This window comes from Ambystoma mexicanum, chromosome 4p (genome assembly GCF_040938575.1).
Source record: "Ambystoma mexicanum isolate Mex_15411 chromosome 4p, UKY_AmexF1_1, whole genome shotgun sequence".
NCBI lineage: Eukaryota > Metazoa > Chordata > Amphibia > Caudata > Ambystomatidae > Ambystoma > Ambystoma mexicanum.
In genome coordinates, this window is record NC_090927.1 from 108,225,932 (window position 1) to 108,298,020 (window position 72,089).

A 72,089-nucleotide genomic window follows, 5' to 3' on the forward strand; every position below is an offset into this window, starting at 1 on the left:
TGGTTGGATTTAGACAGTGGTAGAGTTGCAGTAGGTCGGAGAGGGAGAGGAAGAGCATTTCAAAGTAGGGGAACGAGGAGAGGAAGGAAACGGACATGAGAGAGAGTGCAGGGTGCTCGAGTAGTGGTAAGGAGGTGAGCTGAGGACAATTGTAATGAGCGAGGGTGAGAACAAGGCATGAGATGAGCACCCAACAGTATGCAGATGACGCTCAACTGTATCTCTGAGTGTATTCCGCAGGCGTCATTATTATACTACACCAATGCCTGTTTCATATTGAGACCTGGATGAAATCGATACATCTGAAATTTAACAATTCTAAAACCGAATTAACATGGTTTGGTACAAGGAGAATTGTGGATAGTGTTTCTCCTTGTTTTCAATCACTTTTTCCAGCAATTTTAAATTACATTAAAGTCAGCCTGAGGTCCTAACATCGCCTTAAAAACATATATAAACAGGAAAGCACAAACGGCTCATTATCAAATATCAGTACTTCAGAAAATTAAACAATTTTTACGAGTGAGCTGTTTTCACACTCTTATTCAATTTCTGGTTCTTTCACATGTGGGTGGAGGGAATGCTTTACTTATGGGAGTCCATGCTTCTGCCTTTAAAACTTTGGAAACATCTTTTCACAGCGCTGCCCAATTGATTGTTTGGCCCAGAAAGTTTGATTTAGTTACAACAATTTTAAAGTTGGAACATTGGCTTCCCTTACAGGGACGGATTCTTTTTAAACTAGGCTGTCTGACCTTTAAGGCTCTTTGGGCCTCATTATACGGTAGGCGGTAAACCATGGCGCTAAAGAGCAGGGCCCCCGATTGGTAGTTAGAATGGAGTCAGGTTTGTGGGAAAATGAGAGCAGTAATGGCTGGGAACCTAAGTTGTGGCAGGGCTCTCTGATGCGTAAAGTCACCTTGCTATGTCCACCACTTTTAGCTCGGAGACCTCGTACTCATGATTTTGTACCAGTGCCCCCAATTGGTGGTTAGAATGGAGGCAGGCCCGTGGGAAAGCTGACAGTAGTGCTGGCTGAGAGCAGGAGTTGCAGCTGAAAGTGGAAGGACCTTTCAAAGATGGCAGTTCTAGGGCCAGAGGTCACATGAGCAGCCCCTGGATTGATTCTGGATGCTTCGTGTAGATCTCCTGACCTCTGCAGGCAGCCTCGGGCAGATGGAATGAGTGCCTCCAGTGGTGCTGTAATGAGCTCTGTGTTGCTCTCAGCCCATTTGCAGTCCCAGAAGAAGGAGTTGTGACAACTTCCAAGAGGGTGATCTCGGATCTATGAGGGTGGTTGTATACTTTTATGCACGTGTAATAATCTCAAAACCTCAAATTATTGATGGTGCTAGAATCATCACAGCTGCATTTGCGAGTCAGGATATGAGTGAAGAATTGAAGCACTATGAGGAGTAAAGTGGTCCTGGGGGAACGGAGCATGTAGTCATGTTTTTTAAGCTGAATGCCACTCTCTCTGTACTTGTCATAATTAGATCAGACTCCTGTAGAACACCTTGTATGCTTCTTGGATCAAATTGTTTATTGCATGATAAGCAGATTCCTTATTTCCAGTGTAAGACCAATTGCCCAGTCTTTTTAGTTTTGGCTCCCGGGGAGCACTTTACATGCCATACATATTATGGAGAGAGAATGTTATGGCATGCACCAGACAATGCACAATTTGTTTTTTTGTGTGCCTTTCCGCTGAATGCCACGTCCATCTGCTCTGTAAATCGCATTACAGAGCTTGCGCGCATTCTCAGCTCGCTTTCAGGCTCCCCTCAGCCGCCTCTTCTCCCTCTCTCATCCCGGATTGTCTGTTCGCAATCCAGGAATGGTGTGCTGCCAATGATCTCTGCCTTAATGCCAGTAAGACAGAGATCCTCCTCATCGGCTCACCAGCATCTTCCTTTCCTATCAGTCTCTGGCCGCCCCCTGTGGGTCCTCTTCCTGCTCCCACCTGTGAGGCTAAGAAAATCAAGGTCATCTTCGACTCCACAATCTCCTTCTCTCCTCACATCTCTGACATCTCTAAGAAATCACACTACCAGCTGCACCTTCTCAGAGGTATTCTTCCTTTCCTCACTTTCCCCCATAAGCTCATTGTCTCCAGAGCTCTGGTTCTCTCTAGGCTGGACTACTGCAACAGCCTCTTTCTAAATCTACCTGCCTCTACTCTCCGTCATCTATAACTCATCCAGAACAGGACTGCAAGACTTGTCCTTAGCCTCAAGCCCAGGGATCGTATCTCTCCAGCTCTGAGATCTCTCCATTGGCTCCCAGTGGCATCAAGGATCAAGCTCAAGACCCTCTGCATTGTCCACAAGGCTTTCCAGGGCCTAGGACTGCAATACCTCCAACTCTCTCTACGGAAATATCTTCCTACTCGAGTCCTTCGCTCCTCCACCTCCAACTCCTCGAAGGTCAGTCGCTTCTCCAAGCAACGAGTTGGGGGCAGATCTATTTCTTTGGCGGGTGCCTCCGTCTGAAACAGCCTCCCGGTCTCCCTGAAACTTGAGCAGAACCATATCCGGTTCTGGAAGCACCTCAAGACCTTCCTTTTTGCTTCTGCCTTCTCTCTTCCTCTCCCCTGCTGATCTCCTGTCTGACACTTGCACTGGTCACCTGGCTACCCTCTGAATTTGGGTACAGGTCCCTGCCCATCCAGCTGCATACCCGGACTGCATCCTGGCACCCCTTGCACTTATGGTCTGCATCTGTAACCGCACAGTCCCCTTTCCTGCACTTATTAGACACCTGTTGTCTGCACTTCTAACACTTGCACTTGCCACCCTTTGGCTGCAATACTTGTTATGTTGATTTCTTGTCCTGCACTTGTTCATCCCTCTTCCCTCCCACCCCCCTCGACTGGCACTTCTCCCCTCCCCGCTCCCCTGCACTTATGTGATCTCAATGTGAGTAGGCCTAGTAAGATTGTCGTTTTTTGTCCTCCCTCCGTTTCCCCTCCATTGCTTTGTTGTGCCTTGAAACACTTGGGTATAGGCATGTTATAAGTGCCATATCATATCATACTACTTTCTCCTGCTGCCCATGCCACAACACCATGTAGGAAGTGGAAGAAAGAAGGTGACTTTTATTGTGTTAGGTTATTACTTTGGTTGGTGTGTTAGGTTGTTACTTTAGTTGGTGTGTTAGGTTGTTACTTTAGTTGGTGTGTTAGGCTGTTACTTTAGTTTGTGCGTTTTTAATGTCAGTTGTTTACTTTTGATAGTGTGACTTGAACACGCTCGTGCTTCAGCATCTGGGCATGTTTATCCCGTTACCAAGGAGAACCTTGATGATACCAGGTTCCGAAAGAGTCAGTTGAGAGAGTGTCAGCTGAGGGTATTGGCAGAGCCTTGGAGCAAGGGGGCCCTAAAACAGAATACTTAGTAAAATACGCATGCAAACTTACCTGTGTCTCTGGTGGTCACCTACTTCCACAAGCGCATACGGTTTTCTCCTGCTGCCCACATCTCAATACCTCCTAGGAAGCGGAAGAAAGGGGACTATCATGAGGATCCTCTTGGAGCAGAAGCCTGATGCTCCAGCAGTCACTGCATAGTCACATGCCAGATTTAATAACTATGTACATATGCATTACGTTCTGGGGTCAGGAGACCATGGCGCATCTGTCAGTAGTGGATGTGGTTTTATGATTGCTATATATTGCAGTGTGTTGGATGGCACTTCGATCTACCCCTTACAAATAGCAGTGGGCCGTGCTGTGTCCATCAAATGGTTAAGATGGTAAATCTGGCAACAATGTACAGCAAAGCATAATCAAGCAATGGGACTGATGTTCTGTACCTGCCGTTGAATTGCAGGCTTTTTTGTTGATAAACATGAAATTATACAAAGTGTATATCACGCAACGCCTTCTTGAACACTGTGTTTCCTTCCTTGCGATGGACGGGATGACCAGGTGACGTCTCAATAGCGCATTCCATCAACAACTGGTCTTCGCTGCGTCAACGTTGTACGTACTATTGGCTCCACTGGCTCCAGCCATGATTGGAGTCGCAAAGCCTGGATCTTATGCACATATCCATATATATTCAGTGTGCTATAGGGGTATATATTTGTAAAGCGGGGCACCATTCACTCTTGCCTGGCAATGGACTCCGCATGCACGGGATCAGTCAAAGTGGGGGAATCATTGGAATATGTGCAGCTATTATATGTATCATCTGCAACATCTGTGACAGAGCCTCCGAAATCTGCATGCTCCCGTGAGGGTCCTGTAAGGGGTCAGAAATGTGCGGCAGACAACTTTGTAAAGGTTTTTCATAAAATGCCATTTTTTAAAACTTAAATGGGTTTGACAAACAGCGCACTATCCCTACCCTAACAAGGATTTCCCTGCCTATCAAAATAACTAAAGGGAACACTCTAACACAGGGGTGCACAACTGATTTTGACAGAGGGCCGAAAGCACCTTACATGAGGCTATAGTGGGCCGAAAAGTAAATGTGGGCGGGGCGGTAGGCGGGGCGTGGCAGGAGGCTTTTTCAACCCCCAATTTGTATTAAACACATGGAAAAATAATATGTTTTTGAGGGGTAACGTTTTTTATTTTTATTTGCATTTCAAAGATTGTTATAATGTATTTCTATTTATTTAGTTATTGTATATCGTCTGTTTAATTAAATTATATATATTTTATTGACCCTTGATTGGACATTACGTTATTTTGGACTGCTATAGTTTGCTGTTTGGGTTGCCCAAGAGGAGTATGGCCTTCGTTGAGTCAGGTTTCCTCAAAAAAGCAAAGGATCTACATCTCCTAACTGTGCCTGTTTTAGCTTTATTATTGGGTTCACTCTTGGAGTGCAACACTATGCCCCATGGCTCCCATCCTCCACCAAACACTATGCCCCCTGTCCCTCACCCCCAACCAAACACTATGCCCCATGGCCCCCTCACCCCCAACCAAACACTATGCACCATGGCCCACTCACCCCCAACAAACACTATACCCCATGGCTCCCACCCCCAACCAAACACTATGCCCCATGGCCCCTCACCCCCAAACAAACACTATGCCCCATGGCTCCCTCAACCCCCAACCAAACACTATGCCCTATGGCCCCCTCACCCCCAACCAAACACTATGCCCCATAGCTCCCACCCCCAACCAAACACTATGCCCTATGGCCCCCTCACCCCCAACCAAACACTATGCCCCATTGCTCCCTCAACACCCAACCAAACACTATGCCCCATGGCCCCCTCACCTCCAACCAAACACTATGCCCCATGCGCCCCACCCCTCAAGCAAACACTATGCCCCATGTCCCTCCCCCCAACCAAACACTATGCCCCATGGCTCCCTCAACCCCCAACCAAACACTATGCCCCCCACCCCTCAAGCAAACACTATGCCCCATGTCCCTCACTCCAACCACACACTATGCCCCATGGCCCCCACCCCTCAAGCAAACACTATGCCCCATGTCCCTCACCCCAACCAAACAGTATGTCCCATGGCTCCCACCCCCAACCAAACACTATGCCCCATGGCCCCCTCACCCCCAACCAAACACTATGCCCCATGGCTCCCTCAACCCCCAACCAAACACTATGCCCTATGGCCCCCTCACCCCCAACCAAACACTATGCCCCATGGCTTCCACCCCCAACCAAACAATATGCCCCATCGCCCCCTCTCCCCCAACCAAATACTATGCCCCATTGCTCCCTCAACCCCCAACCAAACACTATGCCCCATGGCCCCCAAACCTCAAGCAAACACTATGCCCCATGTCCCTCACCCCAACCAAACACTATGCCCCATTGCACCCTCACCCCCAAGCAAACACTATGCCCCATGGCCCCTTCACCCCCAACCAAACACTATGCCCCATGTCCCCCTCACCCCCAACCAAACACTATGCCCCATGGCCCCCTCACCCCCAACCAAACACTATGCCCCATGGCTCCCACCCCCAACCAAACACTATGCCCCATGGCCCCTTCACCCCCAACCAAACACTATGCCCCATGTCCCCCTCACCCCAACCAAACACTATGCCCCATGGCCCCCTCACCCCCAACCAAACACTATGCCCCATGGCTCCCTCAACCCCCAACCAAACACTATGCCCCATGGCCCCCTTACCCCCAACCAAACACTATGCCCCATGGCTCCCACCCCTAACCAAACACTATGCCCTATGGCCCCCTCACCCCCAACCAAACACTATGCCCCATTGCTCCCTCAACACCCAACCAAACACTATGCCCCATGGCCCCCTCACCCCCAACCAAACACTATGCCCCATGGCCCCTTCACCCCCAAACAAACACTATGCCCCATGCCCCCCACCCCTCAAGCAAACACTATGCCCCATGTCCCTCCCCCAACCAAACACTATGCCCCATGGCTCCCTCAACCCCCAACCAAACACTATTCCCCATGCCCCCCACCCCTCAAGCAAACACTATGCCCCATGTCCCTCACTCCAACCGCACACTATGCCCCATGGCCCCCACCCCTCAAGCAAACACTATGCCCCATGTCCCTCACCCAAACCAAACACTATGCCCCATGGCTCCCACCCCCAACCAAACACTATGCCCCATGTCCCTCACCCAAACCAAACACTATGCCCCATGGCTCCCACCCACAACCAAACACTATGCCCCATGGCCCCTTCACCCCCAACCAAACACTATGCCCCATGGCTCCCTCAACCCCCAACCAAACACTATGCCCCATGGCCACCTCACCCCCAACCAAACACTATGCCCCATGGCTTCCACCCCCAACCAAACAATATGCCCCATGGCCCCCTCACCCCCAACCAAACACTATGCCCCATTGCTCCCTCAACCCCCAACCAAACACTATGCCCCATGGCCCCCACCCCTCAAGCAAACACTATGCCCCATGTCCCTCACCCCAACCAAACACTATGCCCCATTGCCGCCTCACCCCCAAGCAAACACTATGCCCCATGGCCCCTTCACCCCCAACCAAGCACTATGCCCCATGCCCCCCTCACCCCCAACCAAACACTATGCGCCATGGCCCCCTCACCCCCAACCAAACATTATGCCCCATGGCTCCCACCCCCAACCAAACACTATGCCCCATGGCTCCCACCCCCAACCAAACACTATGCCCCATGGCCCCCTCACCCTCAACCAAACACTATGACAGTTGGAAAAACAACACCTTTTTGGAGGTGTACCATTTTATTTGTATTTAAAACTTACATGTTGTACTATACATTTCCCCAAATCATACAGGATGAAACAGTGAACCAGACATACTTGATCAGTGAGAAACATTGCAGCGTTTCTCAGCTGTCAGTTTCTGGATCTTGGGCTCCAGTGAGGTTGTTCCTACTCTCAGGATAGCATGGAGATGTTGGTCAGTTAGTCTTGACCTTAGGCTGGATTTATGTAGTTTCATTTGTGAAAAAACTTGCTCACAAATGTAAGTACTGCCAAACATAGAAACCATCTTTAATGCTTCCCGTGACAGATTGGGGAATTGAGCAGTGTCCAGAGACTGATAGAAGACTAATAAAGGCATCTCTCTGCTTATTTTTGAGGGCACTACAGCACTGAAGTTCAATCAGTTCCAGTTGCAGTTCAGGTTGCACACTGTCAACATCAGCAGAGAAAGGGTCTGCAAAAATCTGAGAGGCTCGCTGTGATTTGAATTATGTGAAATGATTCTCAAAAACATTTTGCAGTTCCTTCAGGACCTTCACATGCCGATACCATCCTACATACTTGTCATGGGGGAAAACCTCTGCACATGCGGGGTAGTGTACCAGCATCCCTTTCTCCAGTTGGGCTGTCAGAAGCCTTAACTTTATTTCAAAGCCACAAACTGCCTCAAACAGATCCGATATGAGATTTTGGCTTCCTTGTAACTTTAAATTTAAATCATTGAAATGGCCTGACAGGTCAGTCAGAAAAGCAAAGTCAGCTACCCAGTCAATATCTTGCAGAACAAAGAATGCTTTTATTTCGTGCCGTAAAGCAAAGAATCGCTTCAGCACATTGCCACGACTAAGCCATCGAACATCGGTGTGATATAGGACATCACCATAATCCGCCTTTACCTCTTCTAAAAACGCCTGAAACAATCTGTGATTTAAAGAGCGTGCACGGACAAAATTAACCGTTTTCACAACAAAGTCCATCACTCCAGTGAATTTCAAATGTTTTGCACATAATACCTCCTTGTGGATGATGCAGTGATAATTTTTTTAATGAACAGCCTACTCGCCCAAGTGCCTTTTCAAGCAGCCAATAAACCCATTTTGCTCCCCAATCATGGCTGGCGACCCATCAGTCGTCATGCCTACCAAAGCATCCCATGGCAAATTTAAATCATCGATGACTTTTTGAAAGGCATTAAAAATGTCAGCACTGGTAGTCCTGCCATGCAAAGATACCAGGGAAGCCAGTTCCTGAAATACTTTGCATTGATTATCGACCCCCCTTATGAAAATTAAAAGTTGGGCTGTGTCACTTGCATCTGTGCTCTCATCAAGGGCAGCTGAAAAGAACTTCACATCCTTACACTGCATTTTCAGTTGGCTGTAACAATTGTCAGCCATGTCTACAATACGCCACTGGATACTCATACGGGAAAGGGGAACATTTGTAAAAGCATCTTTTTTTTCTTTACATACTGCCTCGCAAATCTCCATCAGACAGTCTTTTAACGAAATCCCCATCTGTGAAAGGACGTGCTGACCTTGCAATAAGCTGTGCAACCTTATAACTCGCAAAGGTGGCACCCTGTTGCTTAGCCAGCTGTGTTTTTAGCTCCCCATCTTTCTTAATTCTCGCTTCCCCCTGCAAATCCTTATATTGTGAATGTTTTGTTTCACAATGGCGGCGAATATTATATTCCTTGGGGACTGCTATGCGTTCGAGACAAATGAGGTTTGCACTCGATGAAAAAAAACTTCTCCGTCCACTCATCCTCAAATTGACGGTGCTCCTGGTCAATCGTTCTTTTTTTTACTGCACTGAACATTGGCAGGGACATCTTTGGATAAAGATACGAACTCCACTGTTATGCACCCACTACGACGGTCCAAGTCTAGAGTATATACAAATTATATACTTTTTTGAGAAGCCTAGAAGCGACAAAAGAACAAGATTCGATAAAGAACATAGCCTTGCCAGCATACCTTTTCATGCACTTATTGATGGATACTTTCAGGAATAGGGGGCTGCATAGCATATCAAACTGCTATGTTTGAGATTAAGGTGGAAATTGAGGACATTCTTTAAAAAAAAACATTTCAAAGCACAAGCTGTTGCCAAATTATGAGCTTTTGAAAGGAATTATCACAGGATGACCAATTACTTTAGTGAACATACAAAGAAACTGATCTCAGTTGCTTCCTGGCCAGGGCAAAGCTGACAGGAGCTCTACCATATTGCGCCAGAGAAATAGGTTCTTATGGGAGTGCTACCAGTTTGAATATTGCAAGCCATTTTCTTCCGCAAAATCTGGATCAAATAACTCAACGTGTCCACTTGAATGTATGATTCGTAGTGTGTAGCAAGTGTCCTTTTCCAATTAAGTTTGCCCTCAAAGAGCAGCTACCTTCTCTAATCAATTTCATTGTGCATCTATCCCCCTGAACAATGCTTGATGGGGTTGTATAAAGGAAACAATTACCCACACTCAATCGGTCTCAAATGCTTGATCGAGGTTTAGTTGCAAAATTACAGGAGCAGACATCATCCAGGACCATACTAGAAAAGGCTGCATCCGGTTTTGAAAGCTTTAGGAATGTACAAATAAACCACACCCACTGCTGACCCTTAAAACTCTGGCACAACATCTCTAATGATATGATATGATAGTTTATTTATATAGCGCCTATACACAATGTGTTTCAAAGCGCTTCTCGACAAGGGAGGGAACAAGGGAAAATACAAAAACATTCTTACAGGCCATGAACAACAAGAAGGCGAAATTAACTATCATACTCGGCCTAGTGACATTTCAGATAGTGCAAGAGCTAAGACACAGATAGGAAGGAAATGGGAACAGACGGGCGACTACCGTCCTAGGCCTGACAACATTTCTGGTAGAGCCGGAGAATTACACAAGGTGAGGGAGAGGGGAGGAGAAAGGAGGGAGAGGAACAAAACAAGCTATTATCGTACTAGGCCTGACGACATTTCATATAGGGCTAGAGAGGGAGAGGGGATAGTAAGTGGGGGTGGAGGGCAAACATTTGTTACTATCATACTAGGTCCAGAGACAATTCTGGACCTAGGTGTATGATCTTTAGGGGACTGCAGCTAATGCCAAAGAGCATCACTAAATGAGCCGTCGCTATTGGACATTTACAGGGTGTTTGAGTTAGACCTGGAGACAGACACCCACCAATCATTTCTCCCCAGCTAACATTCCAATGGAACCTGGGCAATTTGGAGTGGCAGGGTAGAAATGTTTGGCTTCCATTTGACTTTGCCAGCACCCATCACACAACCAAGTGGGACAGCATTGGGATTCATGTACTGATGCAGAAATATTCAGCCTTCAGGACCCTGAATCCGGAACATCCCAATGGCATCAAATTCTGTCAACATGCACATGCAACAATGGGTGGTTATTGAATGAATGTTTCACTATGTTATATACCGTTATTGATAAGTGCCATCCCTAATAATGCAGACTTTTCCAGCTGCATTGGTCAGCTTCTGGCTTGTGTTGGCCTCTAAGCCCAAATCTCGGAATTCTAAGGATCACATAACCATGGCACCGGAACTTGCTTTGTGCCCCCGAGAGAGTTTGGTAGAACAGGAATTTGGCCTGCTCCACTTTTGATAGTAATCTATTGCAAATAAAGTAGTCTCGCTTGTGAATACAGTTCCTCTTCAATTGGTTTTGTTTGCTTTGTATGAAGAGATGCGCCCATCCCCCATCAGGGGCGCCCATCCCCAATCAGGCACAAACTCGAACCCCCCACCCCCACAATTTAGCACACACACTCAAACATGCACCCATAAAGACCCGAACCCACCACACCACAACTCAGTACACACACTCTCAAGCATGCACCCATACAGACCCGAACCCCCAACTCAGCACACACACTCTCAAGCATGCATCCATACAGTCCCGAACCCCGCAACCCCCAAATCAGCACACACTCTCAAACATGCACCCATACGGACCCAAGCCCCACTCCCCCCAACTCAGCACACATACTCTCAAGAATGCACCCATGCAGACCAGAACCACCCACCCCGCAACTCAGCACACACACATACACCGCACTTACACTCCAAAACAAACATTAATGCACACCCGACACCCCTCCACCCCTGCATCTCAACAAACACTGCACAAACATAAAAAAACAAACATTCTCCAGCATGGGGTCTGGCATGGATTCACATGCTCATGAATATTCCCCGTCGTCAGGCTGGGAATCCTCGGTAAAGAAAAATCAGTATCAGTTTTGTTTCTGATCTGTCTTTCTTAGTAGTAACCAATCACTGATCTCTGCGTCATACTGACCACAGCCAATGACTGCCATCTCCCAAAGCACCTGCCTCTGGCAGCCAGCTTCAGATTTTTACTGCACGTTCAAGTGTTGGGATCCTCGTGCTATTGCTCTCGAGCGTTAGTGCTTTTTTCGCGCTTTTTCTTAGGAACATTTTCTCTTTTTCGGTCAAAAGAGCCTCATGCTCCACCGTTTCTTTATCCGATCAACGGGGACCCGTGTCATATTATTCTACGCCCCTCAAGGGTGAAGATTTCATCGAGCCACGCTTTTGGAGGACTCCAGAAGTTTCTCAGGCCCTTCTCGAGAATGGCCCAGGAGAAGGGAAGCTCGACACCCGGAAAGCTGTTCAGGGTCTGCCCTGGATGCCAGCTTCAGAATGTCTTTAAGGAGGACGAACACTTCCTTTGCCTTTACTGCCTGCATGAGGACAAGACGCACGTGGAGAAGGACTGTGCGTTTTGCGGCAATATGTCGGAGCGGACCATGAAGGACCGCCATCTGCGTCTCGCCAACTGGCTGGAAGGGAAGAGCCCGTCAGGCGAGAAGAAGAAGAAGAAGTCCGAGCGGTCTTCTAAGACCTTTGTCATGGGGGAAGACCACACATTGAGGGCGCCCCGGCGACGGGGGTCCAACAGAAGGCCAAGCACAGCGAGTCCGCTGGCACCGGGAGCGCCGAACGGTCGGGCTCTACGGGCGCCAGGCAGGGCGCATCCTCCCCGGCGCCATCAACCACGAGCCAACGCTCTGGCTCGGGTAAGAGGAAGGCCGAGCACCCGGCGAAGCTCCTGGAGAGACCCCGGTCGTGCTCGAAGGCCCCATCGGAGAGGGAGCGAGGTGGTGACCCTCCCCCCAAGGAGAAGGCGGTGAGCGCACCTAAGGTGGTGAAAGCCTTGATCCATCCGGCCAAGGCCTCTATCGAGACAGTCGCGGCGGCCCTGGCTCAGCCTGTGAAGGCTACACCAGTGGTGGCGACCTCGGGGCCCAGAATCTCCCTGCCACCGCGGAGGGAGTCCCCTTTCATGCCCATCGACAGGACCCCCGTGAAACCTCCGACGGAGAAGAAAAAGGGGGGGCAGGAGATCATTGTGGATTCGGCCTCAACCTCTGAGGAGGAGCTGATCGAAGTCTTAGGCCATGGCGCTGGCGTGGAAGAAGAGCATCCTGTCGGGAGGGCCCCCGACGTGGGAGACGACGAGAACGTCGAGGGTGCCGACGGGGCTCCTGATCGCCCATCGGAACCCCCTCAACCAGTGCCGCAAGACAACTCGGCGGCCATTTTGTTGGCTATACAGTCCTTATGCTCGGAGATAAGGCCGAGACTGCCGTTACCACCAACGGAGGAACAGCTCCCGACGGGGGACCCGGAGCAAGGCTCTTCTGGGAGCCCTCCTCTTAAGAGAAGAAGGATTCATCCTCCACCTCCTTTTCAACCATCGCGCCCTGCTCAGCCCTCCTCCCCATCCACGACACGTGGGGATGATACGGGGACTGACACGGCTGCGACGGGTACAGACGACGAGGTTTACGACGAGGTTCTCCCGTCGTCACCTCCCACCCGGGCTTCCCCGCCCGACGAGATTGGATCGTTTCACGCCATGATCGCCAGGGCATCCGAGCTTTTCCAGCTCTGCCCGGAAGAGAAGAAGAAGTAAGGTTTCCTTTATCAACGGCGCGAGACCAAGAGGAAGACGGTCCTCGCTGTACCTCTACTGGACGATATCTGGGATGAGGGTCTCTCCCTCCTCAAGAACCCATCCACAACGCCGGCGAGAAGGGATCGGTACGAGAAGAAGTACAGGGTCCCGGATGCGGCCCCCTTGTGCCTTCGGACACAGCCGACCCCGGACTCGGTCGTCTCCGCGGCGGCCAGGAAGAAAGCGGGGGGGGCGCGGCCTCTACGTCAACCTCCCCGCCGGACGGCGAGGGAAAGAAATTGGACACAATGGGACGCAGAGTCATCTCATCGGCAGCGACGACGATTAAGGCTGCCAACGCCTTGGCTATCGTAGCCCGCTACGACAGGGAGTTGTGGTACAAACTCGCCCCCCTGCTGGACTTCCCACCAGACGACAAGAGGGTGGAGGCCCTAGAGATCTTGCAGGAAGGAGAAGTGGCGTCGGACCACGTCATTACGATAGCGACGGACATCGCTGAAACTGGATTTCGCCAGTTGGGCAACGGCGTGTGCCTTAGGCGGCATGGATGGCTCAATGCTACTGACTTCCGTCAGGACGTGCAGACCAGAGTCTTGGACCTGCCGTTCGACGGGAGCAACCTGTTTGGGAAAACAGTGGACGATTCCCTACAAGCCATCAAGGCGGACACGGAGACAGCCCGGGCTCTTGGTGTTCTCCAGCAACGACGACCGCCCTTTCGGAGCGGCAGAGGCAAACAGGGTGCCTCCAAAGGTTCCAGCGGCGGATTTTCCACCTATCGGCAAGCGGCCCGTTCGTCGTCACAGGAAGCCTACAGGGGACGAGGCAAGTCGGGCGGACCCCGCCGTCGTCACCAAGGAGGACAAGGCGGCAAAGCCTCGTCGAAGCAGGACTGAACCGGCCGTGGGGTCGGGCCCCCACCGAAGCACCCCGGTGGGAGGCCGGCTGGCGAGCTTCGTTCAGCATGTGGGAGTCCATCTCCACTGACCGTTGGGTGCTGGACGCCCTGGCTCAGGGTCACGCGCTCGAGTTTCTAAAGAGGTGCCCACGCGTCCCCCCTGTGGCCAGGAAGGAACATCACGCCCCTCAACTTCTCTTGGAGGTAAAGGCAATGCTCAAGAAGGGCGCCATCGAGCTCGTCCCGAAGAGGCTTCGGGGCTCCGGAGTTTACTCAAGATACTTCCTCGTGAAGAAGAAGACGGGAGGATGGCGTCCCATCCTGGACCTATGATGACTGAACAAATTCATCAAGGCACAGAAGTTCCGGATGGTCACCTTCCAACACGTCCTGGGTCAACTGGAGGAGGGCGATTTCCTGTCGTCGTTGGATTTGGAGGATGCCTACTTCCATATCCCCATCCTAAAGGGACACGAAAGTTTCTCAGATTCGTGGTCCAAGGGCGTCACTACCAGTTCAGATTGAGGTCGGCACCTAGGGTGTTCACCAAGTGCCTCGCACCGGTGGCGGCGCGGCTGCGCCTAGAGGGGATCCACATCTACCCCTACCTGGACGACTGGCTCATCCGAGCAAAGACGAAGGAGCTCGCCGTGGAGCACACGGCAAGGACCGTCCAACTACTCACGGACCTGGGATTCTCCATAAACTACGCCAAGTCCCACCTGGTGCCCGCGCAAGACGCACTGTTTCTGGGAGCGAAGCTCGACACAGTGTCGCTTCTGGCCTCTCCGTCGGAGGAAAGGACGAGGGCCATCTTGGGCAAGGTGCAGCAGATGCTGGTTGCGGACGCGGCCAGGGTGAGGTCCATCAAGTCCCTCCTCGGAATGATGTCTTCTTGCATTTATCTCATCCGCCTGTGCAGGCTCCGGATGCGCCCGATGCAGGAGTTCCTGGACGCGTGCTGGATCCAGACGACGGGCAGCTTCGAGGACAGGATCACACTCGACGAGAGTTTCCGACGAGCGATCCGGTGGTGGGGCACCCGCGCGCATCTGACGGCGGGCATGGACTTCCAGACCCCGGGCCACCAGAAGACAGTGACCACGGATGCCTCCCTGGAGGGGTGGGGAGCGCACACTGAAAACCTGCACGCGAGGGGTCTTTGGCTGCCGGCGGAGAGGTCCCTCCATATCAACGTCCTGGAACTCTGTGCAGTGTTTTGGGCCCTCAGGTCCTTTCTTCCGTCCCTCAAGGGCAAGGTGGTGAGGATCTTCACCGACAACACCACCACCATGTTCTACATCAGGAAGCAGGGCGGTACCAGATCCCCAGCCCTGTCCAAGGAGGCATAGGATCTGTGGCATTGGGCCGTCGCCCAAGGGATGTTTCTGGTGCCGTTTCATCTGGCAGGAATAAAAAACACCATCGCCGACTCGCTCAGCAGAGAGCTGCGCTCGTGCCACGAGTGGGAACTATGACAGGATCTAGTGGACCGCCTCTTCCGACGGTGGGGCACACCCCAGATCGACCTGTTCGGGACAGCGACGAACTCCAAGTGCCGGAGGTTCGCCAGCAGGTTTCCCCAGCCGAGGAGCATGGGCGATGCTTTCTCGTTCCCCTGGGAGGGCCTGTTCTTATATGCGTTCCCTCCATTGCCGCTGCTGATCCGGCTCATCAACCAGCTCAAGAGGTCACGGTGCAGGATGATCCTCGTCGCACCTGCGTGGCCGAGGCAGATATGGTTCCCGGACCTTCTGGACTTGTCAGCGTCCCCGTGTCGTGGCTGGTAATATCCTTATCCACGCAGGAGCTGCTGAGTCCCACGATCCCACTAAGATGTCTAGCAAACAACTAAACTAAACAGCTGAATACCAGACACCCTTGGGGGGAAGGGGGAAAAGTGGATAAAATAACAAATTAGACACAGGATCTTCTTTCTTCATCCGGTCTCTGAGTATCCTCTGCGAGAGGTCTAGAGGAAGATAATTATTTTTTATGTTGGTATGTTTTAATTTTTACTGTACTATTCCAAGGAACTGAAAGTCTTTTCAATAAACTAATGAAGAAAGTTCTTTGTGAAGAAATATTGAATATTTTGCGCTGGTTACCAAAAGTTCTACAGAAAAGTCTTATGCATAAATGCACACTTGTAGTCTTGAAATTAATCTTCACTCAAAACATAGCATTCCTTTTATCTCAAAGAACATGTTCAATTAAGTTGTACTTTCATTTATGCAAGTGCCTTGAATAGATCATTCCTTTCTTTCACAAGTCTCAGTTGAAGAGTTCAATGGAAAAAATATCTAATCTTCACAACTTGAAGTCTTTAGTATCACATAACATGCAGTCTTACCTTGATTTCTTTAAAAAAAGAAAGAGTTCATCTTACTGCATCATCAGGAACGCGACGGTAAGCTTCAGTTTCCTTTACTGCTGACACGTAGATACGATCGTAACAGGAATGTTCACGCTTAAATCAGGAAGCGAAATGCAACACAGCTGCAGCTGCATGTAAAAGGAATAGCGTACGGTGACTCTATCAAGGTAAGTGAAATCTTTTAATTATTTCCGTAAAGTTTTATAAATGTGCGCGAGGGCGCGAGCAACAAACAACGTGAAGTTTCAGGAAACTGTTTATAATATACGCGCGAGGGCGCGAGCAACAAACAACGGGATTTTTCAGGAAACTGTTTATAATATACGCGCGAGGGCGCGAGCAACAAACAACGGGATGTTTCAGGGAACTGTTTATAATATACGCGTGAGGGCGCGAACAACAAACAACGTGGCTTTTCAGATAACAGTTTTTATAATATGCGAGCGAGTGCGCCAACAACAAAAATAACAGAGTTTTTTGAGTGAACTGTGCTACAAAGGCACGAGAGCGTAACCCACGCCACTGAAGATTATTAAATAAACAGTTCCAAAAATATATACGCGAGCGCGTATGGTATATTGTTGAGTCTCAGAGTATTAATAAAGTTTTTAAAAAAAGAAAACACATATGAGACTTTGAAGTTTCTCTTCTGAGGAAAAGATTAAATTAATTTCAAAGGTTAACCATTGACTAACCAGAATGTTTATTGACATAAAAGATAAAGAATACTTATCTTTAGTGTTAGAAGATGAAAACTTGACAACTTTATTTTCTTTCAAAACAAAATGATAAAGTAGTAGTACTTTCTTGTGTCTTATTTCTTATTGCTTGAAGAATTTTTCTTGAAAGGATTCCAAGTTCAGAATCTCAGGAGGAAAAACAAAACATGACCTACTCTGGAAACATAACTGATGAAAGGCAGTTTAGAATGTTGGAGATCACACAGTGTCAACCTGCCACCCAATCAGAACTCTTGTCTCTGCCCTCCAACTTGGTTTGGGGTATCTGCAGTACTCTGATTATAAATGTTAAGGCCAAACTAGATTAATTTCTAACAATAAAATAAACAAAGAACATATATATTATGGAAATCTGACATATGGAAAGGAAACCTGACACCCCGTCAATCAAACTGCCAGTGGACGCAGATCTTCTCAGCAGGGAAGGAGGCGCCATCCTCCATCACGACCCGAAGTCGCTGAACTTGCAGGCCTGGCTCCTGCAGCGTTAGAGTTTGGAGGTTACGACATACCGGCCGACTGCAGAGAGGTTCTTGCAAAGGCCAGGGCGTCCTCAACTCTTAAATGCTACGGACACAAATGGAAGAGGTTCTCTGTCTGGTGCCACGCACAGAAGATTAACCCTCTACAGATTACGGCTCCCCAAGTACTGCCGTACCTGCTGACGCTGGCCAAGGCTGGAATGGCGCACGCTTCCATCAAGATTCATCTTGCTGCGATCTCCCGATAAACCAGAACCACGGGACGGTCGTTTTTGTGGTCTCATCGTCTGGTGAAAGAATTCATGAAGGGACTGTTCAGATCGTTCCCGCCGGTGAAGGCCCCGGAGTGGGAGCTCAACGTGCTGCTGACCAAGCTCATGGGACCTCCGTTCGAGCCTCTGCACTCGGCTCCGTTGAAGTTCTTGTCGTGGAAAACAGCGTTTCTTGTGGCCATCGCCTCCGCACGACGGGTGGGAGAGATCCAGGCCCTTTCCTGCAAGCCCCCGTACTTGACTTTTCACGACACAAGGGTAGTGCTCAGGACGCACCCCTCCTTTATGCCCAAGGTGCCGTTGGACTTCCACCTCAACGAACCCTTGGTGTTGCCTGTTTTCTTCCCGTTGCCTTCGTCGCCGGCTGAAAGGACTTTGCACTCGCTGGATGTGGCTAGAGCGCTGAAGTTCTACGTGGACCGCACGAAGAGTTTTCGGAAGACGTCACAACTTTTTGTGAACTTTGGACCTGTCAATCAGGGGAAGGCTCTCTCGAAGGCTTCCATTTCCAGATGGCTCTCCGGCTGTATCATGTACTGCCATCGGTTGGCAAACCGACCGCTGCCTGGCCGTCCGAGAGCCCATTCCACCAGAGCGATCGCAGCTACCACGGCGTTCCTATCTGGTGTGCCCTTGCTGGACATCTGCAGGGCTGCTACGTGGAGGTCAACGCACACCTTCACGAAATTCTACTGCGTCGATCGGGATTCCAGGGAGGAGTCCAGGGTCGGTCAAGCAGTGCAGCGCAACCTGTTCGCCTAAGGTGAGCCTGGTGAGGAGGTAAGATTTGCTTAATGTTGAGTTTTGATGTAATGCTTAATGTTGAGCCTTTGCGACCTCCCGTGGTTGTGCATGTGTGTACTGCTATGTATTCTTTTATTCATGAGCATGTGAATCCATGCCAGACCCCATGCTGGAGAAGGAACAAGTTACTTAGCTGTAACTGTTGTTCTCCAGCATGGGTCTGGCATGGATTCACATGCGAACCCTCCCGCCTACCCCTCTGCGGCTCTTCACTTGGTCATACTGCCTCTTCACATGCTACCAAATCTGAAGATGGCTGCCAGAGGCGGGGCTTAGGGAGATGGCAGTCATTGGCTGTGGTCAGTATGACGCAGAGATCAGTGATTGGTTACTACTACGAAAGACAGATCAGAAACAAAACTGATACTGATTTTTCTTTACCGAGGATTCCCAGCCTGACGACGGGGAATATTCATGAGCATGTGAATCCATGCCAGACACATGCTGGAGAACAACAGTTAAAGGTAAGTAACTTGTTCCTTCATGCACACCCGACACACCCCCCGCCCCCGCATCTCAACATACACAACACAAACATTCATGCACATCCGACACCCCCCGCCCCCGCATCTCAACATACACAAAACAAACATACAAACACAAACATTCATGCACACCCGACACCCCCCCACCCCTCCCCATCTCAACATACACAACACAAACATTCAAAAACAAACATTCATGCACACCCGACACTCCCCCACCCCCTCATTGCAACATACACACCACAAACATTCAAAAACAAACATTCATGGACACCCAACACCCCCCCACCCCCCATCTCAACATACACAACACAAACATACAGTAAAACAGACCCAACACACAAACACAAACACACAGACCACTTACCGGAGATGTGCTGGGAGGCAGGTAAGCTGAAACGCTGGCGGGGTAACTGGAGTCGTACTACAGCTGGCGTGGCAAGGCTGAAATGCCTTCCGGCATCAAGCCTTATGGACCACGCCAGCCGTATTGCTGGAACTCCATTGGTGCAGCACACACGCACTACGTGGCTCGTAGGAGCGACGTGGTGAGTGTGTGCTGAGCCAATGAGGGCCAGAGTTTTGTCCGGCCCGAAAGACAGCAAAGACTTTCCTAATGGAGGGCGGCCGTTGCTGCTTGCGGGCCGCCCACCATTAGGAAAGTCTTTGTGCCTTGCGGGCCGGACAAATTGGCATGGCGGGACGCAAATGGCCCGCGGGCCGTATCTTGTGCACCTATGCTCTAACAAAAGGAATCAGTCCTTCACACTTATACATACAATAACTTAACAAAGTAATGTATGCCAATTAAAATATAACAGAAGTAACAGTTATGTTCAATGTATACCTGCTAACTGTTCCTCTTTGTAACCTGGGTGAAGTCCCCTTCCACAGATTCAATAGGATCTTTACTCCACAGTTCAAAATAGTATAGTTCAGTCTTGTAACAAAGTTCAAATAATAAAGTTCCTCTTGTTACAAGGAAGTCTCTCACTCGGACTTGAATCAACAGTTAAACATATTCAACCAGTCTTTATCTCTGCACTGGAGTTCAACAGAACCTCTTATCAGATAACAAGGATATTTCCACAGTTCATCTGTATCAAAAAAAGACATTTTGGGGGTCATCAAAAGTTGGGCGGTATCCAAGTGGTCAATCCGCCAGGATAAAGGCCAATGCAAATAGCGTTACTGCAACTCGGTCTGGGGCTATTAACGCCGGATCCCGAGTTGGTGTGGGGCGGTAAGTCCCCATTTATATTGGGTCCATTAAACCCAATGGGGCATTTTTGGCAAAATTACTGCGGCGCTAATAGCGCCGAAAATGGGCGGAAAGACAGCATAGTTGCCCCCAGCTGTGAGCTTGGGGGAAATTTGCTGACTGAGGTAATGCAGCGGTAATAGAATTTTTACTGCCCTGACCAACTTGTGTTGAGGTCCTTTGTCAGGATGATTCCACAACAGTTCACGATATCTTTTAGAGGTCTTGCCACTTCTCCTTCTTTAAAGAATTTAACCACAGTATAGTACTTCGGTGACTTCTACCTGATCCACTCACTACAAAGTTCCTGCCCTGGTATACTCGCCTGCCAGGACTAATGAAAACCTCTAACTCAACTACAAGTACTTCTGTGATAAAGTTTACTTCAAACAATTAAAGTGTTTTGACTTTCCACAAAATCAGTTTTGACTACTTCTCCTGGGAAGACATGAAACACATTAGTGCTGTTTGTTCCACTTTTGTGATTCCTCTCTTCCTGAATACTTTCTATCAGGAGGGCAGCTCTACTGCCACTTCTGTTTTCTCACTTTTATACTAACAAACTGCTGATTATGGCATATATTCCAACTCGCTCTTCTTTGGCTTGGACAATGCTTGTTTAGGTCACTTACATCATTTGCTTCTCTCACTTTGGTAATATGATTACAAACAACTTCTTTCTCATTTGCCGTCTCTTGGCTTTGGCAATGTCGGTTCTTATACACTTGCCTCGATATTGCCCTCTTTTAACTCTGGCAATGTCACTGACCATTACCCGTAAAACGATTCCTTTCTTGTCCAAAGTTCTTATTCTGCCACTTTAGCTTCTTCGCATCAGCTCAGTATTCAAAAGCATTAGATTTGGTCAGTGGGCGATCACGGAGCATTCCGGGGTCACACACTACTAGTAAACTCACTGTGCATTGCATACGTGTCCATTCGCTTCGCTGCCTTCTGCCTTCTCTGCTGCACTCCGCCCGGAAAACTGCTTCTTTCTACAACCCGCAGCCCATGCTGGTTGGGAATGGAGCGCTCCTCGCTCCAGGGACACTCCGGTGCTCGCCTGCCACCGAGGTCCACTAACGCTTCCCGCAGCGCGACCTCTGCTTTCACAGTCTTCATGGGCAAAACTTTCACAAGCAATGCTTCCCGCTGTGCAACATCTGTGTATACGGTAATTGAAGAGAGAGACTCTCTCAGAATTGCCATTCAATCTGCTAAACCCGGCAGCACTGGCATCTCTAGTTTCCTTTAACTTCAACTGCAACCGCAACGTGGAGTTACTGCAATCACTCCACCTCCCACTACAGCTCTCTAAGACCTGCACTTGAGGGTGTCATGTATACTTCCCAGTCTCCCTCAGGTGTGGGCCATTAGTACAATGAGACTGCAACTTGCAGTCTTGCTTCTGCATCCCTCTTCTTCATCCCAATACTTTGGACATTGTGGGACTTGAAGTCCTCAATGTTCAAATCCCTATTTCTATTTTGAATGTTATTTCCAAATGTACTACTTTCATTTAATGAGTGGGGTATGATCCACAAAAGAGTTAATGTTTTCAGGATCAAAGATATTAATATTTTGAGATTCGCTTTTAACATTCTCCTGTGGATCATAGGGGTTTTCACCACCATAGCCTGTGGATGACTTTACGAGGGGGAGGTCTTATTTTCAGTAGATGATTGGCTATGACAGTTTTGATCAGCATCAAAGTAATTCGCTTTGGGAAAGAAAACCTCCCTCCGACAGCAGGCCATTACATATTCTGGCATCACTGACATTTCTTCCATTGAGGAAGACAAATACTGCGTCCCTCCCTACTGAGTCCTCCTATTTCCCTGGGGCCCTTCTACCAGGTAGCGGCTGCTTTTCCCTGGTCACCTGGGAGGAGACTTTAGGCTGGTCTTTGTGAGGACTCTGCAGGGTTCATCACAGTCCCTCTATGTGCCATGTGGTGGTGGAAAAAAGGCCAGTTCTGTGGCACGGTCATGTTCTCAAGTCAGTCACACATCCACTAACTCATTCACTCACTTGTATAATCCTCTCACTTACACTCACATCTGAGAATGGGATCACCCAACTTGCTTATCCATTCATTTGCCCATCTCATCCCAGGCAGGTAAATTGTGGGACACAAATCGGTCTCAATTCACAGTTCGGACAGTAGGCGACCCAAAGGGGTCTGGTAAAGTGGAAGTAGTTAGCCCAGCTGTTTATCCAGGGTCTCACCTCTTTATTAGAGTCCAGAGAATAAAGTGTTATGTTAGGCCCCTATACCACTACCAAAACACCACTGTGAGCTAACCCGACTACTCTCCCTCTATCGACAGCCTTTTCCAATGTTAATATCAGGAGATAACATGTAGATTGCATGCTTCCAGTAACAGTTCGAAAACAAGGGAATTCGAGGTGGCCGCCTAGTGTACCACCAGCACAGGGCACAAAGGTGTGCCAGAATGGTAATATCATATCTGGTCCATTGCAGGTAAGGGGTTCGTGGGGGCACTATGGAACTCAACATGAGGCAGCATACATCCTCTTCCCCAAAATGATAATAGATTAGTGGATTGGTTAAGAGGATCTTTGCATTTGACACTAAAACTTCCCTTAAGTAGCATCTAACACTGCATGCCATCTTTCAGTGGCAATCAGGATTCAGCATAAGGAGTTTTGTCTGATACACACCTGCATGACAGGTGTTTCATCAATATACCAATGCCATAAAAAGACAAAGAACTTTCCCTCTGGATCGCTGGGATCATCCTCAATTAATTTCCTGACACAAAGTTACATATCTGGTTGCCAACCCCAAAGACACTATAGTGCCTCAATACGAGTCCGGCAGTAACCCGTTGGTGCGACCGGCGGGTTGCCACTGGACTCGTAACACCTTTCGGGCACCTGATATCCCAGTGCCATCAGGAAGTCCTAGCGGGCCAGAATGCCAGGCGCCGAAAAAAGTTATTTCCCATTTCCGTGTAGTCCATGGGAGTGGGGAGACGGAAGCACCGGCACCGTTGCTAACGGTGTCAGTACTTCCGTGAAATCTCTGCGGGCGGGTGCCGTAGCGCCTGGCAGGTCAGTCTTGTCGGGCGCCACAGCACCCATCCCAGAGTTGTAGTGTGACGTTCCGGGAATGGATTCAGCCCAATACATGCAATTCCATGTGCTTGCTATCGTACATTTTTGTTCTGGAACCAGTGACTTGACAAATGCATTTTTGCCAAATATAGCTATCTAGAAAGTAGCGGTCTTCTCATATTGTCTTTGCACCCTAAGGGAGCCCACTGCCCACCGTTAGAGGTGAAATTAACATTTACTCTTATCATCGCCCATCGGACTCCTGCCATATATTGGCATGGGAGGATAGCTCAGGGGCAACGTGCTCGCCTTGGAAGCAAGACGACACAGAGCCACACGGGCTCGATCACCGGGTACGCGCTTAGAACCCTCTGGGTATTAAGCGCGTTATAAATAACCTATCATATCATATGTTATGTTATGTAATGTTACATTTCATTTGAGTAGGGTATATGTACCACAGATGTCATTCTGTAGCACTGCCAGCTTGTCTTGGAGCATTGTAGATCGGAGCCAGGGCAAGCGGCTAGAAGATGGTGTGGTGGAGCTATATTCTTTGAGATGTATGTTTGCTATCATGATTGAAGGCCAGATATATGCTCTGATGGTGGGGCTATTGGCTGGTTACTGCATCCAAGGTTAGTGTTAGTGCAACAGTGAACGAATGAGCCGCTGGCTGGGCCAAGCTGGTTATCCTGCAGGATGGGTGCCTAAGGGAGAAGGGTGTGGGATTGCTTTACATCTGTGACAAAAGCTGGTAGAATGAAGGCTTGAGATGTCCTCTGAACATAGTGCTGCGAGCTGGTCACTGTAAGACGGTTTCAGGGTGTGATCCTTAGCCATGTAGGGATTGGTCATACGTATCTCTTATTGTGCTTGTTCACGAATAACATGTGGCATGAAATTGCATTATTACTGGGGTGCTGTCAGCTGATTTGGCTGTTGATGGCCTTAATGATGATTTGAACAATTGATGGGCTGATGATATCCTTAAATGCTGTTGATGTGGGGGAGAGAGGTATGGCAAGGTTTCAAGTCATTTCCAGAATATGAGGTGCTCCTGGATGCTGTGGAATCAAATGGAAAACAATTGTGGTGGGTGTGTGGACTGAGAAGGACGAATTGCTCAGGTGAAATTCCAAGAATTGAGGGATTTGGTTCCTAATTTGGTACTTTGACCGGAGCCAGTATATAGGTTTGTAACTCAGCATTATGATACATGAGAACTTAGGCGTGATACCCTGGAGTACCCACTGTGTGATGCACGGGGCCTTGAAAGAGATGTGGAGACAGACTGTTCGCTCAACCCATCTCTTGCAAGGCAGTGAAATGTGATTGCTGAATTAGTGATTTAGAAGGAGACTAGCCACAGAGTTCTGAGCATGCTGGAGTTAGCGGAGAAATATTTAAATTCTATTCATGTTTATTTCTGCTGCACCCCAGAAAAGCAGGCAAATCGGTAAAAAAGAATCATTAAAATCTCAAGGACAACAATTGCACAGTTTGACAGGAATAACATCCAGTCTTCCGCTATCACACATGGCTTGAATGACAATGGCAATCATCACAGTTGAAAAGACATCACAATATGTAAGATTCCAGGCAAAATCATAAATATAGAATGCAGAAGGATGTTTAAAAGCCGACAAGCAAGGACCATGGTCAATATATTCCAAGTCCTTCACATATGAAGCGTCTATTGTTTACCACTGATTGTGAAAACGTTCCGTCTTTTTAAGGGTGGAAAATAGAAACTTTGAGACTGCATTACAAAGCCTGGTTGAAGAGCATAATTCCATTATTATAACAGCCTCCTAGTTTCAACCGCATATATACTTAGCAATGGTTTAAGGAAATGTTGTCCAAGGCTTCATATAAAGGACAAGATAACATGAAGGGCAAATGATCATCCACTGATGTCGCACATACTGGGTAGAAAACAGATATTCCCTTCCCCCAATGTTTGGTAAAGGTAGCAAGGTAAAGGATGCCCAGTCGGAATTTAACAAAGATTTCATCTTCATTCCTAGTGGGGAGTCTAAATAAGACTCCATAGTCAAGTTAGATTTAGTAACTTGCTGACACTTGACTTTTTTAGCAGATGTATAGCAGATGTCAATGCTATGCTCTAAGCCCCATTCAAAGAATTTCCCCTTAAGAAGTGCTTTGGTTTGCCTGTTAGTCCTAGACTGATCAGAGCACAAGTACTCAAGATCTAAAATCAGAAACAATTGTTTTACATGTTTGGCAGCGGTGAAGATTCTGCACCATCCAACCATCGGACATCAACAAGGTTTATCTTTACAGGGCAAGTTCAGCCGAGGACCAGATCTTAAGCCAGGTTTGATCATAACCTCCTATTTAATTTCGATGTGTCGCAGTTCGAGGGCTACTGGTATGGAAGGAGCACTGCTGGGGAGAGACAAAGAGCACTTCAGAAATTTATTTTCGGCCTTCTCAAGAGGGGCACGTGACACATGACTCCACAATTCAGCACCATATGTTATTTCCGGAATGGGCCTGGGTCCTATAAACCTTCAAAGCTGAGGAAATTGACCTTTCCCCAAAGCGTGCTGAAGAACCAGCTATGCTCCTATTTGTCTAGCCAATGTTAGGTTATTCTTTTCCGCCTGCTTTGGCCTCTTCCGATTACTAGCAAAGGATAATCCCAGATATTCAAAGCCATCCACAGGTGTCAGGTGAAGGTTGTCCAAATAGAATTTAGGGTGGCCACGATAGGAACAGCATATAGTATGACACCTCATGACTTTTGTTTTGGATGTATTTATGGTCAAGCCTTTGGTCGCACATAGTGTATCGAAGTTGGAAGTTGGTGTTGAAGACCAACATGGCTTTTAGACAACAACGCTGTGTCATCTGCAAAAAAAATAAAATGCCCCACTTAACACTGTAGCTAAGCTGTTATTAATATATAGCAAAAACAACAAGGGAGCCAATCCGCAACCCTGCTGTACACCTATGTTAACAGGGAAGCGATTGGTTAGCTCAACCTTTTGACTCCGTCTGACACGAGCATAATTGCAGGAATAAAGAGTCATAATTGGATTTCTAAGAGAAGGAGGGACCTGTAGATTACTCAAAACCTTCCATAGTTTCTCTCGTGGGAGAGTATCGAAAGCCATCTGGAGATCAGTGAATGCCAGGTAGATTTGCTGGGATTGAAGTAGAACACATTTTTGCAAAATGAGATCCAACCTAAAGGCCTGGTCGATCGTTGACACTCCCTTCCTAAAACCTGCCTGTGAGTAGGAAAGAATATTATGTTCCTCAGCCCATTCCCCCAAAAACCGCAATAAAACATTTGCTTATATTTTGGAAAGTGAGTCGATCAGAGATATGGGTCTGTAATTCAGAGGAAGATTCAAGTCTCCTTTCTTGTGGATTGGAATTACTGTTACGCCCATCTAACTGACAGGCAGAATCAAGGAGCCACTAATTTCATTAAAGAAGTTTGTCAGAAAGGGTACCCATATGTCCAGCTCAATCTTAAAGATGTCAGCTGGAATGAGATCCGGACCAAGGGCTTTACCATTGTGTTGGGAAAGGACAGCTTCCTCGACTTCCAAGAAGAGTGAAAACCGTAATCTGAGATGGAAACTCAACCAAGTCTAACCCTTCCATCTTCCCAATACTGGAATCATCCACATCTATCGACGTTAAGCTATTAGTTGAGGAGTACAGAGTCTTAAAGTGATTAACCCATGAATCAGGAGAATTATCACCTGGGCGTGGTCTCGCCAAAAAAGTCAATCCAATTCTCACTAAGCACCATAAATCCTTGGTATTTCGTATCTGTATTGCCAGAAGCAATGCTCTCCATTGGGCCTCAGCATACTCTACCTTTTCTGTTGCGTAATAGAGTTCTATATTCATATCTCAGAAGACTCACTTCACCTTGATACCTTCCATCTTGCTTTTTGAGAGCTTTGTGAGGAGTCTGAAATGTGAGGTGGAGAACTGTGAAGGTTTTTCAAAATATGCCATTTTATTAAACTCAAAAGGTTTGATTAACGCCTCACTCTCCCTACCCCGACAAGGATTTTCCTACCTATTAAAGTAACTAAAGGAAACACTCTAACAAAAGGATTCTGTCCTTCACACTGTACATACAGCAAACTCAACAGGATAATCGATGGCAGTTCATGCATAACAAAATTAACAGTTATATTCTTGACCTGGTAACTGTTCCTCCTTGTAACCTAGGTGAATTCCCTTTCGCCAGATTCAATCAGGATTTCATTCAACAGTTCAAAGGAATAAGGAAAAAACATCCTAATAAAGTTCTTCTTACTCCAGCAACCATCCCGCTTGTATTTGACCAACAGTTCAAAATGTTCAGCAAGTCTTTGCTCTCTTCACTGGTGGGATAGAAATCCACACAACTGCTTCTCAGCAAATAAATGTACTTCCACAGTTCTTCAGTATCAACAAAATTACTTCAGTTAGGATAACTCTGCAACAGTTCACAGACTACTTGCATCTGCAATATTAATTTGTCAGGATGGTTCCACAACAATTCACCATGAGCTTTGCTGGTCTTATGCCTTCTTCTTTCATGTTTTTAACTATGCCACAGTACTTCAAAGAATTCTGTTTGGTCCACTCACCTGCCAGGCCTATACTGCAAGGTCCTTTTATCCTGGTATACTCCTCTGCCAGGACTACTAAAGCTTTCAACGCTACTACAAGTATTTCTGTGCACAGTTCTACTTCACACAACTTATAAAGTCCTTTGACTCTTCACAATATTACAATGAACAACTTCTTTGGGGAAACCAAGAGACACATTGGTGCTGTTTATTCCACACTCTTGATCGCCACTTGCAATGCAGGTTATGCTCCACTCCCTCTGAACTTCCTCTGACAGAAGGGCAGCCTTCATGCCACTCTTGTGTTTCCCCTTCTGCATTAACCAAGTGCTGAGAATGGCTTTCTCTCACTTCTGCTCTTCTTTGGTTTAGGCAATACTTATTTAGGTCAGTTCCTCCTATTACTTCTATTTTCCTCTGATAATAGGGTTTATAAACAACTTGTGTCTTAATTACCCCCTCTGTGTCTAGCTATAAATTTAAGAGTGAGGCAGAGTGTTGGTACTACAGTCTATCTCCTTAACTATAGAGTATTTGGGAACCTGGAACCTCCCAGAGCCAAGTTGGTGGACATTCTTCTGGAAACTGATTGGAGGAAAGGTAGTCTGAGGTAGAGTCGGCTCTTAAGTCAGACTGTAAACTGCCTTTCATCCAGGATTTAGCCAAGAGAGGTCTGTCATGGTCCTGCAGGGAGAATACTCCAGGAAGGGCAAGGTGGGGTACAACGTTTTTCTTCTCCACCTGTTAGCAATGTTTTTGGAGTGTGTGTGAGTGTTTGAGACAGTTATGTTTCCTTAACGGAAGTTTCATCAGGAGACTGGAATTGACCCTTTCCAAGATGCAGGATACTTCTCTAGAAGTTGATTGTTTGGAGGTTTAAGAAAGGCAGCTTGGCATGTTAGACAGAATACTGCACTGCCTTTCATTCAAGACACAAACTGATCAGGTCACAGCAGTAATGAGCTCCAGATACAATTAGGAACAAACAGAGGTTTTCAGACAGAAAACATAGAAGCGGTTTCCTGCCAAGAAACTAAAAGCTAAGTGCATTTTATTCAATAGTTAATGTTATTAAGAACTCAGTTTAGAGTTGTCATGATACCTGCCCCCGGAGCACCAGGACCGGCCCAGCACCCCCGGAAGCAGGCATCATGCCCTCGGGAGGAGTCTCAGCAGCCCCAAGTAGGGGCCCTGTGGACTCAGTCCTGGCGCCTTTGGCGCCAGGCTCATATTGGACAACAGTCCTGGCGCCGAAGGCGCCAGGCTCATAAAAGATGACTTTGTGTTTAAAGGTGCTTGGTGTAAACTTACCTGATCCAGACCATGCTGCAACAGCCGGGCCATCTTGAGGCCAGAACTACTTTTCCTGTGGGACTCTTTTACCACCGGGTGTGGTCGGGGAAGGATACATACCTGATTGGAGGAAGGACACATTCCAGGAACTTCTTCCAAGGCTATTTAAACCACACCCGATCAGCCACACGTGCTTCGCGTTCTGCATCTAGCAGCTGGACGCTCACCGTGTCTGCTCCTGCATCTTGACTTCTTCCACACCTGCCAGCATCCTGATCACCTGCAGAGGAATAGAACAAGAGAACAGAAGAAGGAAAAGACCTTACCTGTTAAATCTGCAACCTGGAGACATTTCGCCAACGATCCTGAAAAGGAAGACATTTATTTTAAAAACTCATCGCATTGACTGCTGCAGCGCTGCATTTACTCACCTTTACAGGGCGCCTCCATCAGCAGCGACCATCCGGATCCACAGTCGCTCCCCAGCACCTAGGGAGAAAAAGACAAGAACAAAGGTGAGAGAAAGAAGGGAGAAGGGAAGCTAAGACTCCATGTTAAGACTTACCTGTTGGGTCATTCCCTTTTCATTTCGGGTCCGCGCCGCATCCAGGCAGTTCCAGACCCCGGCCCCTAAGGGGAAAAAGACATCAGCGTTAATGGGCAAATGAAAAGACATTATCAAAACGCTCATTAAAGACTTACCTGATTTCCACAAGGATTTCACCTTTCATCTCGGGTCGGTGCCTGTTCCCCGGCATTCCGTACCCCGGCCCCTATGGGGAAAAAGACATTAGCGTTAGAACATTAACGCATGGACACAAGGGGAACCATTAATCAAAAAACTTACCTGGAAGTCAAGCAAGTTTGCTTCTCACCAATCCGAAAATCCAGTGAAGCAACTGGATATCTACGCGCCCCTGCATCAGAGGCAGGATGGAGAGCTCGCCCTTCCAGACCCTAAGGTGAGCTGTTGCGCTGAATCACAGAGGGGTGTCAAGGAGAGTGCGAGGGGAAAGAGGGAGACCGATTACTTACCCTGCACACCCTTAATCCCCTATTTTCGCCTACAGAAGGGTACTTCAGCGAGCCAGGCAAGCAAGAGTTGGGAGGCCTGGTCCAGTCCATCTTCCGAGTCCTGCGCACCACCCTGGAAGAGGCCACCGCAGCGCAAACCAGGCCGGCGCCTCCGTGGATGTCAGGTGAGCGTTACAGAACGCGAAGCCTTCCTACAAAATCCCACCCAGGCGCTATGGACATGTCTGAGACTGATCAGTTGGCCCAATTACTGGGGGAATTACGGGCCGAAGTACATGCCTCTCGGCAGGAGACTAATGCCCTCAGAAGGGAACTAATAGTATCAAAAGAAAGAACTGATGACCTGGCCAGACAGCTTTTGCAGAGTCAAGCTGGACAGACTCCTCTACCCGGTTCCGGAGGGAACCCCGCTCCTGTGGTTTCCAGTAATCCTGTGCAGATAAATCTACCTGGAAACATGCCGCTGGCCCCACCCGAACGCTTTGCTGGGGACCCTAAACGATTCGCCGTATTCATGAATCAGTGTCGTTTGCACTTCCTGTGCAAACCTGGGGCCTTCCCTAATGATCAGACCAAGGTAGCCTTTGTTTTGTCATATCTCAGCGGCTGCGCTGCCGACTGGTCAGTTCCACTGGTTACTCGAGATGACCCAATTCTCCGTGATTTTCAGGGATTTCAAGCAAGCATGGAAAGGATATTTGCTCGACACTTACAGGGGCAGGCCCTGGATGACGAACTTCTCTCCCTGCGACAGGGCAATCAGGACCTCCTATCCTATATTGCAACCTTTAATAGACTGATTGTGGAATCGGGATGGCCTGAGGATAAAAGGGTCACGTTATTTTATCGAGGTCTACGTGGAGAACTTAAAGATGTCTTGGCCCAAGTTGTAAATCCGCCTCAAGAGTGCACAGAGTATATAGACTTAGTGGTCCAATTGGATCACAGACTTCAAAACAGGAAAGCAGATCGGTCCAGGTTAGAAAACCGGGTGTTGGTCAAGACCCACGCTAACCCCAAGGGTGTTGATGTCTCTGAGCCTATGCAAATTGGAGGGGTTAAAGGACCTTTAACTCAAAAGGAACGTGAAAGGAGGCGACAGTTAAAATTATGTCTTTATTGTGGGAACTCAGAACACTTCCTACGAGACTGCCCGGCAAAACCGCCCAGAAAGGCGGTGGGAGCCGCTGATAAAAACCTCGAAGACTCTGTTTCGGGAAACGCCTCTGCCCGACAAGCGTAGGGGTCCGCTTGCCGAGCTTGAAAACTAACTCTCAGACCTCGCATTTCATCGTGCCAATGGTCCTCGTAGATCCGGAACAGCCTAAGCGCATGCATGCAATTAAGGCATACATCGATAGTGGGGCTATTGGAAACTATGTGGATCGAGAATTGGTCTCTAGGATAAACCTCCCACTCCGTCCTAAAACCAGCAAAGATGTCATCACCACAGTCGATGGAACTGAAATTGCCTCTGGACCGGTAACTCACTCCACTACTGAGGTGACTCTTATTGGTCCTGACGGCCATCGGGAGGCAGTTGTGTTTGATGTAATCAAGGCTCCACAGTTTCAGGTTATTCTTGGAATCCCTTGGTTAGAGACACATAATCCTCGAATTGATTGGCGAGCTAAGAGAATAACTTTCCCGGAGTGTGCACAAACCTGTTACCCAGAAAACCCGAAGATTCATTTAGCATCTATAACCTCTGCCTCCATGCAATTACCTCCGGAATACCAGGACTTTCAGGACGTCTTCCAAAAGGAACAGGCAAATACTTTACCTCCTCACCGATCGTACGATTGCCAAATCGATCTGGTGCCAGGTGCACAGCCCCCTTGTAGCAGGATTTATGCCCTTACCGAACCTGAGAACCTGCATTTGAGACAATATTTGGATCAATACCTAGCCAATGGTTTTATTCGCCCGTCAAAGTCCCCGGCATCCTCGTCTTTGTTCTTCGTGCCGAAAAAAGAAGGCGACCTTAGAACTTGCATCGACTACCGCGCATTAAACCAGATAACGGTCAAAAACCGTTACCCTTTGCCTCTGATCCCTGAACTCCTTGACCAAGTGAAGGACGCCTGCATATACTCCAAGTTAGATCTCCGGGGGGCTTACCATCTGGTACGAGTAAAGGAAGGCGACGAATGGAAAACCGCTGTCAGGCTGAGAGGTCCTGTATCCGCGGAAGCTGCTGAACCCCCGACAATCCCCCTGAGATGTATTTCCCAGAACTAGTTTTCAATACAGCTCTGTAAACTACACCCCAAAGGGAAAGGGGGAATGGGACAACAAAACAACACCAGGCAGACTGCGTCAAGGCTAATCAGTGCTGAACCTGCAGAGGATAAAGAATAACATATACACTTTCTTAATTCACTTACTTAACCTTATGAATGGGAAGTAATTAATCCTTAACTAATAATTGAGAATCCTAGAAGTAATTAATCCTTAACTAATAATTGAGAATCCTACCTGGTTCTTCTCTTGAAATTTCTTAGAGAAGCGGATAAGAAGCTGAAAATCTCTCTTACTTGCGATACTAGAAATTCCCAGCAACTTCTTACATTAGGCAAAACTGGAAGTTTTAGTTCTTTGTTTGTCTTTTTTCCAACTTGCACTGGTAGTTCAATTAGATTGTCTTTAAAATGTTCTTTCTTGTAATATCAAAACTTTTCAAACTATTTATAATTATCTTGAGTCTTTGAATCCTTGAAGAAAGAGGAAAAAACGTGCTAACTGCACACGCAGGTTATTTCCATTAATCGTTGAACTTCACATAGAAGTCTTCCTGGTTGAAGAACACGCGCAAACGGATGAAGACGCGCGATCCAAGTAATCCACACGCGCAAAAAATCCACACGCGCAACAATTCACACGCGCAATGGTCCACACGCGCAATAATATTCTCCTGCGAGACACGCGAAATAAGAACACCCGCGCTATTGAGTTCAAAAGCAACGAAGTCATTGTCACGCGCAAAATTACTCGCGATGGAAAAAACACACGCGCACTCACAAGGCACGCGACAAACAGATTCTCGCGCTTAAAATCACACGCGCTTTGTATTTCACACACGCTTTGTACACACGCGATAAAAATCACACGCGCTTTATATTTCACACGCGAATTGTATTTCACACGCGCATTGTACACACGCGATAAAAATCACACGCGCATTGTATTTCACACGCGCTTTATACTTCACACGCGCTTTGTATACTCGCGCTAAAAATCACACGCGCATTGTATTTCACACGCGCTTTATATTTCACACGCGCTTTGTATTTCACACGCGCTTTGTAGTTTTCACGCTGCGTATAGCTTTTGGCGAAAAGGATCTCTCGCGCAATAAAACACACGCGCTTTTAAAATGGCACGAGACCAACCTCTGCTCGCGCTCGGAATACAAACGCTAGAAAGCACGCGCTCACTTGAATACGCACGTTACAGTCAAAATCTCGCGCTAAGGAACACCGCACTGGAAACACAAGCGCACACCGATAGTTCAATTGTTTTAGTTGAAACACTACTTTTAACGAATTTTCAAGGAGACTGTATTTAAGATGAACAGATTTACAGTAGAAATAAAGTCACTTATCTCCTTAGCGAATTCACAAAGATTTCCTGCTTTTCCTATCTTCCAAAATGAATTCCTGCCAGCTGAAGACTTCTCCTGAACCCCCAAGAAAGTAGCCGCTCAACTGCTGAGATCTGAAGGATAAAATCCACCAGGCCTAATACTAAAGCAGGAGCAGCCACTGAACACGTCCTCTCAGATGGGGTTTTGATGTTGAAAGGCACAGAGTGACAGTTTAGAATGTTCATTGTTGTTCAGCATTGTCTTCTAGCCAATCAGAGCTGTCACTGTGAGGCTCCATCTTGCCTTGGGTCAGAACCAGGATTCTGAATCATCAAGTTAAGGCCTAACCAACTATAATGGAAAACTTCCCACCCACACAAAGCTAATCTGAAAAGGATAAATAATGAAAAGGAAACTTGAATAAGAGAAGGAAACCTGACAGTACCCCCCTCCTAATGCCCAGTCTTTGGGCCTATCTTGTGTGGGTATTTAGCGTGAAACTTAGCAACTAAACGGGGGGCATGTACATCAACTGAATCTTCCCAAGAGCGTTCCTCCGGTCCATATCCCTCCCAATCAATCAAATACTGCAATCTTCCCCTCACTTTCCTAGAATCCAAAATTTGTTTAACCACAAATTCCTCAGATGAATCCTCCAAAATCACAGGGGAAGGTGGTGTTCTGAATCTAGCTCCTGAACAAACTGGTTTTAAAAGACTAACATGAAAGGTAGGATGTACCTTCAACTGCTTGGGTAATTTCAATCGTACTGCCACAGGGTTGATGATTTTCTCTACCTCAAAAGGGCCTACAAATCTTGGACTGAACTTATTCTTCCCCTTAATTTTCAGGTATCGGGTAGAAAGCCAAACTAAGTCTCCCACCTTATATTCAGGACCAGTTTTTCTTCTCAAATCGGCATATCTCTTATATTTCAACTTATTTTCTCCCAGAACCTTTTTTGCTCTATCCAAGTTATTTTTCATTATCAACAAGCGATCTTCCACTCTAGGATTCCCTGAATCCTCCTCCAACACCTCAAAACTCAGAAAGCGAGGATGAAACCCACGACCCAACAAGAAAGGGGACATAGAAGTAACATCTTTTCCACAATTATTGTAAGAGAATTCTGCCAACCACACCAAATCCACCCATTCCTCTCTAGCTTGTAAATAACACCTTAAAAACTTCTCCAATTCTTGATTTACTCTCTCCACTTGTCCATTACTTTCCGGATGATACCCAGAAGTCAAACTAACTTCCACTCCAAGTTTCTTACAGAAGGCCCTCCAGAATTTTGAAATAAATTGAGATCCCCTGTCAGAGATAACTTGACTTGGGAGTCCATGTAGTCGAACTACACCTTGCAAAAAACTATGAGCCAGGTTTTCCGCGGTAACCTCTCCCTCTATTGGTAAAAAATGTGCTTCTTTAGTAAGAAGATCGACCACAACAAGAATGGTAGTACAACCCTTATCTTGAGGGAGATCTACTATGAAATCCATAGAAATTGTGTGCCAAGGACGAGGAGGAACAGGTAACGGCTCCAATAAACCATGCGGCTTCCCAACTTGACTTTTCGCTTGTGCACAGACTACACAAGTTTTAACAAAATTCAATGTGTCTTGGCGAATTTTTTCCCACCAAAAATTTCTTCGAACCAGTTCCAGAGTTTTTCTGAACCCAGGATGTCCTGCTAAAATGGATTCATGACAATTTCTCAAAACCTTTTCTCTCAACTCATCAGTAGGTACATAAAGCTTATTATCAAAAAAAGGAAGATTTTCTTTCAACTTTCTAGCTATATCCAGTCTCACCCACTCCTCCATCTTCTGCAAGGACATATTTTGACGAACTTCATTCAAAAAATCCATTTCTTTAATGGCTCCAGCTAACAAAAAACGTTCTGGAGCAATTATAGGTTCTGGTTCTATAATCTCTTTGTCTTCACTTCCAGGAAATTGGCGAGATAACGCATCAGCTTTTTTGTTCTGACTTCCAGGTTTAAAAGTCACAATGAAATCATAATCTGCAAAGAACAAAGACCAACGAAGTTGTCGTGGAGACAAAGTTCTTGCAGATTTTAAAAACAATAAATTTCTGTGATCAGTAAGGACCGTTACTGTATGTCTTGCTCCTTTAAGAAAATGTCTCCATTCTTCAAAAGCGGACTTTATTGCTAACAGTTCCCGATCAGCAATTGTGTAGTTCACTTCAGCAGCAGAAAACTTTCTAGAAAAGAATGCAACTGGATGTATTTGACCAGTAGTTTCATTCCTTTGAGAAAGCACCGCCCCCAACGCTAAATTTGAAGCATCCGCCTCCACAAAAAAAGGTTTAGAAAGATCTGGATGAATTAGAATTGGACTAGAAGTAAATCTTTGTTTTAACTCTTGAAAAGCCTTTTCTGCTTCAAGGTCCCAGTCAAATTTCACTCCTTTTTTCAAAAGTCTCGTTATAGGAGCAACCAGTCGAGAAAAACCTTCTATAAATCTCCTATAAAAATTGGCAAACCCTAAGAAACTTTGTATTTCCTTAACCTTAGTAGGAGGGGGCCATTCAAGAACGGCTTGCACCTTTTTAGGATTCATTTCTAAACCCTTAGGTGAAATTATAAAACCTAAAAACTCCACAGAATCGGTATGGAATTGACTTTTTTCCAATTTGGCAAACAAATGATTTTCTCGCAATTTTTGTAACACCAAGCGCACATGTTTCTGATGTTGATCTAGGTCAGAAGAGAAAATCAAAATATCATCGATATAAACGACAACAAAAATATCCAAGAATTCTCTAAAAATCTCATCAATGAAAAATTGGAAAGCCGCTGGAGCATTACATAGACCGAATGGCATAACTTGATATTCAAACAGCCCAAATCTGGTCTTAAACGCTGTCTTCCATTCGTCCCCTTCCTGCACACGTACAAGATGGTAAGCTCCTCTCAGATCTAATTTAGAGAAAATATTTGCTCCTTGTATTTGATTAAGCATTTCTGAGATGAGAGGAAGAGGATACCGGTTCTTAATAGTGACTTTATTAACTGCTCGATAATCTATGCAGGTTCTAAGCGAGCCATCCGGTTTTGGTACAAAAAATAAAGGAGAGGCCGCAGGTGACTTAGAATGACGAATAAATCCTTTGGCCAAATTTTCCGACAAATATTCTTTTAAATAATCATTCTCTTTCTCAGTAAGAGCATATACCCTACTACTAGGCAAAATTGTTCCTGGCTCCAGTTCAATTTTACAATCAAAGGATCTATGGGGTGGTAATTCTCCTGCCACTTTCTCATCAAATACGTCCCAGAAATCTTTGTAACACTGGGGAAGTTGACCCACTACAGCTCCCACATCATGACCTCCAATACCAGTCTCAGCCAGAAAACTAGATACAGAATTACTTTGTTTTACCTCTTCCTCTAAGAGACTTCCTGAAAAGCAATTCTCTTTACAAAAATCGGATTGCATGTCAATTGTCCTAGCACTCCAATCAATTAGGGGATTATGAAGAGTAAGCCAAGGCATGCCTAAGATAATCTTCAACAAAGGGGCATCAATTAACTCAAATGAAATTATCTCTCTGTGACCTCCTGATAACTCCAAAGTTAAAGAACCAGTTCTATGAGTAATAGGACCAGAAGATAAACATGTACCATCAACAGCCCTAGCCTGCTCTACAACCTCCTTCAGAATAATTGGAATTCCCAACGATTTAGCCAGACCCCAATCCATGAAATTCCCAGTCGCACCAGAGTCAATCATTACAGGACCATTTCCCTTACACTCCAAATCAAAAAATAAGGATACATTTATGGTTATATGAGGAACCGCTGTCTGCACCGTATTGGCAATCTGTTGTACCTTGACTGCTGAGGAAGAAGTCTTCTTGGGAGTGTAAGGACAGTTTCCTAAAAAATGCCCACCTCTTCCACAGTATAAACACAAATTATTCTCTCTCCTCCTAGTCTTTTCCTCCACTGTTAACGGGCCTCTGATTCTTGGAGATGAATTATTCCCTTTGGGTCTACTCTCTATTTTGGGTCTATCTACTCTAAGTATAGACTTTACATCACTCTGACCATGACGTCTCTCTGCCTTCCTTTCACTCAAACGGAAATCCAATTGAATAACCAAATCAATCAGACCTTCACAAGTAGGAGGGCGTTCAACTACTCCAGACAAGGCATCCTTTAACTCATCTCTAAGGCCCCGATAAAACAACGAGGCTTGTTTAGCCTCGGGCCACTTGCTTTCTAACACAAGGGACTTAAATTGTGTTATATAAGCAATCAAGTCTCTATTACCTTGTTTTAATTCTAAAAGTTCACCATCCACTTCCAGAGATAGCTGTCTTCTATCAAACATTTTTCGGAATATCTCTAAAAAGTTGGTATAATTTTCTAAAACCGCACTCTTTTGACTCACCAACAACCCAGCCCAAGCAGATGCTTCCCCAGAAAGATATGACAACATAAATGTTATCTTAGAAGCATCCGATGGAAATAATTCTGGTCTACTCATAAAATGTAATTCACATTGTGTTAAAAACACCCTAAATCTCTTGGAATCCCCATGATAACGTTCTGGGGACGCCAAAGGCACTGGCATAATTATACTCCTTACCCCTTCTGCCACTGTAGGCGCCCGTTGTATGTGTGGTAACTGATCTTCTCTTTCTAACTCTGGTGGAGAACCTGCGCCCCCTGAAACCTCATCCTCTCTCCTTTCTCCCCTCTGTTGAATTTGTGTAACTTTAACACTTAAGTCATCCACCTTTTGACTAAGTAAAGCATTCTCATCCCGAGAAATTTTCAACTCCTCCCGTAACTCCCTAATCAAAGATCCTAACATCTCCATGGATTCGTCGGGGTTCATGACAGCTCGGGCGGACTAAATTATTGGCCTTTCAATCTGTCAGGCTGAGAGGTCCTGTATCCGCGGAAGCTGCTGAACCCCCGACAATCCCCCTGAGATGTATTTCCCAGAACTAGTTTTCAATACAGCTCTGTAAACTACACCCCAAAGGGAAAGGGGGAATGGGACAACAAAACAACACCAGGCAGACTGCGTCAAGGCTAATCAGTGCTGAACCTGCAGAGGATAAAGAATAACATATACACTTTCTTAATTCACTTACTTAACCTTATGAATGGGAAGTAATTAATCCTTAACTAATAATTGAGAATCCTACCTGGTTCTTCTCTTGAAATTTCTTAGAGAAGCGGATAAGAAGCTGAAAATCTCTCTTACTTGCGATACTAGAAATTCCCAGCAACTTCTTACATTAGGCAAAACTGGAAGTTTTAGTTCTTTGTTTGTCTTTTTTCCAACTTGCACTGGTAGTTCAATTAGATTGTCTTTAAAATGTTCTTTCTTGTAATATCAAAACTTTTCAAACTATTTATAATTATCTTGAGTCTTTGAATCCTTGAAGAAAGAGGAAAAAACGTGCTAACTGCACACGCAGGTTATTTCCATTAATCGTTGAACTTCACATAGAAGTCTTCCTGGTTGAAGAACACGCGCAAACGGATGAAGACGCGCGATCCAAGTAATCCACACGCGCAAAAAATCCACAGGCGCAACAATTCACACGCGCAATGGTCCACACGCGCAATAATATTCTCCTGCGAGACACGCGAAATAAGAACACCCGCGCTATTGAGTTCAAAAGCAACGAAGTCATTGTCACGCGCAAAATTACTCGCGATGGAAAAAACACACGCGCACTCACAAGGCACGCAACAAACAGATTCTCGCGCTTAAAATCACACGCGCTTTGTATTTCACACGCGCTTTGTACACACGCGATAAAAATCACACGCGCTTTATATTTCACACGCGAATTGTATTTCACACGCGCATTGTACACACGCGATAAAAATCACACGCGCATTGTATTTCACACGCGCTTTATACTTCACACGCGCTTTGTATACTCGCGCTAAAAATCACACGCGCATTGTATTTCACACGCGCTTTATATTTCACACGCGCTTTGTATTTCACACGCGCTTTGTAGTTTTCACGCTGCGTATAGCTTTTGGCGAAAAGGATCTCTCGCGCAATAAAACACACGCGCTTTTAAAATGGCACGAGACCAACCTCTGCTCGCGCTCGGAATACAAACGCTAGAAAGCACGCGCTCACTTGAATACGCACGTTACAGTCAAAATCTCGCGCTAAGGAACACCGCACTGGAAACACAAGCGCACACCGATAGTTCAATTGTTTTAGTTGAAACACTACTTTTAACGAATTTTCAAGGAGACTGTATTTAAGATGAACAGATTTACAGTAGAAATAAAGTCACTTATCTCCTTAGCGAATTCACAAAGATTTCCTGCTTTTCCTATCTTCCAAAATGAATTCCTGCCAGCTGAAGACTTCTCCTGAACCCCCAAGAAAGTAGCCGCTCAACTGCTGAGATCTGAAGGATAAAATCCACCAGGCCTAATACTAAAGCAGGAGCAGCCACTGAACACGTCCTCTCAGATGGGGTTTTGATGTTGAAAGGCACAGAGTGACAGTTTAGAATGTTCATTGTTGTTCAGCATTGTCTTCTAGCCAATCAGAGCTGTCACTGTGAGGCTCCATCTTGCCTTGGGTCAGAACCAGGATTCTGAATCATCAAGTTAAGGCCTAACCAACTTTAATGGAAAACTTCCCACCCACACAAAGCTAATCTGAAAAGGATAAATAATGAAAAGGAAACTTGAATAAGAGAAGGAAACCTGACAACCGCCTTCCGCACAAAATACGGACTATTCGAATACCAGGTGATGCCTTTCGGGTTGTGCAACGCGCCTGCAGCTTTCCAGTTCTTCATGAACGATGTCCTCCGGGAACTCATCGATGTTTGTGTTGTCGTATATATCGATGACATTCTGGTGTACTCCTCTTCAGAATCTGATCACAAAAAGCATGTCCGGGCCGTCCTTGAGAAATTACGCCAGCATAAACTGTTTGCTAAGCTGGAAAAGTGTGTTTTCCATACCACCGAGGTTGAGTTTCTCGGATTCATCCTGACGCCAAAAGGGGTCCAAATGGACTCAAGAAAGGTGGAGGCCATCCTTAAATGGCCATCTCCTAGTTCGGTGAAAGGGGTCCAAAGCATGCTTGGTTTTGCCAATTTTTATCGCAGATTTATCCCGGAATTTTCGCGTGTGGTACAACCCATCACAACACTCTTACGGAAAAATAAACGTTTCGAATGGACCAAGGAAGCGGAACAGGCCTTCCAGGAATTAAAAGCAAAATTCACCTCTGCACCTATTTTTATTTTGAAGCACCCGCGTCCCGATCTCCCATACATAGTGGAAACTGATGCATCCAGTTTAGCCATGGGAGCTGTACTGTCTCAGAGAGAGCCTGAAACCAACCAACTACATCCTGTAGCATTCTGGTCCAGAAAGTTCTCACCGCCTGAGGTAAATTATGCAATTACCGATAAGGAATTATTGGCCATTAAGTCCGCCTTTAAGGCTTGGCGGCATTATCTTATTGGCGCCAGGCACACCATCACTGTGATCACTGATCACCGGAACTTACAATACTTGAAGACTGCCAAAGCACAATCGTCACGTCAGCTCCGATGGGCGTTGTTCTTTGCTGAGTTTGATTTCGTAATCACTTACCGTCCCGGCAGTAAGAATGGCAAAGCGGATGCTCTATCTCGAATTGGAATGGGAGAATTGGACACTACTTCAGAACCTGTACCAATCATTCCCGAGCAAAGAATTTTGGGATTAACCTCACTACAAACCTTCGAGGACATTCAAGCACGTGTAAAAGAACTCATGGACGCTACCGCAGTACAGGATTGGATCCAAAAGGGGTCTTACTTTTCGGTCAACAATGGCCTACCTTACTTCCAAGGACGTTTATTTCTACCAGAAAAAGAATTGCAAGACCTCGTTATTTCCCGTCACCATGATGCCCTGATGGAAGGACACCCTGGCATTGCCAAGACGGAGGAAAAAATTAAACGACAATTTTGGTGGCCTTCCTGGCGCAAGGATATTAAGTCTTTTGTGATGTCCTGTGGAGTTTGTGCCCAAAACAAAGGCCAAAAGACAAAACCCGCCGGCCTTCTTCAGCCTTTAGACATTCCACCAGCGCCTTGGCACACTTTATCACTAGATTTTATCACGGACCTGCCCCCTTGTAACGGATACAATACCATTCTGGTTGTGGTGGACCTATTTTCAAAAATGGCTCATTTTATCCCGTTGAGAGGGTTACCTTCAGCTGCGGTCCTTGCCAAAGAATTCCTCGAAAATGTTATCCGTTTGCATGGATTCCCGTCCATATTAGTCTCCGACCGGGGAAGCCAGTTTATTTCCCATTTTTGGAAAAAGTGTTGTCAACTAGCACAAATCGACGTGAGACTCTCAACCAGCCACCACCCACAGACCGATGGTCAAACGGAGAGAACGAACCAGACCCTTGAACAATACCTACGGTGTATGTTGCACCAATCAGAGGGTAACTGGAAGGATTTGTTATGGGTGGCTGAATATGCGTACAATAACTCGGTGCACTCTGGAACTGGGCAAAGCCCCTTTTACACACTATATGGACACCACCCTCGTACTTCAGACCTGGACTCTCCTTCGAGTCTTGAAATGCCTGCAGTAGACTACTTGCATTCTACTATAACTCAAGCCTTCAAGAATGCAACTGCTCATTTGCAACACGCAAAAGAGAAATACAAGAAAAATGCTGATCTGCATCGAAAAGAGGCGCCTTCATACCAAATTGGAGATCAGGTATGGTTGGCCACAAAACATTTATCGCTAAAGGGACCTCGAACTTTTAATCCAAGATACCTAGGCCCTTATTCGATCAAAGCTATCATTAATCCAGTGGCAGTCAAGCTCGAGTTACCAGCTAACATGCGGATTCATCCTGTTTTTCATGTGTCACTTTTGAAACCAGTGCAACCAGGAATCAGATTAATAAAGCCACCAGAACCAATTCAGGTAGATGGGGAGCCTGAATTCGAGATAAAGAACATTTTGGACTCCAAAATCTCTAAGTCAAAACTTTTCTATCTAATAGACTGGAAAGGGTATGGGCCTCAGGAAAGGTCTTGGGAACCCAGCAACCACGTTCATGCACCTCGGCTGGTGAAAAGGTTTCATCGGAATTTCCCAAATAAACCTAAGCCTCCAGAAAGAACAACCTTGAGAGGGGCCTTGGGGGGGAGTGCTGTCATGATACCTGCCCCCGGAGCACCAGGACCGGCCCAGCACCCCCAGAAGCAGGCATCATGCCCTCGGGAGGAGTCTCAGCAGCCCCAAGTAGGGGCCCTGTGGACTCAGTCCTGGCGCCTTTGGCGCCAGGCTCATATTGGACAACAGTCCTGGCGCCGAAGGCGCCAGGCTCATAAAAGATGACTTTGTGTTTAAAGGTGCTTGGTGTAAACTTACCTGATCCAGACCATGCTGCAACAGCCGGGCCATCTTGAGGCCAGAACTACTTTTCCTGTGGGACTCTTTTACCACCGGGTGTGGTCGGGGAAGGATACATACCTGATTGGAGGAAGGACACATTCCAGGAACTTCTTCCAAGGCTATTTAAACCACACCCGATCAGCCACACGTGCTTCGCGTTGTTCTGCATCTAGCAGCTGGACGCTCACCGTGTCTGCTCCTGCATCTTGACTTCTTCCACACCTGCCAGCATCCTGATCACCTGCAGAGGAATAGAACAAGAGAACAGAAAAAGGAAAAGACCTTACCTGTTAAATCTGCAACCTGGAGACATTTCGCCAACGATCCTGAAAAGGACGACATTTATTTTAAAAACTCATCGCATTGACTGCTGCAGCGCTGCATTTACTCACCTTTACAGGGCGCCTCCATCAGCAGCGACCATCCGGATCCACAGTCGCTCCCCAGCACCTAGGGAGAAAAAGACAAGAACAAAGGTGAGAGAAAGAAGGGAGAAGGGAAGCTAAGACTCCATGTTAAGACTTACCTGTTGGGTCATTCCCTTTTCATTTCGGGTCCGCGCCGCATCCAGGCAGTTCCAGACCCCGGCCCCTAAGGGGAAAAAGACATCAGCGTTAATGGGCAAATGAAAAGACATTATCAAAACGCTCATTAAAGGCTTACCTGATTTCCACAAGGATTTCACCTTTCATCTCGGGTCGGTGCCTGTTCCCCGGCATTCCGTACCCCGGCCCCTATGGGGAAAAAGACATTAGCGTTAGAACATTAACGCATGGACACAAGGGGAACCATTAATCAAAAAACTTACCTGGAAGCCAAGCAAGTTTGCTTCTCACCAATCCGAAAATCCAGTGAAGCAACTGGATATCTACGCGCCCCTGCATCAGAGGCAGGATGGAGAGCTCGCCCTTCCAGACCCTAAGGTGAGCTGTTGCGCTGAATCACAGAGGGGTGTCAAGGAGAGTGAGAGGGGAAAGAGGGAGACCGATTACTTACCCTGCACACCCTTAATCCCCTATTTTCGCCTACAGAAGGGTACTTCAGCGAGCCAGGCAAGCAAGAGTTGGGAGGCCTGGTCCAGTCCATCTTCCGAGTCCTGCGCACCACCCTGGAAGAGGCCACCGCAGCGCAAACCAGGCCGGCGCCTCCGTGGGAGTCAGGTGAGCGTTACAAGAGTTTAAGAAGTTGTCACTATTGAGAAGATTAGAGAGAAGGGTGCACTGATTAATGATAGCTAAGTAAGTAGTGGTTGGAGCAGGTGATTCGAAAAGGTCGGAGGTGAGGGATCTTGTTATCTGCTTTTTTCATTGGGTTTCGTTATACGTTAGCGGTGAGGCCTGAAGCTAGAGTAAGGGACCTCGTTGCATGTGAGAACATGGTGACTTTCGCTGCTTCAAGGGTATCCAGGCAATGAGTCAAAGGAAGTAACCAGGGCGCGGTGAGAGACGAACGCTGCATATAATGGGCTAATGTGATCATGGAAGCGTGGTTAATGTGGCAGGCATAACAAGCATTCAGAGGGAGTGATTATGGGAGCATGGCACCGCAGTGAACATTTTCAGGCATTTTGAGCACTCTGCGGGAGATATCCATGAGTAATAAGGAAGAGGCAATTGCACACACAGTATGCAGCGTGAATGGACTTGGGGCCGCAGTAAACAAAATAACTCAGTTAATACTGATAAACAGTGCAGCTACTAGCATAGGAGGACACTGAACCGTTAAATAGTATATTATTAGGAGACTAAAAATGAACAAGGCAGTTGACCATGGCAGCAATACATTTGATCAAGAAATTATTTCTGAAAAGAACAGAACTATAACAAGAATTTAAAAGCCAAGAGAAACATAAGGAGACCACAACACATACACTTTATACAAGAGAGAAGTATTAGTAAGACATCCAGTGAATCCTTCTAGCTAAATCGTCATGGAGAGAAGGGCCAGAGCCGGATTACTGTCCAGTCAGTGAAGATAGTGAGAGGATTCGGAGGTGCCTTCGAGCTCAAAGCGGAGGCAGACAGGTAACCAGAGGGGAACAGATCTGCAGGAGAAGAAGGGAGAGCAGGAGGTCAGGAACTATGCATTAATCCTATGCATTTGGTTTCTCGGTCTACAGCTTGCGATTTGAAAACTACAGAATCGAAGGTCTCTAATTTTCTTATTTTATCCACTTCCCCTTTCCCCCTGCGGTTGTGGGCTCAGCAGTAGTCACTAAAACCTGTGGAGTCCACAGCCTCAAAGGGGTTAGTGGGGTTCATCTTCAGTCTCCGTGGGATGAAAATCTGGGACCTGTCAGACTGAAAGGCCCACGTTGAATTTCATGCCCAGGTGGAGATGGAACCCAGTGTATAGCAAACCCTTGTTTCTTTGGGGAAGTTGTTGGCTGAGATGAGGGAAGAGTTAAAGGAGTCCAGGAGGGAAGCACAGGTCTTAAGTGCTAAGATGGAGGAGTTGGGTTTACAAGTCGGAAGGGCACCAGGCCAGGCGGGCCGTCTTCTACAGGGGGTGACACAGGAACAGAACCCCTCAGAGTTATTTCCTGAGGGTGGAGTCAGGTCGTTGAGCAGGTCTGCACCAGCAAACTAGAAGTTAGCTATAGGTCAGTGGGAACATTTCTAGCTATACCTTTTAGATCCCCCAGAAAATGTCTGCAGAGAGCAGAGAAAGTTCAAGACATTCTTAATAAAGTGTGAGTTGCATTTTCTATGTCGGCCGGAATCGTTTCCAGCTGAAGCTACTAGGGTGGCATTTTTATTTTCATATTTGGCAGGGGAAGTAGCAGCATGGTGGGTTCCTTTGGTGGGTAGATGAGTTGCAGAGTTATGGGACTGCAATCTGTTTAAGGCAGAGTGTTGTAAAATGTTTTATAGGTGAACCCAGCCTCAGTGTGTGGATGAGGAGTTGTTAGAGCTGCGACAGGGGAGCAGATATCTAGTCATTTATATTACTAAGTTTTGGTAATTGGTTCTGTAAAATGGCTGTCCGGAGGAGAAGAGCTCTTCATTGTTTTACAGGGGGTTACATGAGGAGTTGAAAGAAGCCCTAGCAGTCATAGTGGAGAAACCCACGTCTTGTGAAGAACTAATTGGCAATGCAGTTGGAAACTAGATTAAATGTGAGGGTTTGGAGTGGAGGACAAGTGTACCTGAGAGTAGGACCTGGGTGAGAAGTGAGAGACCGAAGGGGGAGTTACGAGTTAGAGAAGTCATGGGAGGCCCAGTGCGAGGGAGTCAGTTCTGACCTCTGTTGAGCAAGGAGGAAAAGAATAGACTTAGGACGGGAAACCTTTTTTTCTACTGTGGAGCTAGTGGTCACTTTGTGGGAAAATGTCCCCGAACACCCTGAAGATTTTCACCGACATCTTTTCCGGAAATAGAACAGCAGGTGGTAAATGCAATACAGACGGTGGCGCCACATATAACATTAAACGTATCCTTACATTGGGAAGGCAAGTTGAGTTGTGGTGGTCCATGTGTGATTGATTCGGGTGCAAAGGGAATTTCGTACACAAGAATCTGGCGTTCCTATAGTGGTGAAAGAGGTTCCAGAATAGGTCAGAGCGGTGGATGGTACTGAATTATTGTCAGGACCCATTACTCATAAAACAGAATTATTGGGAGGGAAGTTGATAGGTCATGTGGGAAACCAGAGGTGTCTCACCCACTAGTCACCAGGGATCTGTCATCCAGGTGGCCAGGACACAGCCATTGCTTTTGGATCCAGTTCCTGCGGGTGGACCAGTGCGGGAGAATCACCTATATGAGGGGCCTTCGGAGAATGGGAATGAGACACCTGATAGTGGAACGTGGCATCCCCTTCCCTGTAAGACCTTTGCCACATCCTACCAGGTAGGATATTTAGGAACTCTAACCCCCCCTTTTACAACACGAACCCTTTCTCACAGACAGCCCACTATGAGAGAAAACAGGCTCACACCCGAGCTGTATACCTGACGTGTCCCAAAACATATACCTGACGTGTCCCAATGCAATGGTCAGGCAAGTTCAGGCAATTACTGACCATCACACACACCTGACTTCCATTACATTTCCCCACACAGATAAAAGGCGGAGCACGAGAGCAAACTGGGAGCAAGGCAACGCACATGAGGAAACAGCAGTTCCAAGATGGCAGTTGAACAAGAGGAGAAAGACGGCGAAACAGAAGGGGATTGCAAGGAGGGAAGTTCCCTTGACCTTTTCGACAAGGAACCGTTACTTTCTCAAAACTTTGAGAATATAAAGCATAGGAACCGGAATCCCTCATTGTGTGTCGGAGATACCCGGGGCCCTCCCACGTCGATAATCATGGTGGGGAGAATTTCCAGCTGCTGCGGTACTGTCCTTGGCTCCTACAACAAAGCACTGTCAGTGAAATCAACACAGCCTTTGAGTTGGGGAGACCGATACAAGACCAGTCTTTGTTGAAGCCAAAGTTTCAAGCAGCAACATTGTATGGCAAGTGCTGGAAAGAATATTGTATGAAACGTGTGTGATAACCAACGTGAGTAAAGTTGAAACTGGAGATGAGTGATTGAACTTTGAAACCAAAATACAATACTTTTGACAGAGTGGTCCGGCATTGCGTAGGTGCTCCATCTAAGGAGTCTGAAAGGTATCAAGCTGAGAGTTGACAAAAGTGAAAGAGTAGCAAAGGATTGTGAATCGAAGTGGTCCTGTGATGGGTCAAGCAAAATTCTGCGCAGAATCGAAAGTCTTCAATGTTGATACAGTAAAGAAACTTTATAACACCGTAGATAAAGTTGGTCTGAGGCCAGCAGAGGGAGATCAATTGCAAGCTTTGGGTCAAAGCAAGTTTTTTGTTACAGTAGATAAATTGGTCCGAGCCCGGCAGAGGGAGACTGATTAAAGATTGTGTGTCAAAGCGGATCTGAGCCCGGCAGAGGGGGATCCGGAGTGAACCCTGAATCACCCGAGAAACTGGATACATGAAAATAATGAGAACATTAGGCCTCATTCCAACCCAGGCGTTAAGGGGTTTACGGCGCCGTAAACGGCACCGACCCTTAACGCCTGATTACAAGGTCCTTTAGCGCCATGGTGAGTTTAACGCCTGCTTTTTGCAGGCGTTAAAATCCATGGCGCTAAGGGACCTTGGAGATAATTACGGCACCGTAATTTACGGTGGCGTAATTATCTCCTTCCCCACTCCCATTATGCCCTATGGGGCAAAAATGGGAATGGGGAAGGGTAAATGGGAAATGGGGATTTACCGCCCCACTCACCTTGGAATGGGGCGGTAAATCCGCCAACCACCATGGCGTAAACTTAGTTTACGCCATGGCGGTAAAGGTACGACTCAGGCGGTAACTTACCGCCTGGGTCGTAATGAGGGCCATTGTGTTAAAGTGGATCTGAGCCCAGCGGAGGGGGTTTCGAGGTGAATAGTAAATTACCTAAGAAAATGGTGTATATGTGAAATACAAAAAGGAAAGGAACTTTATTGTTTGTTGCATCAGGCCCTCTGAAAGAAGAGACTTTGGGGGTCATTCCGAGGTTGGTGCTAAGGGAACACCGATGCCGGTAAAGGAATACCGGCATTGAATACCGCTACGGCTATTCTGACCAGCCTGACCGCTATTAACGGCATCGGAAAGTACGGTGCCGTTAATAGCGGTCTGGGCGCGGGCACACAACCCACCATGCCGGCAATAGCGGCATGCAGTAAACTGGAGGCGATCACAAGGTAAGCGGACATGCAAATAATGGCTTCATGAAGGCATTAAAAGTTGTCAGCTCTAGACCTCCCACGCTCTCCCAATTTCCACTCCTCCTCACCTGACTCTTCAGATGTAGATTTCCTCTTAGGTTCTTTCTTCTTCTGTGGTTTTTTACGTGAGTACAGGTAAGGCCGTCCCCGAGTGGAAGCCACCCTGGCACCCTAACTGGACAGGGATACAGGGGACTCCCCCCCAGAGGGGCCAACGAGAGGAAAAAAGCAGATGCTAAAAAAAACCTCTCTTATTGGTGGATCAGGTGAAGTGTAGACAAGTTCCAGTTCTGGTGTCAGTGGAGGAAGGTAGCTGGAAGGGTCTTGACGGAGCAGAGAGTCCGGACTGCAGCTGTACTGAGCCGATGTTTTGAGGGATATTTCAATGTCTGATAAGCGTGAATGGCGGTATCCAAATGCTGGATGAAAGACATCGACCGGAACAGGAAGGACTAGGACACAGAGAGAGGGCAAGAAAAAAGGAGAGAGGAAGTTGAGGAAGTAGTAAAACTGAAAGGAAACGCCAGAAAGGTAAGGAGAGGGAGAAAAGAGAAGGCAAGGGCCCGACTAGGACAACCAAAATATCGGACTGAAGGGGGAAGACGAAGGCAAAGGAAAAGGTAGAGAGACCGGCGCCCGTCAAAGAGAAGACGGCGATAGAGTAGGAGGCACAAAGTAGCGAAGAAGTAAGGAAGGAAGGAATCGGGGTAAGACCCGAAAAAAGGTAGGACCCTGAGGCGAAATGCAAAAAAGGAAAAGCGCAGGCACCCGGAGCACGAAGTGAAGGGTTGCAACACACCGTACAGAGGAAGTGGCAGGATTTAAGAAGGGAAACAAAACAACAGGAAGAGAACAACTAGACCGTTGCACACAGAAGTAAAAGGTAGAATACAGAACAAATCAATGGCGGATAAACCGCCATCTATTCCACAAGCGCCATGATGGGGAGCGCACAAAGCGCATGACAAAAGTGTCTACCGGCATGCCGTAAATACTGGCATCGCAGACCTACCATAAAATGCCATGTGCAGTGATCACAAATGCAACAGGTGCACACAATCAGCACAGGTGGAGGCAATGGAGTTTGCCCCACTACAAAATGAGCACACCCACACACCACACCCCTAACCACACCAAGATCAATACAATAGCAGCATCAACACTTCATCTGTAGGACATGCATACATTACAACACCAGCAACAACACCAACAACAACAGCAGGCACCACAGAGGAGACGCAGCAGGAGAAGGAGGGTGAGACAGGCCCTGCATGCCCCACCAGTGCAGCCAGCTCAACCATGCATGCAGCCCCCAATCCAAAACATCAGAGCCAGTCCCTCCAACCCAACCCGCAGCGCAACCACACCCTGTACCGTCTGGACCGTGACACCATCAACACCATTGTGGACATGATATACGACTGTCAGTCTCATTGAAATATGCACCGCCATCCCCCCTCCACTGATGGTAGTGTCGGTGCTCCACCTCAAGCATACAATGGAATACATATCTCTACCACGGAATCCCCAGGAGATACCAGACACAAAAGGTGGCCCCCATGCCATGGAGGTGGTTTAACGCAATCACAATCACAAACTATACCACCACAAACAAGCAAGATCTTCACACATTGTGGTGGCCATTATCCCGGATCAACCGCAGGAATGCTGCATGTCACCATGGGAAAAATCAGCACAAAATGCCAAAAATTGCAGAGGCTACTGCCAACGCTCACCATCAGAAAATCCTACACAACACAACAAATCACTAAATTCACACAAACACAGCAATATGCGTACACAATGCATGAGCTACAATATGGCAAAGCACAATGTGTATCATCTTGAAGATGCAACCCACACCATTATTCCATGGCACAGGACACATTGACAGCCAAAAAATAGCTTGCATACAACCATGGACATGTGCATGTGACCAACGATATTCTGCCGGTATGTGTGACCAGTACAGCTGTCCATCATTATTTGCATGACATTTACCTTTAATTGCCTCTCATGCAGGTGATTGAAGCTGTGGCTCCTCACCCCTGTCCAAAACCCACAGAAAAGGCACAAGGAGGACTACAATTGTTCCCATTCCTGTACCCGTGTGGACATCGAGCAGACCTTTGGCCTGTTGAAGGCACGATTTCACTGCCTCAGCCGGTCGGGTGGGGCACTCCGCTACTGGCATGAGAAGGTGGTATGTGCATCCGCCGGAACATGCCCCTGGCCCCTGACATTGAACTGCTACCACCTGGTAATGATGAAGGGGAGGAAGAAGATGTGGCTGGATATCATCGCGGTGGCGATGCACAGGAGGGCCGTACTGTGCGCAAGTCAGTGATTGCACAATATTTGTGACACACATGGCAGGAGAGGGTGACATGATGCTTGGACAGAGGGCACTGGGAGTGGGGTACATCTACACCATGCACTGTAACTGAATAAATGACACATGCGCAATGATGAATGTCCACTCAGATCTTCACACAACCGGTGTATTAAATGTAACAAAGTAAACGTAAGTGACAAAACCCTCACCCCCCACCCCACAACTCCCCCACACCCTCCCTACCCCCCATGACTCCCCCACACAAGACCCTATGAGTCCCCGAAGCCTACATGAGGCTGCCATGACAATTACTCGGCACTCCCTGGCCCAGGGGGTGGCATGTCTTGTCCGCGCTGTGTACGGGCCGACCTGCGGAGTGGGCTTGTTTGCTTGGAACTGCAGGACGACGGTGTGGCTGCCTGCTGTGGCTGTGTGGCGGGATGCCCTGCCTCCATTGCATCTGCAATGTGCCCTAACACCTGCCGGAGGGCCGAGACCTCCTAGCAGAGGTGGCTGGTGTTGTGAGAGAAAGATCTCACCATGGAGGTAGTGTTGTCCGGACCGGCCTAGTGTGGCTAAGTCCGTATGCCACTCCTCTCTGGCCAGCATGTTGTCTTTGACAGGAGTCTATTTATTGATGTAGAAAAGTCAGCCTGACACGTGTTGCGAGCCAAACCCGGCTCTTCATCTGAGGCTCATGAATATTAGATATGAATAGCACATGTTGCAACATAAAATAACAAAACAGACCAAGCATTCATAGTTGCCATGACAACAGATGCAAAAAGGCACAAGGGGCAGTAAGTCAACCAAGGTAATTCAAAATTTCAAATGAACAACAGGTTCCAAAATGTAATGGTACAGCCAGCAAATTAAACAACAAAATGAAATCCCATTGATTAAATGGTTCAACAGTAGGGTGAAAATGTATACAAATACAGAAGGAAGGGGGGATTGGAAGGACAAACAAGGAGGGAGAAAGAAAGAACAAATTCTAAAAAAACACAAAAATCCATTAGTAAGCATAAGGGTACAGCGCGAGCAGTATCATTTCAAATGAACAACAGGTTCCAAAATGTAATGGTACAGCCAGCAAATTAAACAACAAAATGAAATCCCATTGATTAAATGGTCCAACAGTAGGGTGAAAATGTATACAATTACAGAAGGAACGGGGGATTGGAAGGACAGACAAGGAGGGAGAAAAAGAAAAATTCTACAAAAACACAACAATCCATTGGTAAGCGAGCAGTATCATTTAGTGCCAAGTACCAGGGAATGTGAGTCAATTTAAAAGGTACCTTGTTGGAGGAAAGAGGGATGCAAGACGTGAAGGCATAAATTGCCAATGTGCTTCAGAAAAGGAAAGAAAGACCAATTAGTAAGGAGCGCTAAGCCCCAAGTACTGGACGAGTAGAAGTGCACGTAGGAATTTGAAAGTGTAAATTATAACGGAAAAAGAAGCATACCTCTAATGCTTCGCAATTGCGGCAAAAAGACTATAAAGAAGCAAATTAGAAATAGCTGCTATTAGCAAAAATGTATTGAATGACATCAAGCAATAACAAATTGAACCATACACAATACCATATTTGTTAAAGATGAGTTACCAAACAAAAGGATCCACGCGAGGATACCCAAGTTAGTTACAAGAGGATATTGGTAAATTTGTCTAATACACACCCACTAATAAAATCATGGCAAATTCGATTAATGTGCTAATGAAAACAGTAGCAGTGGTTCAATGCAACCTCAAAGTGCTGACTAATGCTATGAATTAATGAAAACTGCAGCATCAGCGTGCCGAGAACAAACGTGGCCGCTGGAAGCAGTAACAAGTGCACAGAAACCAAGGGATCGTGGCAAAACCACCTTACCTGTACGTTAGCAGTAGGACAAGAACAGATGGCTCAGACGCTGGGATGCGGGAACACAGAGTCAATAAAAAACGAACCTGACAATTAGAAGACAGACTACATATACGCCAGGCAAGGCCAGGCAAAAACACGGGCGGAAAATGAACATCTGAAGGGTTACATGGAGAAAAATGTAGGGTTCATTAGACACTCTCGGTCTCATGCCTCATTGCCATTGTTCTTTGTGCCTAAAAAAAGGACAAAACTTTGCAAACGTATATAGATTTTAGAGCCCTAAACAAAATCAAACAAAGAATCGCTATGTCTTCCTTTGATTTCGGTGATATTGGATCGAATTCAGGGTGCAAGGATCTACACGAAGTTGGACATCAGAGGAGCCTATCATTCAATAAGAGTTTGGGAAGGAGACAAATGGAAGAACCATATTTGGCAGCTTTGAGTACCAAGTGATTATTTGGCAGCTTTGAGTACCAAGTGATGCCATTCGGCCTACGTAATACCCCCGCTGCCTTTATTAATAAAAAATGCTTTGAGAATTGCTGGACATTTTACGTCATAGTTTATGTGAATGACATCTTGATTTTCTCTAAAGATTTAACTCAGCATGTGAAACACGTACAGAGAGTTTTGGAAATGTTTGGAGACCATCTTTTTGAGATACTGGAAAAAAGGCAATTCCACCCTGAAAGGGTGGAATTTCTATGTTTGTAGTTTTGCTTGAGGGCCTTGAGATGGACAAGACTAAGATTCAAGCAGTGTTAAATTGGCAGACACCCAGCAGTGTAAAGGATATCCAAAATTGTATTTGATTTGCAACCTTATGCCGCGGGTTCATAAGAGACTCTGGCATGTAGTGACTCTGCTTACTAGGCTGCTGAAGAAAGGTGTGAAGTTTGATTGGAGCTTCGGAGCACAGGCACCCTTTCAGTACCTTAAGGAGAAGTTTACTACCAGACCAATCTTGATACATCCAGATACTGAGCAACCTTTTTTGGTCGAGTCAGATGCTTCAGATATAGCTATTGGGGGCGTGCTGTCACAGCGACACATAGTTACATGTCAGTTCCATCCTGAAGCCTTCTTTTCCAAGAAATGTTCCCCAGCAGAAAGGAACTATACCATTTCAGATTGGGAATTACTGACCATCAAAGCAACATGGAAACAGTGGAGACATTGCCTTCTGGGAGCCTGACATAAGGTGATGGTCCTGTGACAATGTGAATACTTACATATACAGTGTTACAACCATCTTAATGGGAAAACCTAGCTTATACATACAGGAAGTCCTGCCTGTATGGTCTTTCCTTTAATGAATGTTATGCTTTTGGACGGGGGAGATGAGTTGGAGATCGACCGTTACAGCTGGGCTTACTGAGGCGGTGATACGGGGAAGCTGATCAGACACCAGCCTGCGAGGGTCTGTGAGCCGTTACGCTGAGACGAAGGAGCTGAAGTTTTAATAGTAACCTGGCGATCGTTGTCGCCGAGCGAAGTCCATGACTGATTGCGCCGTTGCGCACCTCGAAGGAGTCAGAAATAAATGCGAGGGGACCGTTGTTCCCATATGGACCTGTGAGTATATATATATATAACGAAAGCCCTACGAGGAAGGTGATGAATAATTAAAAGAAGTGATTGCTGCCGCACAACGTGGGTAATTGTAGGAATGCTGACCTATGTATGAAGCCACAGTCGTGACAAGCAAGAAAGAGGCAAACGTGTCGCCACTTGATTTTTATGGGGGAAAAGCCCCGGCGTCGTTGTGCTCGGAGGAGGGCTTAACGTATGTGTATCCGGCGATCTTTGTCGCCATAGGAACTTTAGTAATGCGCCGTTGCGCTCTACTTTAAACTAGTTAATTGGTGAAAGGCGATCGTTGTCGCCATACATACTGAAAGTGAAGGCGCCGTTGCGCTGTGAAATAAAAACACAAGCCAAAGTATCTCCAGGGGTTGAATACTAACGTGGAAGAGAATCCGCCATTGAACAGTGAAGCAAGGGTTGACAGCTAGCGAGGAGAGGTAACCACCTTAAATGGGCTGCAAGGAAAGAAGAGGGGTTATTAAATGTTTTTATGTGCAAAGGAAACAAATATAGACAACAAGAAAGTATGTATCCATATGCTGAAAAGAACATTTGTTAATGAAATGACAACTGATCAAAACACTGCTGCTGTCTAATAAACCAAGGACAGTGGGAAAAGAAAGGAAAGAGAATAGACTGATAGTACAAGGTCAGAGAAGAAGAAAAGAGCTAACCAAGATAAAAGAGCTTGAGAAAGGAGAAAACCTTTAGTAACTCTTATACGTTAAAAGATACAACAAAGGAGAGAACTCTGCAAAGAAGATGGGACAGAAAAATAATTAAATTAAAATTCTTACCTGAAAGTTTCATCAGATGACATCCAGTGAATACAAGCCCGAGAATATAGTGAACAGCCGTATCCTTTATCAGTAAACCTGAAAGAAAAGAGTATCTGTTAAATAAAAGATTTGGGTTCTCTTCGTAATCCATACAAACTACGCATTGGCTCAGAGTCTTATTTACCCTTTAAATAAGTGAGCAGTTACAGGTCCTCACTGATCACAGAATTCTAACCTTTTTACGTTCTGCGAAGACCTTAATGCAGCGTCAACTCTGTTTCCCCATTTTCTTTGCCGATTATGACTTTGTCATTATGTTCAAACCAGGGTGCCATAATGGTGAAGCAAACGCTTTATCGAGATGTCTTCCTGGTAGTGAAAAGGGGGATGCTTCAGCTCCACTTCCTTTGTTGGCAGATAAAAACTTCATAGTTGGGGTGGCCTGTAAAGACACTGATTTTGCGCAGCAATTTCGTCGTTAGATGTCTACTGAACAATTGCAAGATTGGGCCAGAAAGGATCCTGTTTGACAGAACAAGGAATGCCTTCCTTATTTTTGATTCCAACTTATAAATACATCTGGAGAGTCTGCAAGAGGAGGCTTCGTATCAATGCCACGATTCAGTGTTGACATGCTATCCTGGCTATAGAAAGATGCTTGAGTTGCTTCGTCGAGAATTCTGGTGAAAAGTAATGAGGGAGGATGTCTTGAATTATGTGAGAATCTGTGAAGTTTGTGCTCGGGCCAAGACTAAGAATAGTGAGCCTGCCGGTCTTCTAAGGTCACTACCGATTCCTCCACGCCTGCGGTACAAAATTTCAGTGGATTGCATTATGGATCTACCTCCAGATAAGAGTTGTTTGTTTGACCATATTGGTGGTTGTGGACTTGTTAACTGAGGCTAGGCACTTCATTCCAATCAAGGGCGCTGCTACTGCTTCTTCTCTGTCACAGACCTTCTTGCAAAACATTGTGAGGCTTCAGGGTTTGCTTAGTGAAGTAATTTCAGACAGAGGGTCAAAATTTGTTTCAAATTGTTGGCAAGCGTTTTGTAAGGAGTTGGGATTTAATATCAAACAGACCTCTAGTTATCATCCTGAGGACAATAGGCAGACAGAGAGGGTCAATCCGGAGCTTGAAAATATCTATGTTGTTATTTCAGATCAGGAGAAGGTTGGGTGGAGTTATTGTGGCTTGGCAAATGTTGCTATAACAACAATGCTAAGGATTCTACCTTTATGTCACCTTTCTTTGTAAACCAAGGTTTTCATCCACGTTTCTTAAGACAGATAATCTTGAAGGAGGTTCAGGTCTTTGAGTTGGAGGGCAGGCTGAAGATAATGGAAGAGAATTTAAAAAAGGTGGTGGAAGCTTTACAGAAAAGTATGATTTGCAGATTTGAAAGGTAGGCCACACAAGGTATCAGGTTGGCGATTCAGTATGGTTCTATCTACCAAAAACATACCCTTGAAAGGAAGGAATACATTTAGTCCATGCTTTATTGGCCATTTAAGGTGGAAAGAGTTTATTCTCCAGTGACTGTGAAGTTAAATTTATCACAGTGGTTAAAGATCCATCCATCGTTTCACGTTAGTTTGTTGAAGCCAAGCTAGCAGGCAGCTAGATTACAAGAAAGTCCTGGGCCAGTTTTGATGGAAGAATCTGGGAATGAGTATGAGGTGCAGGCGATTATGGATTCCCCAAAGGTACGAGAGACATTGCAATATTTGGTGGATTGGAAGAGTTTTGGTCCGGAGGCTCGGTCGTGGGAATTGGCTGAAGATGTGCATGCCCCTAGACTGGTGAAGAGTTTCTATTTTAGAAATCTAGAGGAGCCTGGCCCTGGGACAGGGCTTTACCGAGGGGGTACTGTCAGTGTGCTATGGGGAAGATAATCCATGAAGGTGAAGGTGCCACTAAAGGTTGGGGGTGTTTCGCCTATTAGCAATGTTTCTGGAGTGTGTGTAAGTGTTTATTTAGACAATTATGTTGCCTAACGGTAGTCTCATCAGGAGAATGGAATTAACCCTTTCCAAGATGGAGGAGACTTCTCTAGAAGCTGATTGGTTGGAGGTTCAAGAAAGGCAGCTTGGAATGTTAGACAGAATACTAAACTGCCGTTCATTCAAAACAAGAACTGAGCAGGTCACAGCATTTATGAGCTCCAGACAAAATTAGGAATAAACAGAAGTTTTCAGACACAAACCATAGAAGAAGTTTCCTGACAAGAAACTAAAAGCAAAGTGTATTTTATCCAATAGTTAAAGTAATTAAGAACTCACTTAAGGGTTTAAGAAGTTGTAAATAATGAGACATCCCAGTAAGTTGAGCAACAGACTATTTAAAAGTGTGCACTGATTAAAGATAGGTAAGTAAGCAGTGGTGGGAGTAGGTAATTCGGAAGTTCAGAGGTGCAGGATCTTGTTATCTGGTTTTTCCATCATGTTTCGTTATACGTGAGCAGTGAGGCCTGAAGCTAGAGGAAGGAACCTCGTTGCGCGTGAAAACGTGGTGACATTCGCTGTTTAAAGTGGATCGAGGCAATTAGTCTTAGAATGCAACTGGAGTACAGTGAAAGGCAAACTGTGCATATTACGGGCTAATGTGAGCACGGCAGCGCGGTTAACGTGGCAGACATAAGTAGCATTCAGAGGAAGTGATTACCGGAGCGTGGCAGCTGAGCATGTGCATGCATTTTGAGGCCTCTGTGGGTGAAATCCATGAGAGCACGGCAGCGCAGTGAACCGGAAGCAGAGGTGTAAGTGTGGCAGGGCATCTTCAAGTAATTCTGAAGATGCAATTCTGGCAAGCAGTGCACGGCTGCATGGCATGAGATGACTGAGGGCAGCAGTAACATAACAACTCAGTTGATACTGGTAAACAGTGCAGCTAGCCGCATAGCAGGACACTGAACAGTTACATCGTATTTTAAAGGGAGAGTAACACTGAACAAGGCAGTTGACCAGGGAAGCAATACGTTTGGTCAAGTGATTATTTCTGAAAAGAATAGAACTTTAAAAAGAAGTTTAAAGTCAAAAGAAACTTAAGCCAACCACAAAACACACTTTATACAAGAGAGAAGTATTAATAAGACATCCAGTGAATCCTTCTCAGTAATTCTTCATGGATAGAAGTGTCAGAGCCAGATTACTCTCCAGTCAGTGAAGATAGTGAGAGGATTCGGAGGTGCCTTAGAGCTCTAAAAGGAGGCAGACAGGTAACCCAAGGGGAACAGATCTACAGGAGGAAAAGGGAGATCAGGAGGTAAGGCACTGAGTTCTTAATCCTATGTGTTTCTAGATCTACAGCTTGCCATTTGAAAACTACAGAAGAGCACCTTTAGCAGAGGCCTGTCATTTTCTTATTGTATCCACTTCTCCTTTCCCTCTGAGTTTGTGGGCTCAGCAGTAGTCACTAAAACCTGTGGTGTCCACAGCCTCGAAGGGGTTAGTGGGGGTTCATCTTCAGCCTCCACTGGATCAAAAGCTGGGCCTGTCAAGGTCACAGCATACATAGCTCCAGATGAAGATTGCAATTTATGAAGAAAAAGACTGAGTTGTTCTTTGAGTAACATTCTTCTTCAGCAGTAATCAGAGATAAGTAAACCATTACCATGTACATATTTAAAATAGTGTACTTTTATTTGTTTATATATGTTATTTAGCATAAGGTTAATTGTGAAACAGTCAACACATTAACAAGGTTGAGTAAATGTTACATAAACAATCGTAAGGGTGAAGTTGTGAGCGTAACTGCTTAGGAGCTGAAACAAACGAACGATGTGGAGGATTTGACAGCAGCAATGGAGTTGCAAAACCGGCACATGTGAAGAAAGGACCCTAAAGTGTTCAGCAGTGTGTGATGAGTTTCGTTGTTTCTTTGGAAACCTGGAGGCGTCGGGTATAGGTGGCTGCAGCACGGCAAGTCTTTTCAGAGCGCGGCAGTGTGGTGATTACAAGATAAGAAGATAAACTTCTTGGCCAGTGAGTTTGTTTGTTTGTTTGTTTATTTATTTATATAGCGCTCCAGACCCAGGGGTAAAAGGGTGCTGTCATGATCTCTGCTTCCAAAAGGTCAGGGTTTTCCCAACTCCCTTGGAAGCAGATCCATAACCCAGGTTCCGAGTGCCAACCAGTCCCAATTGGGACCTTTTGGACCCAGTCCTGGCGCCAGTGGCACCAGGCTCATAAATATGCCCAGTCCCAGCGCTGGAAGCGCCGGGCTCATAATGCTTGGGTGGACTTACCTGCAGCAGACCATGCTGCTTACTTGCCTGCCAGTTGAGCCTCTGATCCTCTTCTGTTTGGAACTACTTTTCCTGTTGGGTGGGGCAGGAGCCACTCCCTAGATTCAGAACACTGGAACTCTTCTGGAAAGCAGGAACTCTTTTCTTACCTAGGCGTGGCTGTGGAAGGAGACACCTAAGCACTACAGGAGGCTATTTAAACCACACCCGATGGATGAATCTTGCTTTGCGTTATTCTGCATCCTCTGCAGCAGAACGCTCATCGTGTCTTCTGCATCTGATCCTGGGCCTAAGGAAAAAGGCTTACCATCCTGAATCAAGTCTTCAGCAACACCTATAAAGACAAGAAAGAACAGGTTAGCATTACGGTCTTCAGTGACAGCTCTTCACTTACCTGGTCCATCGGCTGTCACCAACGCCTCGCGCTGCATTCCGGCATCTGAAAGAAAAAGGCTTACCTACTCTTCGTGCGCTCCGGAGGTCTTCACACTGCATTCCGGCATCTGAAAGACAAAAGCTTACCAACTCTTCGCACGCTCCGGAGGCCTTCGGCGCTGCATCCCGCATCTGAAAGACAAAACAAGGTGCGTTTAAAGACATTGGGGAACTTTAATACTCACGTGCCATTACTCCTTTCCACATCTAACCCAGTGGGTATTCCGGCACCCTGCAGCCGCTCCGAACTTGTACCTGCAAAATAAAAAGACAGTTAGAGCGCATCGTGAAGCAGGCAACAAGCGCTTACTTATGTGCTTCCAGGCGCTTCTATTCATCACACGGGCTCCATCTTCAACTCACTTCAGCCTGTCATCCGCCATCGCCGGAACCCTGCAAAACAAGAAACATCATTACTAAAGACTTTAAAGACATTAGAATTACTCGAAACTTACCGTTCGTGCAGTAAACGACGGACAGCAGTCCTCTGAAGTCAAGAGGCCTGCCCCCCTTATCGAGTGAAGAAACTGGTTACAGCACCCTGCCCCGAGGCAGATGGAGAGCACGGCGTTCACTTACCTAAGGTGAGAGCGTTAACCTTTGGGGTTCTACAGGAGAAGAGAAAGGGAAGAAGAGAGAGACATTCAATAACCCAGTTCCTTAATCCCATATTTTCTATCTGCAGACATCTTACCCTTCAAGTCAGACATACAGTGCACAGAGGTCCAGCCCAAAGAGCCAGCCGTTTGTTACACATCACCTTTGCAGATACGGGATATGCCCACTCAAGACCGGCGCCTCTACGGGAATCAGGTGAGCGTTACAGAACGCAAAGACCACCACAAAACTCCCGTCCAGGCGCTATGGAAACCTCGGATACCGACCAGCTAGCCCAGTTACTTGGGGAACTAAGGGCAGAAGTGCATGCAGCCCGTCAGGAAACGAACGCTCTAAGAAGGGAACTGATTATTTCCAAGGAGCGAACAGATGATCTCGCTAGACAATTGCTACAGTCACAAGCCGGACAGACTCCGTTACCCACATCTGGGGGAAATCTTCCTTCTACATCCTCTATGAATCCAGTGCAGATCAACCTACCTGGGAATGTACCTCTGGCTCCGCCCGAACGATTTTCTGGTGACCCAAAGAGGTTTGCAGTATTTATCAATCAGTGCCGGTTGCATTTCTTATGCCGGCCAGCAGCCTTTCCAACTGATCAAGCTAAAGTAGCTTTCGTGCTTTCGTACCTTAGTGGCAATGCGGCAGACTGGTCAATCCCTCTAGTAAATCAAGATGATCCGGTCCTCCATGATTTTCAAGCTTTTCAGCTCAGTATGGAAAAACTGTTCGCAAGACATTCACAGGGGCAGGCCTTGGACAATGAGCTTCTTTCGTTGCGACAAGGTAATCAAGACCTTTTGGCTTATATTGCGTCTTTCAACAGACTGATAGTGGAAACTCAATGGCCTGAGGACAAAAGGATTACGCTGTTTTATAGAGGTCTACGTGGAGAGCTCAAAGATGTGTTAGCCCAAGTAGTGAATCCCCCACAAGATTGTTCGGACTATATAGACTTAGTCGTTCAAATAGATCACAGACTGCAGAACAGGAAGGCCGATCGTTCCAAGTTTGATGCTCGAGTATTTTCCAAACCGCCAACTCCTTCCAAAGGAGTAGACTCCGGGGAACCCATGCAAATAGGGGGTCTGAAAGGTCCTCTAACACAAAAGGAGCGGGAAAGGAGAAAACAGTTGCAATTATGCCTCTATTGCGGAAACTCAGGGCACTTTCTTCGAGACTGTCCGGTGAAACCTGCCAAGAAGGCAGTAGGAGCTGCAGTTACCAAAGTTACAAACTCTGAGCAGGGAAACGACCTCGCCCGACAAGAATAGAGGTCCTCTTGCCGAGCGTGAAAACCAGTTCCGTGACCTCGCATTTCGTGATACCTATGGTCCTCATTAGCCCTGATAATCCGGATCGATTACATGCAATTGAAGCTTACGTCGACAGCGGTGCCATCGGCAATTATGTGGATCATGAAATGGTTTTGAGGATGAATCTAACTCTTTGTCCCAAGGCTGTAAAGGACGTCATTACTACGGTGGATGGTACGGAGATAGCCTCTGGGCCAGTAACGTATACCACTCAAGAGGTGACGCTAGTAAGTCAAGATGGACACCATGAGAAGATCGTGTTCGATGTGATCAAGGCCCCTCAGTTTCAGATTATTCTAGGAATACCTTGGTTAGAGAAACACAATCCTCTGATCGATTGGCGAGCAAGAACGGTCCAGTTTCCAGAATGTGTCTCTACTTGTCACCCTCCACCTGGTGTTGCACTGGCAGCAATTTCTTCAGACACTCCCCAGTTACCTCCCGAATACCTAGAATACCAAGATGTTTTCCGGAAGGATCAGGCTAACTCTCTACCTCCTCATAGGTCTTATGACTGCCAGATAGACCTGATACCTGGATCTACTCCTCCTTGTAGTAGAATTTATGCCCTCACCGAGCCTGAGAACCTTCACCTTCGACAATACCTGGATCAATACCTGGCAAATGGGTTTATTTGTCCTTCCAAGTCCCCTGCTTCTTCAGCTTTTTTCTTCGTTCCAAAAAAGGAAGGAGACCTTAGAACTTGTATAGATTATCGCTCCCTGAACCAGATCACCGTTAAGAATAGATATCTGTTACCTTTGATCCCTGAACTCCTGGACCAAGTCAGAAAAGCATGCATATATACAAAGCTGGATCTTAGAGGAGCTTACCACTTGGTACGAGTAAAAGAGGGCGATGAATGGAAGACGGCCTTCCGCACCAAGTATGGACTATTTGAATATCAGGTCATGCCCTTCGGACTTTGCAATGCCCCGGCCGCCTTTCAATATTTTATGAACGATGTCCTCAGAGAGCTCATAGATGTGTGTGTTGTTGTTTACATTGACGACATCCTCGTTTATTCTTCATCGGAATCTGAACATCGGAAACACGTGAAAATGGTCCTTGAAAGATTGCGTCAACACAAACTTTTCGCTAAGTTGGAAAAATGTGTTTTCAACGTGACTGAAGTTGAATTCTTGGAATTCATATTATCACCTGGCGGAGTGCGTATGGATTCAAAGAAGGTCGATGCAGTTCTCAAATGGCCATCACCATCCTCCGTAAAAGGTGTGCAAAGCATGTTAGGCTTCGCTAACTTTTACCGCAGGTTTATCCCCGAATTCTCTCAAATAGTCCAGCCCATCACTGCCTTGTTAAAGAAAAACAAACGTTTTGAATGGTCTACCGAGGCGGAATAAGCTTTGCAGGATTTGAAGACTAAATTTATCTCTGCACCAATCTTAAAACACCCTCGCCCCGAAGTCCCCTACATCGTGGAAACTGATGCTTCAAGCCTTGCCATGGGGGCAGTTCTATCACAAAAGGACCCGGTAACCAATCAGTTGCATCCCGTAGCATTTTGGTCCCGCAAATTCTCGCCTCCTGAAATCAATTACACGATTACTGACAAGGAACTTCTGGCTATCAAGTCTGCCTTTAAGGCTTGGCGGCATTATCTGCTGGGGGCCCGACACACCGTTACTGTGATTACGGATCACCGAAACCTGCAATATTTGAAAACCGCAAAAGCCCAATCCTCTAGACAACTCCGTTGGGCATTATTCTTTGCCGAGTTTGACTTCATAATTACCTATCGACCTGGTACAAAGAACGGTAAAGCTGATGCCCTTTCTCGGATGGGAGTGGAAGAACACTTGATGAACCCTAAACCTGTACCAATCATTCCCGAACAAAGAATTCTGGGTGTAATCGCCACAGAATCCATAGAGGAAGTTAAGGATAAGGCCAGGCAACTTGTAACTCCAGCAGACATACAGAATTGGCATCTGCAGGGAAAGGACTTTGCAGTAAAGGACAACTTATTGTATTTCCAAGAACGATTATACCTACCCAGCACAGATTTACAGAAAAAAGTAATCTCTTGTTATCACGATTCTTTAATGGAAGGACATCCCGGTATGGCCAAGACCTCAGAAAAGATCAAGCGCTACTTCTGGTGGCCGTCTTGGAAAAAAGATATCAGAGACTTTATAATGTCCTGTGGAGTATGCGCCCAAAACAAGAGTCAAAAGGAAAGACCAGCAGGCCTCTTACGCCCTATTGACATCCCACCTCGCCCTTGGCATACGCTTTCTATGGACTTCATCACTGATCTACCTCCATGCTCCGGATACAATACGATTCTAGTAATCGTGGACTTATTCTCCAAGATGGCGCATTTCATTCCGCTCAAAGGCTTGCCAACAGCAGCAACTCTGGCCCGAGAATTTCTCGAAAACATCGTCCGACTGCACGGTTTTCCTTCGGTTCTAATTTCGGATCGAGGTAGTCAATTTATTTCTCATTTTTGGCGAAGTTGCTGTCGGTCGGCTCAAATTGATGTGAGACTATCGACCAGTCACCACCCTCAGACCGACGGACAAACCGAGAGGACCAATCAAACTCTGGAACAGTATTTACGCTGCATGCTGCAACAAACTGAAAAAACTTGGAAAGACATCCTTTGGATAGCCGAATATGCCTACAATAACTCTGTCCATTCGGGAACTGGGAAAACCCCGTTTTTTCTTTTGTACGGCAGTCACCCTCGAACCTCGGAGTTGGATACCCTCCAAGATCTTGAAACACCAGCAGTAGACTACCTGCATTCTACAATCACCCAAGCCTTTAAGGAAGCTGTTTCTCACCTTCAAAGGGCTAAAGAACAATACAAGAAAGGAGCAGATCAACATCGGAAGGAAGCCCCTCAATATCAAGTAGGGGATCAAGTCTGGTTATCCACCAAATATCTACCTCTAAAAGGGCCACGCACATTCAACCCAAGATACCTTGGTCCCTATTCCATCACTACCATAGTAAACCCAGTAGCGGTCAAGTTGGACTTGCCCCCGCACATGAAGATACATCCGGTCTTCCACGTCTCTCTATTAAAACCCGTGCAACCTCAAACCCGACTAACTAAATCTCCAAAACCTATCCTAGTTGATGGAGAACTCGAGTTTGAAGTCAAAAGCATTCTGGACTCCAAGATCTCCAAATCTAAACTATTTTACCTAATTGACTGGAAAGGCTACGGCCCCCAAGAGAGATCCTGGGAACCTGCTGAATATGTCCACGCTCCTCGCCTAATCAAAAGATTTCACCGAACATTTCCTGACAAGCCAAAACCCCCGGAGAAGCCCGGTTGGGAGGGGCCTTGAGGGGGGGTACTGTCATGAACTCTGCTTCCAAAAGGTCAGGGTTTTCCCAACTCCCTTGGAAGCAGATCCATAACCCAGGTTCCGAGTGCCAACCAGTCCCAATTGGGACCTTTTGGACCCAGTCCTGGCGCCAGTGGCACCAGGCTCATAAATATGCCCAGTCCCAGCGCTGGAAGCGCCGGGCTCATAATGCTTGGGTGGACTTACCTGCAGCAGACCATGCTGCTTACTTGCCTGCCAGTTGAGCCTCTGATCCTCTTCTGTTTGGAACTACTTTTCCTGTTGGGTGGGGCAGGAGCCACTCCCTAGATTCAGAACACTGGAACTCTTCTGGAAAGCAGGAACTCTTTTCTTACCTAGGCGTGGCTGTGGAAGGAGACACCTAAGCACTACAGGAGGCTATTTAAACCACACCCGATGGATGAATCTTGCTTTGCGTTATTCTGCATCCTCTGCAGCAGAACGCTCATCGTGTCTTCTGCATCTGATCCTGGGCCTAAGGAAAAAGGCTTACCATCCTGAATCAAGTCTTCAGCAACACCTATAAAGACAAGAAAGAACAGGTTAGCATTACGGTCTTCAGTGACAGCTCTTCACTTACCTGGTCCATCGGCTGTCACCAACGCCTCGCGCTGCATTCCGGCATCTGAAAGACAAAGGCTTACCTACTCTTCGTGCGCTCCGGAGGTCTTCACACTGCATTCCGGCATCTGAAAGACAAAAGCTTACCAACTCTTCGCACGCTCCGGAGGCCTTCGGCGCTGCATCCCGCATCTGAAAGACAAAACAAGGTGCGTTTAAAGACATTGGGGAACTTTAATACTCACGTGCCATTACTCCTTTCCACATCTAACCCAGTGGGTATTCCGGCACCCTGCAGCCGCTCCGAACTTGTACCTGCAAAATAAAAAGACAGTTAGAGCGCATCGTGAAGCAGGCAACAAGCGCTTACTTATGTGCTTCCAGGCGCTTCTATTCATCACACGGGCTCCATCTTCAACTCACTTCAGCCTGTCATCCGCCATCGCCGGAACCCTGCAAAACAAGAAACATCATTACTAAAGACTTTAAAGACATTAGAATTACTCGAAACTTACCGTTCGTGCAGTAAACGACGGACAGCAGTCCTCTGAAGTCAAGAGGCCTGCCCCCCTTATCGAGTGAAGAAACTGGTTACAGCACCCTGCCCCGAGGCAGATGGAGAGCACAGCGTTCACTTACCTAAGGTGAGAGCGTTAACCTTTGGGGTTCTACAGGAGAAGAGAAAGGGAAGAAGAGAGAGACATTCAATAACCCAGTTCCTGAATCCCATATTTTCTATCTGCAGACATCTTACCCTTCAAGTCAGACATACAGTGCACAGAGGTCCAGCCCAAAGAGCCAGCCGTTTGTTACACATCACCTTTGCAGATACGGTATACGCCCACTCAAGACCGGCGCCTCTACGGGAATCAGGTGAGCGTTACAGAACGCAAAGACCACCACAAAACTCCCGTCCAGGCGCTATGGAAACCTCGGATACCGACCAGCTAGCCCAGTTACTTGGGGAACTAAGGGCAGAAGTGCATGCAGCCCATCAGGAAACGAACGCTCTAAGAAGGGAACTGATTATTTCCAAGGAGCGAACAGATGATCTCGCTAGACAATTGCTACAGTCACAAGCCGGACAGACCCTGTTACCCACATCTGGGGGAAATCTTCCTTCTACATCCTCTATGAATCCAGTGCAGATCAACCTACCTGGGAATGTACCTCTGGCTCCGCCCGAACGATTTTCTGGTGACCCAAAGAGGTTTGCAGTATTTATCAATCAGTGCCGGTTGCATTTCTTATGCCGGCCAGCAGCCTTTCCAACTGATCAAGCTAAAGTAGCTTTCGTGCTTTCGTACCTTAGTGGCAATGCGGCAGACTGGTCAATCCCTCTAGTAAATCAAGATGATCCGATCCTCCATGATTTTCAAGCTTTTCAGCTCAGTATGGAAAAACTGTTCGCAAGACATTCACAGGGGCAGGCCTTGGACAATGAGCTTCTTTCGTTGCGACAAGGTAATCAAGACCTTTTGGCTTATATTGCGTCTTTCAACAGACTGATAGTGGAAACTCAATGGCCTGAGGACAAAAGGATTACGCTGTTTTATAGAGGTCTACGTGGAGAGCTCAAAGATGTGTTAGCCCAAGTAGTGAATCCCCCACAAGATTGTTCGGACTATATAGACTTAGTCGTTCAAATAGATCACAGACTGCAGAACAGGAAGGCCGATCGTTCCAAGTTTGATGCTCGAGTATTTTCCAAACCGCCAACTCCTTCCAAAGGAGTAGACTCCGGGGAACCCATGCAAATAGGGGGTCTGAAAGGTCCTCTAACACAAAAGGAGCGGGAAAGGAGAAAACAGTTGCAATTATGCCTCTATTGCGGAAATTCAGGGCACTTTCTTCGAGACTGTCCGGTGAAACCTGCCAAGAAGGCAGTAGGAGCTGCAGTTACCAAAGTTACAAACTCTGAGCAGGGAAACGACCTCGCCCGACAAGAATAGAGGTCCTCTTGCCGAGCGTGAAAACCAGTTCCGTGACCTCGCATTTCGTGATACCTATGGTCCTCATTAGCCCTGATAATCCGGATCGATTACATGCAATTGAAGCTTACGTCGACAGCGGTGCCATCGGCAATTATGTGGATCATGAAATGGTTTTGAGGATGAATCTAACTCTTTGTCCCAAGGCTGTAAAGGACGTCATTACTACGGTGGATGGTACGGAGATAGCCTCTGGGCCAGTAACGCATACCACTCAAGAGGTGACGCTAGTAAGTCAAGATGGACACCATGAGAAGATCGTGTTCGATGTGATCAAGGCCCCTCAGTTTCAGATTATTCTAGGAATACCTTGGTTAGAGAAACACAATCCTCTGATCGATTGCCGAGCAAGAACGGTCCAGTTTCCAGAATGTGTCTCTACTTGTCACCCTCCACCTGGTGTTGCACTGGCAGCAATTTCTTCAGACACTCCCCAGTTACCTCCCGAATACCTAGAATACCAAGATGTTTTCCGGAAGGATCAGGCTAACTCTCTACCTCCTCAGAGGTCTTATGACTGCCAGATAGACCTGATACCTGGATCTACTCCTCCTTGTAGTAGAATTTATGCCCTCACCGAGCCTGAGAACCTTCACCTTCGACAATACCTGGATCAATACCTGGCAAATGGGTTTATTCGTCCTTCCAAGTCCCCTGCTTCTTCAGCTTTGTTCTTCGTTCCAAAAAAGGAAGGAGACCTTAGAACTTGTATAGATTATCGCTCCCTGAACCAGATCACCGTTAAGAATAGATATCCGTTACCTTTGATCCCTGAACTCCTGGACCTAGTCAGAAAAGCATGCATATATACAAAGCTGGATCTTAGAGGAGCTTACCACTTGGTACGAGTAAAAGAGGGCGATGAATGGAAGACGGCCTTCCGCACCAAGTATGGACTATTTGAATATCAGGTCATGCCCTTAGGACTTTGCAATGCCCCGGCCGCCTTTCAATATTTTATGAACGATGTCCTCAGAGAGCTCATAGATGTGTGTGTTGTTGTTTACATTGACGACATCCTCGTTTATTCTTCATCGGAATCTGAACATCGGAAACACGTGAAAATGGTCCTCGAAAGATTGCGTCAACACAAACTTTTCGCTAAGTTGGAAAAATGTGTTTTCAACGTGACTGAAGTTGAATTCTTGGGATTCATATTATCACCTGGCGGAGTGCGTATGGATTCAAAGAAGGTCGATGCAGTTCTCAAATGGCCATCACCATCCTCCGTAAAAGGTGTGCAAAGCATGTTAGGCTTCGCTAACTTTTACCGCAGGTTTATCCCCGAATTCTCTCGAATAGTCCAGCCCATCACTGCCTTGTTAAAGAAAAACAAACGTTTTGAATGGTCTACCGAGGCGGAACAAGCTTTCCAGGATTTGAAGACTAAATTTATCTCTGCACCAATCTTAAAACACCCTCGCCCCGAAGTCCCCTACATCGTGGAAACTGATGCTTCAAGCCTTGCCATGGGGGCAGTTCTATCACAAAAGGACCCGGTAACCAATCAGTTGCATCCCGTAGCATTTTGGTCCCGCAAATTCTCGCCTCCTGAAATCAATTACACGATTACTGACAAGGAACTTCTGGCTATCAAGTCTGCCTTTAAGGCTTGGCGGCATTATCTGCTGGGGGCCCGACACACCGTTACTGTGATTACGGATCACCGAAACCTGCAATATTTGAAAACCGCAAAAGCCCAATCCTCTAGACAACTCCATTGGGCATTATTCTTTGCCGAGTTTGACTTCATAATTACCTATCGACCTGGTACAAAGAACGGTAAAGCTGATGCCCTTTCTCAGATGGGAGTGGAAGAACACTTGATCAACCCTAAACCTGTACCAATCATTCCCGAACAAAGAATTCTGGGTGTAATCGCCACAGAATCCATAGAGGAAGTTAAGGATAAGGCCAGGCAACTTGTAACTCCAGCAGACACACAGAATTGGCATCTGCAGGGAAAGGACTTTGCAGTAAAGGACAACTTATTGTATTTCCAAGAACGATTATACCTACCCAGCACAGATTTACAGAAAAAAGTAATCTCTTGTTATCACGATTCTTTAATGGAAGGACATCCCGGTATGGCCAAGACCTCAGAAAAGATCAAGCGCTACTTCTGGTGGCCGTCTTGGAAAAAAGATATCAGAGACTTTATAATGTCCTGTGGAGTATGCGCCCAAAACAAGAGTCAAAAGGAAAGACCAGCAGGCCTCTTACGCCCTATTGACATCCCACCTCGCCCTTGGCATACGCTTTCTATGGACTTCATCACCGATCTACCTCCATGCTCCGGATACAATACGATTCTAGTAATCGTGGACTTATTCTCCAAGATGGCGCATTTCATTCCGCTCAAAGGCTTGCCAACAGCAGCAACTCTGGCCCGAGAATTTCTCGAAAACATCGTCCGACTGCACGGTTTTCCTTCGGTTCTAATTTCGGATCGAGGTAGTCAATTTATTTCTCATTTTTGGCGAAGTTGCTGTCGGTCGGCTCAAATTGATGTGAGACTATCGACCAGTCACCACCCTCAGACCGACGGACAAACCGAGAGGACCAATCAAACTCTGGAACAGTATTTACGCTGCATGCTGCAACAAACTGAAAAAACTTGGAAAGACATCCTTTGGATAGCCGAATATGCCTACAATAACTCTGTCCATTCGGGAACTGGGAAAACCCCGTTTTTTCTTTTGTACGGCAGTCACCCTCGAACCTCGGAGTTGGATCCCCTCCAAGATCTTGAAACACCAGCAGTAGACTACCTGCATTCTACAATCACCCAAGCCTTTAAGGAAGCTGTTTCTCACCTTCAAAGGGCTAAAGAACAATACAAGAAAGGAGCAGATCAACATCGGAAGGAAGCCCCTCAATATCAAGTAGGGGATCAAGTCTGGTTATCCACCAAATATCTACCTCTAAAAGGGCCACGCACATTCAACCCAATATACCTTGGTCCCTATTCCATCACTACCATAGTAAACCCAGTAGCGGTCAAGTTGGACTTGCCCCCGCACATGAAGATACATCCGGTCTTCCACGTCTCTCTATTAAAACCCGTGCAACCTCAAACCCGACTAACTAAATCTCCAAAACCTATCCTAGTTGATGGAGAACTCGAGTTTGAAGTCAAAAGCATTCTGGACTCCAAGATCTCCAAATCTAAACTATTTTACCTAATTGACTGGAAAGGCTACGGCCCCCAAGAGAGATCCTGGGAACCTGCTGAATATGTCCACGCTCCTCGCCTAATCAAAAGATTTCACCGAACATTTCCTGACAAGCCAAAACCCCCGGAGAAGCCCGGTTGGGAGGGGCCTTGAGGGGGGGTACTGTCATGATCTCTGCTTCCAAAAGGTCAGGGTTTTCCCAACTCCCTTGGAAGCAGATCCATAACCCAGGTTCCGAGTGCCAACCAGTCCCAATTGGGACCTTTTGGACCCAGTCCTGGCGCCAGTGGCACCAGGCTCATAAATATGCCCAGTCCCAGCGCTGGAAGCGCCGGGCTCATAATGCTTGGGTGGACTTACCTGCAGCAGACCATGCTGCTTACTTGCCTGCCAGTTGAGCCTCTGATCCTCTTCTGTTTGGAACTACTTTTCCTGTTGGGTGGGGCAGGAGCCACTCCCTAGATTCAGAACACTGGAACTCTTCTGGAAAGCAGGAACTCTTTTCTTACCTAGGCGTGGCTGTGGAAGGAGACACCTAAGC